Here is a 72,089-nt window from a genome sequence, read left to right as displayed (position 1 = left end):
TATTTTGAAAAGTCCAATAGATGGTTAAATTATATAACTTTATTTTAATAAAAATGTATAATACTTTGAGTTGTAATTCAATATTACAGCGAACATTGCAAGTAACTTGCAATTATTTTGAGATACATGATTCTCGTGGGAGGTGAAAGAGTTGTTTTCTCCGGAATATTTCTTTGAAGAATAAAGTATATAGGTTGTGTATTGTTGCTGTTGTTGTTGTTAGCGCATTCATTACAAAAGAAGTTTTTGTGTCGGAATCGTAGTCTTGTATTACGATGAGGCGTACACAATGATTTTTTAAAAAATAAATATAAATAACAAAAAACAACATGTCTACGGCTAGAGGGTGTGTCACAAAGTTATAACAATTTCAATCAATTGTAAATCGGCAGGGGATTTGTCTCGATGAAGGTTGTTTGTCCTCAAAATTGAGACCAATTTGTCAGTGTCAACCTGTCTTCTTTTTACGGTACCAAGGACGGGTCATATTGTTACAATGTGACTTCTACGATAGTTAAAAAAAAATATCATTACTTCACACACATTCTCAATTTGTTGTGACAGAGCTGTTGCAATTAAAAATAATGGTTTGTTTTGGACTATGACATTTAGGCGTAGACAGATAGTCTACAAGTATGTCTATCATACAATTATTAACCACCTATCATTTGTGTTTGTTTGGTTGTTAGAAGTCAATTGTAGTAAGGCGCTGGTATAGCAAAAGGCAAACATAAGTTCTTTGAGTTAAACTATGTAATGTAAATATAACGTCACCAATACATTTGAAAATGCTTTTATTATAGTTCATTTTAAAAATGTAATGTAATTTCATACAAAAACTTGCGTACAAACCGAATTTAGATTCGACCAAACATTTTTTATGGACACGGTAAAATTTACATTTATATTTATTATTACACCCAGAGAAAAACCTCGATCTATATAATAAATTCATTGTTCAATTTGATAAATATATCATTACTATTGAATCAATGATATATTTATCAATATGATATTTTTTTTTCTTGTCTTGAACAATAATTATTTATAAGAATAGTTATTTTGTTCGTATTAATAAAACATTATCATAAACCCTTGATAAAATTTCTCTTTCAATTTTGATTGAGGTTTTTCTTTGGGTGTATTGTGTGCAATATGTATGGAGAACATTTAAATCACGAGGACTGTATGAGATGCCGCTAACTCGGACTTTCGTCATAGTAAATGGAGCGAACATCGTGTAGTGGAAACCCCCCAAAAAAACACTTTGTTTCAGGCATACTTCATAATAAGTATGATGATTCATAGAAAATGTAAAAAAAGAAATTAAAAGTCATCCTATTTGTATCTACTTTAAGTTTTGTAAAAAAAAACAAGCTTAGAAAAATATTATAAATAAACAATTTGAGCGCATGGATAATAATGAATTTCATTAAACCACAGAATAATATAATTTCAAAAATATTATTGAAGAAATGATGAAATATACTTCTATGCAAGGAATACTAGATTTTTAAACTCGTAAATCGTTGAATAACCATTTTTTACATTTTTAGGGAGGGATGTTGGGTTTACACGATTAATGTAGCGGTCATTCGCGAAATACATAAGTGCCGACACAAGGATGAGACTAAATAGGATTGTAAAATATTAAAAATATATGCAAACCGGTAAATATAATTCATGATGACCGAATAATGTATCTATACAGAAATAAAATACGGATATAAATTTGCCACATTAAAAATTATCTGAAAATACTGTACCTATGTAGTTTAAAGCTCGCCCAATCAGGCTTTCATGAAAATATATACCTTAACTTAAATTAGAAATAGATTATAAAGTAGTTTTTAAACTGAGATGATTAAATTCACAGTTGTTCGCGAAAATAATAAAAAAAGTTGACAATTTTTGTTGTTTGTAGTAGATTTAAAAGTAAATGTGTTTTAGATATGAGCCGTGTGATTGGAATATCCATGAGTTCATTTAGTGTTGTCCCAAATTGTGTTTTGGTTTTAAAGTAATTGTTATGTTTGTGAACCAATAACACAATGTAAATTTGTGCAAACGCTTCCCTACTGTTGTCACCACACACATGTGTACAGACAGTTGAGATGCCTACTGCGGATACGACTTATTTTATTGCCGATGAGTATTAGCCGCGGTATCCGATTGTATGAAATTACACGCGACGCGGCCATAGGGTTTGACCAGCTTGGTTGTATGGTTCGTATTAAAGGGCACCGAAACAATAAAAGGCAATAAAATTCGAAACGCTTTGCCTATAATCCCGGACATGTTTATAGTAGAATAAATCATTTAACTATGGATAATCATCTTGCCAAAATATTTTCATCCACTGTAACGAAAACCGCGATAAAATTGGTTCTCAGAGTAATAACGCGCATTATAATAATATTATTGCTAAAACTCGTGTCCTTTGGTCATGCTGAAGCTACAAATCAAATGGTTTCTCACGGAACCCTAGGTAATTAAAGATAAATAAAACTAGAATACATTTTTTTATTCTACAAGCCCACTTGTACCTCAATTGTCATTATCGACCTTAAATCAAAATTTTCCAAATTATTTTTTCAACCTCGTAGATATTATTTCGGTCAGCGGAAATGAGAAAACCAAATTCAAATATCAATCTTATAGCTATTAAGAATTCAATTAAAATTGATTTTGATTTTTTTATGTTATTATCAAAACTACTAAAACTCAAAACGTTTCTACTATAAACTTTGTCCCGGTCAGATTTAACATAATTTTGGTTTCGTGAAATTATTTTTAATAGTAATGTGATATATATATATATATATAAGCGTTTTTATCAAATAAAATAATAAATTTATAAATTTGGAGTTAACTTATTCATTAAAATTTTTTTAGATTGTATAGTTTTTATTAGTAACACGTATTTTTTGGAATAAAAGTTTAAACCGGGTTTATTTTTTGGGTCAGCCCGCAGGTGATGCTTTTGGTTTAGTGGAGACTGGAAAATGAAAAACATATATATTAAATAAATAAACAACTTAAACAAACAGTTTGCATAGAGCAGAGAGAGAAAAAAACTCGTATGAAGCTTAGGGAGGGTCCGTTGTTTTATTTCCCGAGTAGAGCTTTTTTGGTGAGCAAAGAGATGGCATAATAAATCAAAAAGTTTTTTAGGAAAATTTATTATCACGTGATAGCATTTGTGGTGGCACTAAAGAGGGTTGACCGGGAGAAGGGGAAGTCGACGGATACGGGGAAAAGAGTTTCCTGTACGCAGTGATGGCATTTGTATTGAACGCCCTTGCCCGCAAAAACTATGTTGAAGGTGTATTATTTACAGAGCGAAAAATAAAGAATGGCTTTTTATTTTTGCCATCCCTTCGCTTTAACCCTACTCTACCCATCACCATCCTTCTAAATGATACTGTTACGGCAGAGTAAGGGGAGGGGTTAGACTGTTGGTGTTACATGTATATGTGTGGCGATGGGTCCCCTAGCGCCGCCGGTATTACGTTCCGCAGATAAGGCACATTCATATTGTCCTGCGCTTCAGTACTAGTGTCCCTCTCTCATAATATAGTATATAAATGTGTACTTATATATATAATAATAATAACCCCTTATGCTTAGTGTTTGTCCCCACAGCGCCTGGGTTACAATTATTATTGTTATATTTTTTTCCCACTCCGATTATTTTTTACATGCTCCCGCGCTCCTAATATTACCTTCTCTGCGCTAGTAACTACACTTTTGTTCTGTATCGCAGCGTCACGTATTGTACTTATAATAATGAATAAAAACATGTTTTGTAACCATATTTTGTAGTACTACGTGATCATTCTAGGTTCATTTTCACTTGACACGTAGTGTAAAGGACACATGCATATTATTATGTGAAAACCATTTCGATTAAAGTTAGCTATCCAGCGAGTGTTTCGACTTAAATTAAAAATATAAACGCTATTTAAAATGTACCAGAAAAAATTACTTGCCAAATAGAATAACGAGAAAACTGTTACAACATAAAATTGTCAAAAATATTATTGAATACTAGAGGTTATGATATTTTGTTAATCAATTTGTAAATAACTATGAATTTTGAGTTTACCAAACTATTGAATGAACTATGTAAAATCTAAGTGAGCACTTAAGGGCATCACACTTCTGTGGTTACTCACTGTGGTGAACGTGCCACGTAACGGTTTCTATGGATTTCCCAATAAACCATTACGGTAATAAACTTGGACTACGCACAGCAGCCAAGAGTCGGTTATGTGAAGCGGAGGAGGAAATTTTTCTCCTCCAAAAGTCCCATAAAAGATTGATGCAGTAATGAAATGGGCTTAAATACAATGTGTAAGTTCACCCCTCTGGAGCCGCGTGCCGGTCGAGTCTACGTTGGTCGAGATAAGCATACTCGTCTCCTCCTTCTTAGCACGCGACACTAAATGCCTCGATTAATCTTATTTTGAACAGTCCGTTTGCACCCGAATCAGTGAGTTTGTTTTTTTATTCATAGCGACCCGTGGTAATACTGCTCCCATTAATTGTCCCTACATATACGTATATCGAGCACCTCCTCCTTTTAATTCCATAAGCCGCTGCAAACGCTCGGAGTACGCTTGATCCGGTCAATATGCTTCTGTCGCCTAGGAACAATGGCTATTTGCTACCCTTGCACCAGTACTCCAGTCTATATATATTGCACAAAAGTCATACAACAGTTACCGTGTTAACGCCGTTGTTCAGATTTAGTGGTGCGTAATAGCCGTAGGCCGCTCTGGGTGTGAACAAAACAATATTTCAAAAATCATTAACAGTAAAGCTATCGCTAAATTCATGTTTGTTTATTTTATGGTTACATTGACTGGTTAATGCAATATTGGACTAAAATTTTCAGGGTTTCGACAAATATTCTTGTGGCGTGTGAGTAGGTAGAGGTCATCAAAGGTGTATACATTTAACAGTTACTTTATTGCCGACAATTATATGACTTCCTTTTGTGTTTTAACAAATAGTTAAATTAACTACTAAAATATCTCATTCTGATGTAAAATATCAAGTTGTACTTATAACTCGAATGGTTGACTCTAGTTCAGAAGTCCTGAACTCATGCGAACAAACGAATGACACAAAAATCCATTGATTCGATTACTAAAGATAATCAGTTGTAATAAAATCAGATGTACAATCAATGCCTCCTAATCTTAGATAAGAATCGAAAATAAGGGGTCTTGCAGTATAAAGAGATATTTAAAGTTGACGTGTCGTCCCTGGAGTGATCCCCACTTAAAGATATAAATAACCAGCTAAATCGGACGTTACGAAGGGTGATGTTTCGTAAAGGGTACATATTTTCGCTAAATTACTTTTTGATCCTATCAATTCTACACCAGCCAACTATACAGTAGTAAAACCAGAGCTAATGTAATTTAAGCAATTTAGCTTTAAAATAACAATTATGACATTTTCGAGTAAACTAAAATTTATATTAAGACAACGTTTGTTTTTATGCTTAGAAGAGGTTTTTTTTTAAAAATCATATGACAAGAGAGTTGAAAACCCCATAAATGTTAACCCAATATTATGAAAAAATATGTATACATTTAAAATAGAATAAAAAAAATTGAATTATGTTATGTAAAGTTATAAGGACATATTTGAAACGTGTAGATTACTACTTTATTGTAACATTTAAAAGTATAAGGAACTAAAGGCTCGGTTCACCACTATATTATTTTTTATTTAATAGGATATTACTACTACCGTCACTTTACTTTATCATTTTGATACATTTCATTTTATTTAACGCTTTATTAACGATATTTTTAACAAGTTTTAGTTTTAATTGCTCAAAAAATGTTGTTTTTCACTTTTGATTTAAAACTGTTATGTTTCGTAATTTCTATGGACTCTTGAGCAGAGTCTAAGGAATTTCTACTTAGTTTAATATTTTTCAAATTTAATAACACTACTCAATATAATTCTTGTTATTACTAAAGCTTTATTGACCGTATCAATGAATTGAATGAATTGAAAGATAATATTTCTATTGATTCATCAACAACCTGTCAACACTTAATAAAATCACAATGAGGTACGGTACGATAACTTTTTTGCGCACATGTTGACTTATATTGTCCTTCTCATCCGCAATACAATGAAACCCTATCAGCCATTGAACATTAACTAGTTTTAGACCGCTTAATGATACTGTTGCATTTCAAACCACAATTTTGATTGTAGTTTTATTATCCTGTACGTATTGAAAAGTACACATTTTGACCCCACAAAGTAATATTTTATACGATTCACAATAAATGTACCGACAGGATCTATTAGAAATAGAAAACAAAAAAGAACCATGGAAGACAGAAGTTTGGAATTGGAAATGTATACAATAAAATATATTTGACGCATATGGCTGAGGTTTTTAATTTTATCGCAACATCACGTCACTGCTCTTTGGACGTCCCTAGAGAAACGAATGCCCACGTTTGTTAAATCAACACCCCAACCTTTAATGTTTATCGAATTATTGTCACCAACATATTGTCATCGCCGGTGCGTAGGGGTTAATCAGTGTTTACGGATTCGTGAATCAGTTATTTTTTAAACCTCCTCCGCCTCAAATTTCCTTGACAGATATCAATTGCCATTGCCAAGAAAAATATTTTTACGTTTTTTACATTTCGTCATATCTGTTATTCACTTGCGATCTTATCGGAATACTGAAAAATAATTTAATTCGTATTTTCAAATAATCAGCACTGGATTTTATTATTATTTAACTTAAATGTTCACAATTTGATACGATATTATAACAACTTTTATTTAGCTGTTTATATTTTTAGATAGACGATATCTAACTATATTGAAGTATATTATATTAGGCTTGGCCTAGTTGAGGCTCCGGCCCAGACCTTGCAAGTCTCATGATTTAGTATCCTTACTCGTAGGTCACTCATTCAAAATGTTTAAACACTCGCGGTGTGTTAAAAATTTTCTTCCCACCTTCACGAATAATTTTCTTAGGAAACGTCGTTGAACACTTTCATTAAACAAATAAAAATTTGAAAATTGGATATGGTTAAGTAAATTTTTCGGCGTTGGCTAATTTTTAAATATTTTATTATATAATACTATTTTGCATTTTGTTGTTATATTTTAAACTATTCTATGTTAATTGTTATTAATGTTCATTATACATACTTAACGATTGATAAATTGTTATAACTGACCTCAATTTCTTCTGAAATAAAGTTTAGAGCATTGTATAATCTGTAATTTTTTTATAAAAGTTCGCGGACAATATTTTTTTAAATTAAAAATATTTATTGAATCTAGTTGGTCGATTCACTCGGCTCGGTTTCAAAGAAATTATTCATAGTGTATTTATGTATGTTATGTTTACGTCCCACACTTTCAATGAATTTGCTATCAACGCTGTCCTACGAAACATTCGTTTTAAAACAGTACAAAATAAAGTATAGGTCAGTCATAGGTTTGTCATAAATTGCCCTAAGGGTTTCTAGCAAATACTTAAACGTCGTGCAGTTTTCAAAGCGACGTCATATGGCATACGTGGTTATGTCACCAGCGAATATTATCAGAGGACGCGAGGGAATGAACAATACTGTACATTTGAGTATAAAAATATTCAGACCGCAATGGTCTTGTGCCGACGATGATACCGATCTGTACCGACGATGAATAGGCACCCGTTAAGTTTATGACAATATGTCATTATTCACATTGTAACACTGTTGTATCGGTATTGGAGAGCGCCTACCAACTACCAGCCATCGGTCGAGTATCTCGTATCTTTTGTTTTATATTTCCCTCGTTGTTTTTAAATAATCCAAGCGGTTAAAGTACACCACAGTTGACGACTTGACGCGTTCTGTGGTAGCTATTTAAACAAACACGCTTTATATCGCTCTTTTGCGGTGCTTTCCATTGTACGAAGAAAAAATACACCACACTCATTGTTTGATTTTGCCAAAGGAAACAGAACTCAACCCTCCGGAACGCACGCGCGCCAGTGTGTGCGCATTTGCAACTCTTCTGAACAAACCAAACTAGTTGCAAAGGAGGAAAGGGGCACGTGTCGCCGTTTGCCGCAATGACATTATACGAGAGCGGACGGTCGGTTTTCCTGCCACTAAATATCCTACTAACGAGCTACTGATACAGTTTTGATTGCGCACGAGCCATGATACACGTCGTATAGAATGTCGTTTATGTTTTTTATTTTGTTATTATGATATTTATAAAAAAACATGCCAGCTAACCCTTGCGATCGTGTTACTCCGAACAAGTCGAACGGTTTCCTGAATTCTCACCACGTTGCACAATAGTCCACAGATTACTGGCATACGTTTGTAGCGTTTGATATCCGGAAGATAGTTAAACCGAAAACATTTCCGGAAACTTAATATTTTTCAAAGCGAAAATCCACACTTAATCATTTTAGAATCCACATAAATTACGAGTAAAATAATTGCAGTTGATAATATTTATCTTGAAAAAAAATTAACAAATTTATTGTTAATATACGGCCGAAAATAATTTTTTGTTTGTTAAATAACAAATTTTGCAAGAAAAATTATAAAGTAAACAAATTTTTTGTTTCAGTATAAAAAATTGTCGGCTGTATTATTATTTTTTTGTATTAGGTTATACAGTTGGAGAATTTCTCAACAAAAAAAATTCTTTTGATTCGGCTTCAAAGTTGAGAGAAAACAGAATTGAATTTGTAATAATAATTTCAAGTTAATCAAATAAGTGTTGTCTATTATATAAACTGATGTTTAAAAATATCATTATACAGAAAGGCATCTCTCCTAATTATTTAATTTAACTAAAGTAATTAGACTTACAACATTTAATGTTTAATATATATATTCATATTATGAAAAGTAAGGACGAATAACGTTTTTAAAGGCAAATTTTTATTAAATTAAGTCAAAAAAATTTATGTGTATCTCCATCTAATTACGGTTATCGTAGAATAACAATTAGATGATAGTAATATAAATATTATCCTAATATCTTCAAATATGTTTGTTGACTACAGTATAATGAAAAAATATATTTCACTTTACAGTACACGTATAGCGATCACAGGACTGCTCACAGGTAGTAACAAATTTATTATCAATATACAGCCGACAATAACTTTTTTTTTAGAAACTAAAAATTGTTGCTAGTAAAATACAAATTTATCGAGCAAACAGATGTTTTGTTTTTGTAACAATAATATAATTGATATAAAAATAAAAAAATGTTAGCTGTATTTTTTTTTTAGTATATGTACTACATAGACACAACGAAAATTAAAAAAAAATTGTAGGAGAGTAAATATAATCCCCTCTATTTAAACGTTTTTTATATAACAATAAATGTAATTTTTAATTTTTTATGAGTGGAGAAGAAAGGAAGAAAAGGGACTAAAGCACTTCTATCTAGTTTGAAAAAGTGTATACTTTACAAAAAAAAAAGGTTGAAAATATTTATGATAACGAATATTTATTTAACTAATCTTTGTAGTGACTCAACCTTAAATTTGGAGTAGGGCTCCAGTACCCTTAGCCTCCATTGACACCACTGGCTTATACTATCTAATAAATTTGACTGTATAGCTGAAGATAAGAGATTAAACAACCTCAGAAATTTTTATTTTCAATTTATCTTATATGATTTCACAGATGATTTAATTAAAAGTCTTCGATTTTAAAAATATATTATTAGTAGACGGTGATATTATATTTGTGTAAAATCACTGATGTAATTAAGAAAATGACTAGTCTTTAGATTGGGTTAGTTTTGTTCACTTTTGAAACAGTATCTCAGAAGCTATTAATATTTTTATACCTATGCGGGAGGACTAGTGAGGCCAAGAAATATTTAGTGCATATTCATCGACACATGTACTTTTTTTATTCCGAGAAATTTTCCTTATTATTATTGTTAATTAATTTATTGTAAATATAATAATTAATTAATTTGAAACGTTTTTTCGGTTTAAATTTTAAACTTGTGTATATATAGACATATATTCAATAAAAGATATTTCGAGGAAAATGTAATAAAATATGTATTACAATTATTTTGAATCGTAATCATAAATTTAGACTAAGAAATTTCAACTAAAATTATTTTGTTACAAAATAATAAAAGAATATTATATAAATAAAATTTCATATGTAAAATGATCAAATTAGATTTTGTTATCATTTGATGTGTTTTGTTTGTATTCAATCTTTATATAAACATTTTAAATATTATGTTATAGAGAAAATTCATGTTATCAATGTTAGTAATAGATAAATAATAAATAATTTACCCAAAAAATTATAATTTTTATGATTTCTGCCTACTTTATAGTAAAATATCGTAAAAATGTCAGTAAGTTATCTAACGTGACACTTATTAAAATGGAGTTAATTTTAAATGAGTTGATATAATCATTATCCTGCAAAGTTCTTAAAAAATTATTATAAAAAATAATAAACAGAGCTCTTATAAAACTCGTAAGAAAAACAATTATAACATAGGAGCTTTTTATAAGGGAAGATTGTAATCGTCTCTAATCTAAATAGAAAATTACAAGAAAAATTAAGTGCTCAGATAGAAAATCTTAGGCAAGTCATCTTTTTGTTAAAAAATAGGGTTTTCATTAGTGCAGGTAGTTTTGTTACTTTAGCAAAACATGTTAAATGAAATTTGTTATCTTGAGTACTCTCTACTTGATGTGACATTTTTACAAACTTTCCACTTGGAAATTTAAATTCTTCTTAGAAACCTTGTATTTCGAATCTAACATAAATAGTTCACAAAATATTTGAAAATAATATTCTAGAATATTTTAGAAAATTGTATTAATAAAATTGTTCAAAAAGTTTTTAGTTAGCCAAAAACTGTACTTTGTTTAACAATAATTTAATAAACGCCATTGAAAAGTTATTTTTTCTAGTTAATATAATGGAAACAAACACTTTTAATATTAATATTAAATGTTTAATGGAATTTTGGAAGGTCTATGTATATTTTTCATTATAATTTATTATTTAATTTTAAATATATTGAAAGATAAAAAATAATAAAGTATGAAACCTTTTTGATTTTATTTGCTCAACAGAAAATTCAGATAATTGTTACTTTAATTATTAACATTGAAAATACATATACCTACCAGAAGTTTTAGCAAAATAATTTGATTTGTATGTTTGTAATGTTATGGATTAAGTTGGGTAGTTTCAAAAAGACCAATGCAGAGATAGTAAGAGCAGTAGCAGTAATGACGGCGGTCGATGGGAAAGTTGTTATCTGCTCCTTGAATGGTCGGCAACCCCTTCGGCGTGCCCGATCAATATCTGCAGATACGCGCCGTAAAGAAGAGGGGAGGGCAGCGCCGCCATCTTGATTTCACACCTCTCTTCTACGATTATAAAATTCAAGATGTCGTAGAACGGGGGTAACCTCTACCAGCAAACGTCTGTGATCTCTCTTCCACGTATTCTCTGTTCCAAATAAATTTACAATTTTCAAGTACATTACTCTTTTATACCTTTTACACTACCATAATATAGTCCTCAAAATGTTATATATTATATAAAATTTTGAGGACAATTTCTAATTAATATTTTAAAACATAGTTATACCACTACAAATAAAAAAAAATTCTTCAAAAAAAATAAAGATTGGAGTATATTTTAAAAAATTGATTATTCAGTGAAATATGCTTAAAATATTTGTTCGAATATAAATACTTGAATTGTGAATTGAAACAGTTAATTTATCATTTATTGAATAACTTTAATTTTTAATTATTAGTTTTAAAACATTATTCTTTTAGCAAATAATTTATGAGGTATTCTTTTATCTACTAATATTCTAATGATTGATTGAAATACTCGTGGATACAATGAGTTTTTTTTGTGCCACAGAAAATTTGAATATTTATTAAATAAAAGACTTTTTATTCATTATTTTAAAAAAAAGTTCTCAAATATCATTTAGCATACCCCTTGCGATAGCGCCTTAGGCAAATATCTTAATTTCTACACTATTGTTACGGCAGTGACAGTTATACTATAACGATATGGTTTTTTCTGTAGACTTTGCTTAGTTCTAAAACCTAATGTTACTATTAATTTTTTAAAACTATGAAAAGCTGCAAATTATGTTATTCTGATACGACAACCCCTTTAAAAGTTATCATATAATCATTACCTAAACTTAAAACATTTAAAAATAATTAGGCGTCACAATAATTTAGATTTGACAATTGTCTAATAATATAATAAATAGATTAGTGAAATTAAATTCAATATTCTCTTTAAAATAAGCATATTTTTGTTTATAGAAGTAATACTCAATCTAACTTTATTCTTCTAATTAAAAAATTAGTAATATTAAAAATATTTGCATGTTCATATTCTGTATTAATTATTTGCCGTTAAACATAGGTAAAAATCCATTCATATGGATCTTAATTTAAACAAGCTTGACAGTTTGATTATTGATGATTCTTTGTAGGAACATAATATTTTCTGTGCAACGCTATAACGTTTATCATTTCAATTAAATGCGTTAATATTATATGACTGATTACGAACTATTCTTAAATAATTATTGTAATAAAATGATCATAAATTTTAAAAATTAATTCGATTACTTTTAGTACATTTAAAATATTTATGATATTTTTTAATGATGACTAATGAAATTTTAGAGAATATTTTATCTTATAACGATTTGTGTAATATTTTTATAACATTACAGTATATTTCATTCACATCATAATAAAACCTTCTATAAATATCACTACAGCAGTGAGAGATTATTCAAATTAGATTATTTAAGGAAATATATTTATGTTGAATCATAAAAAAATTATAAATTAAACATTCTTAAATTAGTTATATACATAATTTATTCAAATATGATAATAGGATTTTTGCTTATTGAAAAATTAAACAAGAACTAATTTTATTCCAGACAAAAATAAAATAAATCAGAAAAAAAGTTATAAATTGAAATAATATTAAAGTCTAGTAAAGTTTTTATCTCTCTGTTAAAAAGTTCTTTATCACTTATTATATGATAATATTGTTGTAACAATTCGGGTAGTGGAATTTGGGGGATCAAAAAGATACCAATAAAAATAGTGGAGTGGAAATGGATTAAAAAGTGTCTTGCAACAAATAGAATGGCCTACATAACCATTGGTGAACGGGAAAAGAAGAGCAAGCTCGGTCACAAGAGATGAATAACGGGTAGAGAGGCGTGGCAATCTGGTTAACGCTGATAAGATGACGCCCGTAGTTACCGGCGATCAGTTACCATGACTACCAAGCTATTCGGAAGCTGTCGTGTCATACCGGAAACGATGCTACCTCGGAGATTTTCTCGTTACAAATGCGTGTAGGTAGAAATTGGGTTTAAAAAATGATAAAGGGCCAAAACGTTTTCTGTTTTTTTTTTACCTTTATTTCTCCTTTAAATTTCTATTTAAATAGGTAATTATCAAGATAATTGAACTAACTTGTAGTAAAATATATAATATATAATATGGAATGTAAAAACTCAATATTTGAGTATCTTTTTATGTAGTAAAGCATTAAAAATTTTAAAAGTCTAGGTGCGCAAATTTAAGTAAGATATGACTTTGGTTTGTGCATGTAAATTTTGTTCAAATTTTATGTGGTTTTCACTACTAATGTACCGTAAAATCGTGAGGTCCATAGCCTTCCTAGTGTGGAACGGAGTCCCAGCTAGGCGAATCTTACTCATTAAATATTTGAATTAAAAAGTAATAAACTATAACTTGTATATGCATACACATATACAATAGATAATAGAAAAAAAATTCTCTCCTTAAAAGCAGCAAAAATACACTTGATTTATTTTTATTTAATTTTTTTTTATCTATTTTTTTATACAATAATTTTTAATATTTAATTTTCTTTTACGCTCTCTTATTTTTGCTTAAATTATTTCGAAAGTAAATGAATACGGTAACTATAAAATAATTGCTTACAATTATGAATCTAAAATTCTTATAATATGCACTCGAATATTTTTCTATTGCTTTTAGATAATGAATATCCTTAAAATAAGAAATAGAAAATTAATAGATAATAAATTTATTTCATACTTAAATTTACTTCTTTCTGTAACCAATAGATAATAAATTGTCATAGTTCTAATAAACTAAGCGGATAAAAGTGATAACTGATGTGTCAAAAATGTATTAGTTTTATTTATTAAGTATAAATTAAATAGAATAGAAATACTACAATATAGTATTATATTATAATCGTTATTGTATTTTTTAACCACTTCTACCATAAAATACAATTTTTATTCACGAAATAAAATTCCTTAAAAAATACCTACAACAATTTGTAAAACAAGGGCAGCCAAATAAAAAAGTGCGCCTAGATGTGGTACGAAACAAATTTATGTATAGTTGATTTATTTTTATATAAACGCAACAAAATAAAATAATAAAAAATGAAAATGATTGAAGAATTTCGCTCTATTTTTAAATACACAAGAAACAGTCATCTAATTCTGATTTGTGGGTTGAATATAATTTGTTTTTTAATGTTTAAAAGCTATAGATTTATCTATAATGGTTTTTAAACACTATAATTATATATATTGCGTGTATTAATATTTTAAATTTCAAATGTGACATACTTTTATAAGTAATTTTTCATTAATCGAGTTTTGTTATTATAAAAAAAACGACTTTTAAATTTTTGCATCCTTTCAGACCTTAATGTTATGAGACGCCTATTGTCATGAATAGAGGGTTTATTGGTAAACGCGTGTCCTGCACGTGTATCTGTTAGCGTTAATCTCAGTTTAGTCACCTCTCGCCGCCGCTAGAGCACCCACGTAATAACCGATTATCATGATCAGGGTTGGTATTTATATGTGTTTTATACTTGGTTGGTGGTGTCAAGGGAAGGGAACTATAGGAAAAAGCAACACAAACGGTTTTGATTTTACTTAACTTAATCCGATTATCTTTATTGATGGCGATTGAGCATCGTTCAATCTTCAGTCGATAAAGAAGGGTGCAAAGGTGACTTTTCTACCGCAACTATGAACCAAGTGACAATATGGTCGTGGGAATATTTTGTAATAATACAACTACTTTCGAAATAAGTAGTGAAAATTTTAATAAAAGCTATAAAATATCATTCTTCTTGCATTAATATCTGGAGAGGGGGGTGGTCCAAGGCACTTCAAAATTTCAGAAAATTTTATTTAATGTGATATCAAATTATTTTTAAGTGTCAAGAAATAGTCCAACCTCATCATTTTTCCTTAATATAATAGTTTTGTATCTAAATATATGCAAATTTAATTATCACAACATGTGAATTATACATGTAGGGTGGTTGTTTTTTGCTTAGATGCAAAGCTGACAAGGTATTAATTTTACTATGATGTTTTTTTGTTTTTTGTATCTGTTAACGCTCATTTTCAGCTCTGACTGTATCGATTTTGATGAATAATACACCATTAATCACAAACTGTATCTAATCGAAAACATTAACCTCAAAAATTGAAAAAAAATCCTACGTTCTCCGTAAATGGAATAAATCTCCCAAATAATAAATATATATTATAAAATCTTTGAGTAAAATCTTAACCTCATTCTCTTATTTTGTTGTTCCTGAAAAATTTCAAAAAATGGTTTTACCTAGTTTTGAAACTATGTTTTTTTTTTTGTAACTTTATTCTTTTAATAGAAAAATCCACAAAATTCGGAAACTAATTTTTAGCTTCGATGCGAAGCTGGGAAGATATTGGTTTTACTAAGATGTGTTTATTTTTTTTTTTTGTGTCTGTTACCACTTTTTCTCAGCTCTCACCGAACGGATTTTATTCAACGATACGTCAAAAGATCACAAATCGTATCTAGTCGAAGACATTACCCTCAAAAATTGTAAAAATTTACCTCGTTCCCCGTAAATGGGGGAAACCTCCAAAAAAATTACAAATTTAAAAATCGCTAATTTTTGAAATTTTTTCAATTTTTTTTAATAAAAACTGCCGTAACTTTTTCAAAAATGAACATATCAATATAATTTTTTTTTTATAGATGCTTGATGTCTTTATATATCTTTTGGTATATATTTTTTGTAAATTTGACACTTAACCTGCCTACAAGGGGGGATTTAATATGACAACTTTTGTACAAAAAATTAACTTTTTCAACTTAACTTTTGAAAATGATCCAGAAGGTCTGACACTTTTATATATATATCTTAAATTAAAGCTAATGTAATGTACTTTATTATGAAAAAAAAATTTGACCTCTGGACTTGTTTTCATGGTGAAAACGGCTACCAAATGCTATTTTTGTGTGAAATTTCTCGATTTTATATTGTACATTTTTTAATTTAAAAGGCTATAACTTTTTAAAAAATGTATGGATCAATACAATTTTTTTATGAGAAATAATATTTTTTAATAATCTCTTTTTCATTCGACATACTTTATCTTAATCAAAATATTAATAAGGAACTAGCAGATCATGTAGCTTTTGGAATAATACACCAATTTTTTAAAATTAAACACTATTTAAAGATTTGCATCGAAGCGTTTTTTTTTTTTATAGTAATTTTAATCACTGTCAGATATCATTATACTTGATCCAACTATGCCACATCACCATTGTGCTGCGACCCCCCTTTGCTGGGTTTTTTAGTAACATTTTTAGAACGATAACAATGAAGACGGTGGTATAAGTATATTTTGTGTATCATAATTATTATTTTTTGAATTTTATGTATAGCTAATTTAACTCAAAGATGAGTAGACAATTTCCAAATATTCAAAAATGATTAAATTTTGAAGAATTATGTTTGAAACGTTATTTATAAAAATGTTTCTAAATTATAAAAATTTCTGAACTATTAATTTTGTTTAAATCTATCATTTTTCAAAAACAATTATTATATAAAATTCTGTATTTTTATTATAATTTTCAATAGATAACGATGAATTATTAAATTTTTAAAAGTTCTCAAATGAGTAATAGTTTATTTCTGTTGATACATTTTTTTAAGTTTTAATATAAACAATTTCATATTTTCAAGGTTATACAAAATAAGAATTGTAAGTTTTTGTAAAGAGAAAATATATTAGGTTAAAGAACTCTGCGATAGTATGTACTTAAATAACTTTCAGATTGCATGATATACATAAAACAATCCCGTCGCATAAATAACAATACAATACTTATTTTATGACCTTATAAATTCAATTTTTAGATAAAAAAAAAAAATGTTATTTAAGATTAATCATTTATAATGTTAAAATTTAAAATTTTAAATATCTTATAGGAATAAACTTATAGGCTTATAAATTCTTGTTAAGAGGTTTAATTTTTTTTTTTTGAAAAAAAAAAGTTATGTATATTAAATTTATGATTTGGATTTATTTGATATTTTAAAATTATTTAATATATTTTTTATTTTCAGTGTTTATTAGATAAATATTATTATCTTGAATTTAAATTTATTAATTTATATTATAAGTTGAGATTTTTTATTGTAGAGTAAAATGTAAAATAGTTTAAAAAAATTTGTTTTACACAATTATTTTCTATTAATTGATAACTGATATTTAATGCAAATAAATTTAAATATTTTTTATAAAGTTTTTTAATAAGTATTTTAATAAGATATTGACGTTTGCGACTAAATGTAAACCTAGTGTAGGTACAAGGCTTATTATGAGTGCGCTATCTAGTAAACGATTATGAAACATTACAAGTACTTAACATTTTATCACCAGATCTCTCTTTAAGTAAATTTATTTAATAAAACATAGTATTTTTAATTTTTATGGTGTTATTTATTTTTAATCCATTAATCAAAAATGAATGTATGCAATATATTTTGCGTAATCAATTTTATACCATTAATTTTTTAGTTGAATTTTTCACCCACAACAAATAAACAGAGTAATAGTTTTAGCTAATCAATTTTATGAATTGGTGATTACCCAGTGTATATATTTTTTACAAACTTAAGAAAAGCTCATTTCAATATAAAATTGATAAGGTGCATCAATCAAAATAATTTTAAAAGTCTTAAGTTTTAAATTTAAAATATGATTATTATTATGTCTATTTTATTATATCTATTTCTAAAATACACATAGTACGTACATATTTATGTAGTACGATGTATAATATTATGTTGTTGATGTCAGTATAAATAATTTATGCATTGTCTGCAAAAAATTTAACGGATTCTTACTCGATTAAATTGTTCAAACATGTAATAAATAATGAAAACAGCAGCAGAATTTTTTTCATTGACATTTTATTTTTTATAGTATATTATATGAAATAAAATGTGTCTAATATAGTATTATAATTTAACTATGAAAATGAGAACTGTTTTATTTTTTGTATTATTTATCACAATTACTTATTGTGTTTTATTGAAGAAATTATATATTTTTCTCAATAAAAAAAAAAAAAAGTTATTTCGTTATGCAAAATGCACATCCCCAGTTAATTTGATTAATTTAATTTAAGATATGATATCGTATAAATTGATACTAAAGATAAAATATTTTAAGTTATCACGTTATTTTTTTCAAGACATCAAGTTTTAAGGCCATGAAAAATGACCTTAAGTTTTAATTCAGAAAATTATAATTTCATTCAAGAGAACCGTAATGATTACTTGGTGTTGCTGCATCAAGCCTTATTTCATTACTGCTAAATCAAACTTATATAAATAACATTTTTATTCAAATTGTAATTCTGTCATTGTTTGACTAGATATGATACCAGATAAAAATCGTGATAATTCGATGTGTTAAAATTGTTGCATTAGAAAACCATAAAAGCAGATGGTGTACAAAATCAGTTCATATTATGTTTATACACTAATTTGTACTTCTTCTCAAAGAGTTTTTTTTTTTGCGAATACATTTGTAAAAACTGAAAAACATGGCTCGCGCTGGTATTTTGCTAGCTTTATATCTATTAATTGCCCAAGTGAGTTAATATTTTATTGGAGACCGTCAAAAATATTTTCTAAATATTTTATTTAGTTTAATTGATGAACATAATATATTTATTTTTATAGAAATACATTTATATTTATTTTCATTATGATATAAATATCAAACAAATTAAGATTTTTTTTTCCTTAAAAAAATTTACTTAACAATTTTTTTTTTTTAGAATGCATATAATGCAAATGCTGCCGTTACTTTCTCAAAATCAGTAAGTTTTTTTTTTAAATTAATACTAAATTTGTATTATTTATGTAAGTAGTAGAAAATTAAAAATAAAAACTTATTTCGTAGTTTTTTTAAATATGAATTTACAATACTTAAATTTATCCATTCATATAGCTGGTGCTTTATAATGCTTAATTCACGAACATTGAATTTTCAAGAGTACAATAATCCGCTATTTTTTAAATTAGCTTTGTATTATTTATCTTTTTCGGACCTGTATTTTAGAACAAAAATGTTTGAAATAAAAATATTTCTTTTCTTACAAATTACATATTTTAAATGAACACAAATTTATGCAAAAAAAAAAAATATATATATAAATATATATTTGGAACTGAATAGCACCCTATAACTTACGTCTAACAAAATATTAGTATAAAAATTAATTTTTAATTTTTAGAATGAACTATTTTGATAAATATATGTCTATTAAAGTGGTTTATTATGCAAATATAAATGTAACATTCTACTTATAGAATTCATAACCCAATAATAATAATAATAATAAACTGTTGAATATAATTACCAAAAATAAAATTATAACTAAAACCCTATTATGTGTCTAGCAAAATGTAAAATATTTTATTTGTGATTTTTTTTTTAGGTAGACATTTCAAAAAATGTTGGACCTATCGTAAGTACAAGAGCTAAGATTTAAAAATAGTTTATTTGAAGTCTATACTGAAATTTTTTTTTTTACTAACTAAAATTTTTTTTTATTTCTAATATATAAATCGCTTAGTTTAAAATAAAATATAACGTATACTTACATTTTTCTGTAAAATAGATCATTTATAATAATATATAGTTTGATTTATTAAAAAAAAACAGTACAGAGGTTCAAATTGGTTGTGGAATCAATAAAGTACGCAAATTATTAGAAATTCCTTTTTTTTACAGTTACAAATGGCATTATTAGAATTTTAAGTTTATTATGATTTTTTAACAATTAAGTTTTTACTTGAAGGGCTACAACTTTCATGGTGGTTTCAATGCTGGTTATAATGCTGGACATAACACTGGTTACAATGCTGGACATAATACTGGTTACAACCCTGAATATAATACTGGTTGTAATGCTGGATGTAACACTGGTTGTAATACGGAATGTGATGGTGTACAATCCACTGTAAATAAATAGTTTTGTCTATTTTTAATTGTTAAATAATAAGTATTGATAATGTTTAATAATGTAATAACTATATGTAGGTACCTTATATTTATGGTGGTTACAATGGACCTTTTGGAAATGGTCTTTACGGTTATGTAAGTACTACCTTGTAATGTTTTTATTTATATAACACTAATATTTTGGTAAATAAACATTAAATTACAAAATATAATGAAAATATAGAAATTATTTATTTTTCTCAACGAAATAAAATAATAAATTCATCAATTATAATAAATATTCCGAATAAAAAATTTCTAAAGGCAACAAAAATTAGTTTCTATTTTGAGACTATTAAAATAACACTACAATTTATTTACTAAAATTAATTTGTCATTTAATAAATAGAATTGTTAATTTTATTTTTTATTTTCTGCAATATTGGTGTTTTCTAATTATGTCAGTATTATTGCCGATAGGAGGTTAACTGTTTAATTTAATTTATTTTGTATGTCAATTACTCACGTGTTTATGAAGCTTAAGTACTCTGTGCAGGGTATTAATTAAGGAAGAAAACAGGTTAATTGTTATAAACAATAATAACAATAGAAATCCTTTACCTTATTTACTGAACACCCAATATAACTACGAGTAATAAAACTATTTTTGCCTTAAACTATGTCATATAAGATAATAAACCTTTAAATTTACTTTAGACTATTTTGTTAAACAATTTAAAATCGAGTTAAAAAATTAATACATTGGTCAAGATTGGTATCACAGTATAATGTATACCGTTTGAATTTAGTATTTAAGTTAAAACAGTCATACTGATAGAATTATTTTTAATATTGTCAGTCCTAGGAATTTGTTAGTATAACTCTTTTTAATAGTAATTAATATAATTGTATGACCGTAACAACTTGAGTAATATTTTTATATGTTCAGGGACTTGGAATCAACAGCATCTGCGGAAATAACAGATTGTTAAATACTGTAAGAAAACTTTAATAGGCATATATATTTTGACATTTTAAAAATTGTAATTTTCCGTTGTAATAGTGTATAACTAGTGGATGTACTAATACTCTTTTGACATGTGGCTCTGGTTACGAATACAGACCTAACTGTGGTTATGGTTATGGGTTATATAAGGGTTGTGGATATGGACCAAATTATGGATTAGGTTGTGGATATAACAACGGTTGTGGATATAACAATGGTTGTGGATATATAAATGGTTGTGTACCAAATTCTAAATGTACTTGTGATGAATTCGGAACAAAACCTGGTTGCGGTTGTGGTGGACTTGGATCCAAACCTGGATGCGGTTGTGTCAGTTCAGGGCATATTATTGAACCAGTAAGTCGATTTTATTATATAAAACATAAATTTTCAGTATATTTGTTTAGTGCAGATAATTCATTAATTTATAATATATTAAGCTAAAAGAAATATTAAATCAGATAGGATATATATTTTGTTATCCCAGGTGCATGTACAGTAGATATAATTAATCAGTGTAAAAAATGGATCCCAAAATTAATTATCGTGAATTTCTAAATTTTTTTTAATCAAATAAATGTTGACCAAAATCAATTTTTTATATTAATAATTTTATTTGAAAAAATGTTTTTGAAAGTTTGATTACTAAATAATTCATTGAAATTTTGTTACATTTAATAATTTTATTAAAAAAAGTTTGTCGGAATTTTAAATTTGAATTATTAATTTTTATATTTAAAAAGAATTATAAATAATTAATCAATTTATATGTAATGTCGATCTACTGATTTAAAAAAAAAGAGACTTATCTGAAAAAAATAAGCTTTTAATTTTGTGTTCATATAAATAAAATCTATATTTCTCTGCTTATTAATATTTAATATTTAAAATTGTTTTACTTGTTTTAGGTACCTGAAAAATCCATAAAAATTAACAAAGAAATATCTATTGAAAAAACTATTTAAGTCCAGTAAGTACCACATGATTTATAAAGCAGTTCAAAGAAAATAATATAGCTGTGCTTATAATTTAAATACTATAGCATGTTTTTTATTTATACTTTATTTTTTTTTTTTTTAGGCAATCTAAAAGTAGAACATATTTCATCATTAATTAATATAGAAAATAAAATGTGATTTTTAAATGAACATAATTTAAGTTTATTTATACAATTAAAATCGATAACTAGTATATAATTGAAGCATTTTTTAAATTGTTCTATCTAATTTATAAAAATAACAACAATTATTATTTTTACTTTGTTTCATTATTAAATATTGCATAATATATTAAATTTATGCATAATTTTTTTTAAAACCTATAGAATTCAAAATTGTGAAGCAAATATAACTTTTAAAATTATTTTACACCATATTGCGTTTTATATATTTAAGTAAAAATTAAAATTTCCCAAGCTATTATTTTTAACGTATTTTATGTTTCATTTGACATGAAAAAGTTTCATTGAGATAAATTAAACAAAAATATATCTACCAGTAAAAACAGGCTTACACGAGGAGAAATACGCCAATTACTCAAAAAAGTTCTTTACTGACTATATACGTCTACACATAAAAAAAAAAAATCCAGAGATGTAAAAGTAAAAGTGTTTTACATTAAAACATAGCATACAATATGTGCTCGTCATTTTATAAGTTTATGAGAAATTATCAAATATGTACTACTAATTTTTTGGAAGGGGTGCCAAGAATGGCACCCTATTCAATCATTTTTATTTTTAAATATTTGTATGACCTCTCTTATTTTGTGGTCATTATAATTATTAATGTTACTAATTATTTTCATAGTTTTAATGCTGTATTACGTGTAAATAAATACTTAGCTAATGAAAAATTGCGAGCATCAATTTCTTAATTTTTAAACTTTGCTTTAATATTCTTATATCTGATTAAAATATTATTTCAAAATGGAATCAGTGAATAGATTTGCTAGTGTATATTAAATTATTCAAATATATTTAAATGTCTTGAATTTTCGAAACTACAATTATAGAAAAAATCTAAAATTATCAAAAATGTCGGAATTACATTAATAAGTTCTCAGAGAAGTAACATAAAAATGTAATAGGTAACTCTCCATTTAAAGTAGAAAAGGGGAGAAATCAAGCATTAAAAAATACAACGTGAAAGCTGTGATAAGTTTTTTATAGGCAAAATTAAAATACATATAGGGGTTAGATTTGAAGGACATTTCAGAAATAATAAAAATAAAGAATTTGATAAATATTCAATAACTGAACATTTATTATACATAATTACACCATTACAATTAATTAAAAATATAAATAATTACAAAAAGAACTTGAAAAAGGAGATAATAAAAATATTTAAAAATAAAAATTATTATAAATTAATTGTTAATTAGACTGATTTCAACATTTATTATAAAAACTTGTGTTAACTGGTATAGTGATNAATTGTTAATTAGACCGATTTCAACATTTATTATAAAAACTTGTGTTAACTGGTATAGTGATATAAAAATTGAACAAATAATGATATTACTAGGTAGGGGTACATAACGGATATTTTTGGTAGAGGAGCCTAATATTTGTTTAGCCTTATGATAATAACTTGTATGTCGAAATACCTATTCGCATACCATTAAAAATGTAAAAGTACATATAAAAAAGAAAAATATATCGATAAACATATATGTAATGAATGTTCAAACTATAATTACTGACTAACTAAGAATATCGTAAAAAATGTAAAAAAAAAAACATTTTGACGTGATAAGTCGTATGGGGTTTTAAGGTTAAAAAGTTTATAATTAAATGCTATAATAAAAAAATTTAATTAAGAAATTAGCATATAGTTTTAACAATATGACTACAATATTTATCATGTTAAACCTATTATGTAAATGTTGACACATTATTTTTTTTAGCATTAAAAACATATTATTTGTTTACATTTAAAATATTTTAGGTTGTAGATATTATTGCATTAAATACGTTCTTATGAATTTTTTTTTTATAATACAAAGACACAAAATTTGAAACAATCATAATTTAATAATATTGTGTAATCTATCTCCTAAGAATAATCGTTTTACACGTATTGAATAAAAAATAATACAGTTAATCATGTTTTTACATCGGTTCTGTGATTGAATTTTTTATACAAAATATTATTATATCAGTACTTTAATTAATATTCAAGGTCTTATTACATTTTATTCATATTTATCTATTTAAAAATTAAGTAATTACTTAATTTTTCAACACTGCTTATAATTCATTATTTATTAATAAATACTAATATAAGTGCTGTACAGTTCCCTGGAACAAACCTATATTGAACTTAACTGATATCAGGAGATTATTAAAAATATTATAATTTTGAAGTTTTATAACTGAGTTGAGGTTAATTACAAACAATACAGAAAATGTATCTAAGTACCATATTATGTGTAACACTTTCGAAAAAATAATTTATTATTAATAACTCCACGTTTAAACATCGTTCTGAGTTGTCACATTTATGGTACATAAAATTATTAGCTCGATCTTATCCGAAGTTAATTTTTTCATGTTCGGTCTAAACCGATAAAAGTTTATGAGTAAAATTTTATGCCCAATCTGTCCCGGTCCAAAAATAAAAAATAAATTAAGTCCAATTTGACCCGATCTATTCAAAAAATAAATGGCTTAATAAATAAGATTTTAATTTTTGAAGTTTCATTCATTATGTTTTGTTTCCAACGAAAATAAACGATTATTTTTTTTTTTGTAAACCGCATGAACATACTCAACCCAATAACAATGTTTGGTTTGGATCGCTGCAACCAGGCTCGGTCCATTTTAAATTAAGGTCCACCCGGTCAAGTCCAAAACATATAATCAATATTACTGTTAAACCAAACATTTGAACAGGGATAAATTTAAGTCAGGTCGGGTTAGACCGAAATCGTCTCTGTTGTTTACATAGTGCAGGTGCAGTACTAGAGCGAACTGTTATTAGTCAATTAATCAAAGCACACATTGGCTTGCAATTTTCGAAAAGGAATGTACTTTTCTACTGTTTCCGTCTGAGAATTTTCTAAGTTCTTGTTTTGGTTTCCCAAGAAAATGGCCGAACAACACTAATTATAATTCTAGTCATAGACGGAACTAAAATCAAATTTGAGGTTACTTTATTAAAATAGGTTTAAGATGGTTCCCCTTAAAACTATTTTTGTGTAACAATATATGTAATTTTTTACGTTTTTGAAGCCTAATGTCTTCCACTAGTCACGTCTATTAATATAATATTAACAAAAAGAAAAAATAATAATTCATTAAAATGTATTTTTCATTTTTATTTTACATTCGATAAATTTTAAACAATTTATTATAATTAAATTTAAATAATTTCAAACCACCTAATTCAATTAATAAGCAATTTTAGCACCGCCAGTTATTTTTATAAGTATAAATAACTTAGTTAAATCTAATAGCGATTAAAATGTCTCCCGTAAAATTGTTTAATACAATACATTGTGTAGATAGTTGTTACATGAATTGGAATGCATAAAAAGATTTGTTTTTAACTAGTAGTTGCAAAAAAAAATATTTCAGCTAAAAATTTATATATTAAAAAGCCTTATCTAAAGGACTATTATTTTATTTGACTAAAGAAAAAAAAATTATTTTCGGAACTATTAAGTTTGATTTATTTTAATGAAATTATAATGTATCTTTGTTCTTACTCTACATATAAATACAGAATATTAAAAACTTGCAATGAGTTAAAAAAAGTTGATTTTGTCTGTAAATTTTCAGCTATATTGTTAAAAGCAAATTAATAACAATTATTAAACTTTAATCAAATAATAATAGATAATTAAATAATTCATTTTTAATTAAAATTAATTAATTATTATTCTGAATTACTATATTGAAGATGGTATCATTTATGTTATGTAAGTTGTACCTAATTGTAAATTGTATGGAATTCCTTCTTTTTTAAAAACTTACTGGATTATTTTGCCATACTTAGTTGTAAAATAAAAAATAAATATATATCTGTAACAATCTACATTGTGCAAATTTTACTATTATGTATTTTAAATGTCTTAAATCATAGAACAAAATTTTCACTGATATCGAATATTGTACAGATATTTCCTAATATTAAAAAATAAATATTTTAGATAGTAAAAATTTAAATAATAATAATTAATATAAAAAATTGAATTTTATCCAATTTTAATAGTATAAATGTTTTTTTTTTAAAGTATTTTTAAAAACATAAGTAAATTAAAACACTTAAAAAGTTGTATTTAATGATTATTATTTTTTTTTTGTTAAAATACAGATTAAAAAATAAATAAAATGTTTATTGGTTTATAAAACATAGAAAACGATTTTAAACAGTGTAAATATTTTGTTTTTTAAATGCGCTATGGAAACAATTTTTGCTTACAATTATTATAAATCGAAAGTAAAACTTTTGGTTAAAAACTAGTACAATTTGAAATAGATTTTGATTTACCTATGTTCACTCGTAATTATAAGTTCTCAAGTTTTCGTTTTATATTTCAAACGAAAAAATGTATTTAACAATGTAATTTAAAAAATCAGCAATCTTAAGCGGGAATACCACAACCTAATAATGTGTTCAATACAAAAGGAGGTATGGCGTTGAGAGCGGTTGGCAAGTAAGTGGCAACAGCATTTAGCAACGCAATGATCAATTGTAAAGGTATGGCAGTTAATAAGTTTGGATATGTAACAATTTGTACAAGGATGTTGACAAGGAAGGTTGGAGTGATGTCAACTAAAATATTTGGCGAAGAAGCCAAAACAGTGAGGAGTGAAACTATTGTACATGTAGGTAATGCTCCTAATAATGCTGGGGCCGATCCAAGAACGCATAAAAGTAGGTTAAACGTTTTTGTTGGAAGAACTGTCAAAATACAAGGCGTGAGTACTGTTGAAAGAATTTTAGCAAGGATAGCGGTAGGTACGACATTGACAAGGAATGGTGTAGAGTCAGCAAAAGTGTCAAACAAATTTTCCAAGAAATCGAACAGTGTACTAGGTGGTAATGCGGTGAGTATACTTGGTGATGTTGATAAGTATGTTAAAAGTGATACAATAGTTGAAATAGGTAAAGCATTAAAAAGTCCTACATTTAGAGATAATAGCGTGATCAGATTGAGAAGTGCATTATGTGGCAACGCAGATAAGATAATTGGTGATGTTACTTGGCCTATTAAAATGGCCAAAGTTGAGGTGGGAGCAGAATAAAGAGTGCCTGGTGATGTTGAAAGCAAAAGAGTAATAAATTTAGCTAATATGGGAAGGGGTACATGTGTAATATTTCCAGGGTTGCTTGTTATAACGGCAAGTAAAGCATAAAGTGCTGGTTGAGTAAGCGAGCACAAGAGCTTTGGTGCTTTTGTTAATGTAATAATTAAATTTACAATACACGGGGAAGGTATATTTGACAATAAAGTGGTAGAGGAAGCCAAGTAGAATATGATGTTAACGAGTGTGATAGGAGGAAGATCGGATATCAAAGCTTCAGTACTTAAAATTTTTAACAATTCGGTTTCTGAAGCGATACCAGCAGGCAAATTACTTCCCTATAAAATAAAAATTGGTATAAATAAATAATTTTATTTTTATAGAAATATCAAAAGCTCTGATGATAAATTTATGCAAGTAATGTTCAGTTAAATTTTATTTTTATGTGATTACAATGATTATACCTTATGAAATTTATGCTGATATAGGTTCTTATTGAAAATGAAATTGGAGTTATTAAAGAAATGTTTGTAGTTAAATACTTACAATGTTTGGAAGTAAAGCTACTGAATTTGGAACAACGCCATCAAGTTTAACTCCGGGAACCTAAAGTATAATTTAAATTTTATAATGATAATTAATAAAAAGATTCATAGTCACATTATCTTTTTAGTTCAGCATCAGAAATAAAAATACTTACAAGTTCAATTTCAGGGTTTCCACATGCTTCATTTTGAATCTAGAAATTAAATTGTTATTATGACAACTTATTTATACTCGTACTGATGATACAATAAAATAAACAATATTCATATCAATAAATACTAATGACATTGTAATAATTAAAAATACTTTATCTAACTAGATATGTAAAAATATTTTGAGGATAGTAACTAAATTTATTTTTAAGTAATAATGCTTTAATTAATTATAGTCAATGATTAAAAATTATTAAAAATAAAACAAATTAATACGAAACATAATTTAATATTTTACCAAAAAATAAATATTTTTGTTTAATTTTAAACTTTGTCTCGTATGATTCTTATTAAATTATCATTATCGTGTAAATAATTTGATAAATTTGTTAAAAAATTTATATAATTGATGTTTTATTATAACAACAATAATAATAGTAATTAATAAAACAATGAAACTACAATTATAAAGCATGATTATTGTTATTTTTTTTTATATACGAATGTAGTACATACCTCTCCATTTTGAATTCCTGAGCTTACGTTTGCAAAATTTGGAGTCTAAATAAAATGTATATTTAGATTTTTTTCAAAAGATCAGTAATTTTTAAATAAATTTACTTACTGGGAGTACCAAAAGGTACAAAAATGTACAAGCTATATACTTAGTATTTACCATTGTATTGTCTTCTGCCTAGCAATTCGAAATACGTTTTCGAATTAAGTATATTTTTCTTTTTATATCAAGTAGAGCGAGTAGATTTACTCGGATAAAAAATGTAGATACAGATAAAATTTGATTATCGATAACATATTTATCAATTGTTGAGTTGCAGTAACTTAAGTTTATAATATTTGCATTTTGTGTAGTTAAATCGTATTGAACTTTCAGTAGGACATTTTGTAATCTTTAATATGTATACATAATAATTTTTTTCGATTATATGCAATTTTATTATAAATAGATTTTCTAATTTACTGTATCATGGAATATAAAAATTATATATTTACAATATAAAAATTAAAATAATAAATATTTTGATATTACTGCAGAAATATTGATTATTTTAGTTCATTTTTTAAATAATTTAAACATATTTACATTTATATTTTGTAGTAAAGCTACCTTAATAAATTAAGTTCAATATAAATTAGTTAATCTATCTAATAAAAATGATCTTAATCAAATTTTAATCAATGTGGTGTTTAGAAAAATTACACTGATGCTGTGAAAATGTTAACATTTTCCATGTTAGCTGTGGTTTTTTAATCTTTAAAATTAAAATTTAAGTGGTAAATTTTTCATGAAATTTTGAACGATTTTTTTTCCGATTATAGTTATAATAAATATTTTTAATTAAATGCCTCGCCGATGGCTTTTGGAAAAAAATTTTCCACTTTTTCCAGTTAAATAAAACAAAAATACACTTAAAAGCAATAAAAAAGTAAATACAGAATTAAGTCGAAAAATATATCTTCAAGGCTATTAATAATGTTATGTTAGTAATTTAATCACAAACGTATACTTGATTTTAGATAACAATGATATGCGATATTAAGAGCAGACTATGTATAATGGCTACATATGACTTCAATATAATATCAATGCAGTATAAAAAGAGAATAAAACAATAGAAATGTGCATATTTCCATTTTACATACACAGTTATCTTACAAAACTCATTTAAGATGTGGACAACATTATTTGTTTATATAATTGTTTGTTTTTTTTCACAACAGGTAAATGAAATACTATAACTTGATTACAAGTATATTATTTATTATAAAATAATTGCAATATGACAGTTTAACCTATAAAATTATTATTTTTGTTTTTACTTAAACACATCCATTACAAATACTATCTATTTATTATTTTTATATAAACTTCAATCAAATAAAAATATATTATCATAATTTTAGTAGCGTAATAAATTATAATTTGTGTTCTAGAGTTTAAGAGTTCAATGTGTTCTTTCATCACAACCTTGTTCTTCTTCAACTACATCAAGTGAAGTATCAGTTACTCCATCAACTTCAAACTATGATTCATCTCTTCCAATAAATGACATACTTTTGTTGCTCAATAATTTTTCAGCTTTACCTACACTTCCTCCATCAACCATTATTGCTCTATTGAATACGATATCCTATAATCCGTCATTATTAACAGTTGTTCCACCTTGTGCTATTATCAATTTGCTCAAATTTTTAGCATCAAGTCCTTCTCTTTTAAGTGCTCTTCCTTCAACAACAGTCATCACATTCTTAGCTGCATTAGCATCTAAATCATCTGTAGTTAGCTTAATTCCGCCATCTGTGATCCTTTGTTTAGTTAAAGCTATTTCTTCAAGTGCTCCATCATTATTTGCTATTATACCTCAACCAATATTACTATCTCTATTGAGCGGTATAATGCCTTCCTTAGGATTACCTTCAAGTACTTCTGCTTCGACAGTTGTTGCTAACCTAACGATACCTGCCCCTACCGCTCCAGTTATAGTTCCAGGACCAGCTCAAGGACCAATCGTCATACAACTTCCTAAAAAATCCCAAAAGAAATCTCCCATTATCGTTCCAGCTGGTCCTGCTCCAAATTTGTTAGTTAATATAGAACAAAGTAGCCAGACTGCACCAGTGATTTTACCTTCATGCGCTCCGGGTCCAATTGTTATTAATGATAATATAAATTCACAAACAGGACAAATTATTAATGCTCCAGCTCCGCCGCCAGCGAACATTATATTCTCTTTACCAACCCCAAAATCTAGTGCACCAATAGTTTTACCACCTGCTCCAATTCCACAAATTTTATACAATCCTGGAAATAGAATCAGTAGACCAGATATAATTTTTCAAACTCCTTCTAGTTTACCAAAGTTATTTTATCTGCCACCTTTAAGTAGCTCGACGCCTAACTTTCCACCAAGAACATGTCAAAATATGCCACCTCTGCTAGCTCAAGTGCCAAGCTGTAATATCAATTGTTGATTCGCTTTTGATTTAAATATATCTATGAATTATTTCTATATTGATAAAAATTGTTTTTACAGTTAAAAATTAAATAAAAAGTCTGATTTTTGAAATATATATAAATATTTATTTTTTATCATTTAATTATTTACTATTTGGATCTTTATTATAAGTCAATAGTAAATAAAACATATTTTTTGGAAGGAGGAACCTATCCCTTTGAGATGCTTTTTATATAGACACTAAAATCTGCGAAAATCGTACCTAAATATAATTATAGTTAAAAATACTTATTTACATAAAAAAATGGGTTGAACTAATCCCCTATAATATTAAAATTTCTTATTATCTAAAATATAGAGTGTAAAAGTTGAAAAAAAAATTAGAGTAGAAGAAAATAACAATACAAAAAGGAGCATTTTTTTAAATTTAGAGCCTTTTACAGAAAATTATATTAACTTACATTAAAAAAACATAGGATTTCTGTACCATTTTTAAAACTTACATTGAAAAAGTTTACTTTTTAAATTATGATATAATATTTTTGTTGTACTTGCAAATGATTATCTGAAAATAGTTGAACATTTTATTAATTTAAAAAAATAGTTTTTCTGTATCTAATTTGAAATATTTTTAAAAATAATTAAAGCCAGCACCTATTAAATTTCTCTTTATAAGTATTTAATTGAGATAACCTTGTGGCTTATTAAAAAATTTTCACAAACTATAACATCTCAAGTTACAAAAAATATACAGTTAAGATATGATATATAATAATGGAGAGAAACTTTTAACAAAGTTTACTAATATTACATAAATTGATAGAAAATTTACTTAATATAAAGTCATAAGGTTTGAGCATTTCGATCTTCTGACGTCTTGAATATGAACATTTCGTTGAATTTCATCTCTTACGATTATTATCATCATCTTCTTGTGAATATCATTATTTCTCTCATACCTAAATGTGTTAAGAATAATACGTAGAGTTATGTTTCAGATAAATTGAATTTTAATCTCTTGAATTTAGTAGAGTAATTGCATGATTTTGGATAAAGACTTATTTTAACGCATTGACTATCAGTGATAAAAATTCTTTTTATTTATATACTGGACTTAATTTTTTATAGTCACAAAATCTAGTACATTTGTGAAAGAAATATAACACTTATGTTTACTTAATATAGTAAAAATAACTAATTATTCTTATTAAATTGACTATGAAGACAACTAAAATCCTATTTTTTTTAAATGATCAAAAAAAAGTATGAACGAATCATAAAACTTCAGGAAGATAATTATGAATATATTTATGTTTAAAAATAATGACCGAACAATCGCTGTCACAAAAAATTTTGATAAGATTAGTTATTATCAAAAATGCATTTAATGGTTATTAATTCTAATTTGATGATAAAAATTTTAGACAACATATAAAAGAATTTGGTATCAAACTAAGTTACATTGTAACTGAAGATCCGTAGCAGTACTAACAATTATGACTAAAACAATACTGATATTTGTTGTTAGCTGCATTTTAGTGGTTAAGGTAAAATAATTCCGAATATATGTTCAAAATAATTAATATAACTTAAGCTATCGAATATTTACGTCATTCTTCAATATATATTTTTTCAGTTACACTTTGANTAATATAAATTTTTTCAGTTACACTTTGAATAAAAATTACTTAACAATATATATTTAATAGAATAATTAAAAAATTATGTTTACAGGACATAAACGCACAATGCGTTTGTCTTCCAGCGCCATGCGCATCTTCAGCTCCACTTCCTTGCGGAGCATCAGCTCCAACACTAGCTCCAGCTCCAGTACCAATCTCATCCGCAGCTCCATCACCATGTTCCAAATCATCCCTTCCCTTAACTGCCATCCTTCCATTGCTTAGTAACCCAAGCGCTTTGCCCACTATTCCCGTAACAACCATCATTGAACTCTTAAACACCATCGCTTACAACCCATCATTTTTGACCTCGATCCCACCGTCTGCACTCATCAATTTACTTACCTTCTTAGCTTCTAATCCTTCTCTTTTGACTACTCTACCTCCAACCACAGTCATCGCATTCTTGGCCACTTTAGGTTCCAACCCAGCTATCGTCAGTCAAATTCCATCCAACGTTATCCTTGCTCTCGTCAAAGCCATCGCTAGTGCCGCACCATCATTGTTAACACTTATCCCTCAACCTGTACTTCTATCATTGTTGAGCTCTGTATTGCCATCACTCGGTTTACCCGCTAACGCTGCTCCCTCAACCGTAGTCGCTAACTTAGCTCTTCCACCAGCCCCCGCTCCAATCATCGCCCCTGGACCAGCTCAAGGGCCAATTGTCGTCCAACTCCCAAAGAAATCTCTTAACAAATCTCCAATCTTCGTCCCAGGTGGTCCATCACCAAACTTGCTTCTTAATGTTCAACAAGGCCAATCTGCCCCTGTCGTGTTACCACCTTGTGCTCCAGGACCAATCATTATCAACGACAACATTAACTCTCAATCTGGACAAATCACCAATGTTCCAGCCCCAAAACCAGGCAACATTATATTCAATTTGCCATCCCAAAAACCCGGTGCTCCAATCGTATTGCCTCCTGCTCCACTACCACAAATCTTATACAGTCCAGGAAGCAGCCTTAGCAGCCCAGACATAGTTGTACAAGCTCCAGCTTGTTTGCCCAATCTTTTCATTAACCCATCTCCACCATGTCCTCCTACACCTATCGTTCCACCTCCATGTCAATATCTACCTCCATTGTTAGCTCAAATTCCAAGCTGTTGATTTATCTTAATCTTATAGTTAATAATCATACACCGATATTTGTATTGAATTTTTAATAAATTTTCGTATAAAATAACTTTGATGTTATAGTCTCATGACAAAATGTATTATTTATTTCACATGTTCTAATTACTAAAGCAAATTCAGATATATTTTATTTATTCCAAAAAATATATTATTCATCGATTTTGCATTAAAAATATTATTGTTCAGTTGAATATTTCTTTGTGGTATTTTTAAAAAATATAATATTACTTGTGTTTTGTCATACAACGGAATAAAATTCTTGATAATATTCTTTAGTAGATTATTTTATTAAGATTCTTAAAAGTAAATAAATTAAACAAAAATTTTAAATTTATATGAATAATTATAAATAATGATACTTAGATCATTTTTATTTGTTTAATAATATTTATTTAATTTTGATAATTTTTTAAAGCATAGTATACATTGAAAATCTACGATAAAAATATAATTTTTTACATGGTTAATAGTATTCTTGTAAAGTATTTGAATAATATATTTTAATACATACAAATTATTTAGAATACCTTAAAAGTTATTTTTATCTATAGGTATTTGAGATGTATTTTATATTATACGTGAAAAAAAGGGAGTCATCACTTTTTGTTAATATTGTTTAAATATATTTTTTAATTTTTAATATGTTTTTGAAATGAAAATATATTTTTTGAATACTTAAAAATAATAATAAAATTAGGTGTTATTAAAATTATAATATTGGGATATTTATAAGTAAAGCAGTTTGTTGTGTAGAATTTAGTGAAGATTTGTTACTATTAGTTTGTGGATGAAACATATTATGTTCATACTTTCATAACTCGCTGAATTCTTAACTAATGGTCAATTAAACTTAATATTATAAAAATAAAAGGATGAACTAATTAAACACTAATTAACAATTATATGAGGTATTAAGATTTATTTTCTTGTTGGTAGGCATGTACTACTTTTCATAAAAATATTGAATTTAAATTATATAGTAAAATGTATTTAAGTAAATCAAGAATATTTGTTTTTAAATATTTCGCAAGAGTAACTGATATTATTTTTAAATACTTTTGTTGTGACTGCATTTATATCTCTGTTCAAATAAAATTCGTTGGTGCGTTGTACAAATAACTTAAGTCGAAAATTTATTATACTATTTAAATCAATGAGGAGAATACAAAAAAATGTAGATTATATTTTGTCTAATACTCTTATTGTAAAGTTATATTGATAACGATTATCTTATTAATATATAGGGATTTAAATATATTTTAATAATTCATTAATTATTTAATACAACAAACATACGGTTACTCTCTAAAAAATTATAATTTATGATTTATGCTTTAATGTACCAAGCATCACAGAATTGTAAAAGTATATTTTAAAGCAATAGTTAATAGCCAACAATAATAAAATAATAATAATTTTTAAAAAAAAACATATTCTTTTATTTAATGGTTAAATATTAAATCCCCTCTTTCTAATGATTTGGTGTAAATTCAATAAAAAAATCTAGCACAAACATGTAACACTATATAGTTGGAACAAGTGATATTTTACATTACTATTATATAAAGCATCGATGCTATTGTGCTTAAAAAATTTAAATTATCCTTAGCTTCATAAGTTCATTATAATTTCTCAATGAATTGAAATAGAAATTTATCATTGATATTGATGTAAAAGATTCGAAAATTTCATATTAACGAAATTTTTGATAAATTTTATGATGTACATAAATCCGGATTTTAATTATTACTGACGGCAAACATAACGAGCTACTATTTTCAGAATTACAATTTCCTCTACTTATTAATTACAGAAATGATTATATTTCTCTAAAATAATTATCAGAGTGCGTCTAGTTTAACCTTTGGAGAATACTGAAAAATATATCTTAATTTTATTTCAATAGTATATTAAGAAAAAAATTATGTTGTAGTTTTAATTATTAACGTAGTTAAAAAATATATATCAGGTAACTTTTAACATAACTTAACATAATCTTTCTGAAATTAATAAGTTAAAAATATGTTAACTTGCCTAGCTTTGTTTTATAATTATACAATTATAAAAAAAAGATAAATTAAAAAAATTCGATTAATGTCAATTTTTTTTAAGCCCGTAATAACTTAAAATCTTAATAAGTCAAACATAAATATATTCCTTTGAGATTCCACTTATTGAAATTCTATTGGTTCTAAATGAAAAAATAAACACTGAAATCAACTTTATTTTATCGAAAGGTTTTGCGTTTAAAATTGTTTAAAAACTTGGATTTTTTGGAGTAAAAATTCATCATTAATTTGATTATCTTAATAACGCATATGTAGAAATAATATGTTTTAATAAGTAATCTATTACTTTTTATGATGTTTATTAATAAATATTTTGAACATCGATAATCGATAAAATACAATTGTAAAATTGCGTTTAATATAAGAGTGTATGTCTTAGACATGAATGATTAAATATGAAATATCTGTAAGATGAATGGACACAGCGGTCAACAAAAATTGGTTTATGTGATAAATTTAAAAAGTAAAAAAATCTCTAATTATCAAAAGTAAAATATAAAAAAAATCAATAAATTAACATGATCTAATAAGTTCTGTTAAATTTCCGGAAATTTTTTAGTAGTGTAATATTTAAGATATTTCTGCAGATATGTCCAGAATTTTATGAAAATTTGGAAATATTTTTTGAGAACATTTAATTTATTATTTTTTTAATTTTATCATCTCTAAATTAAATTTTAAATAACTGCAAATAACTTTACAAATATATATCATTAGACATTTCTCGTTCTCTTTTTGCCCAGGTATAAAAATGATTTATTCTTTTATAGCTTTCAATGTGTAAAATTATTATAGCTCAACAATTATCTTGTATTCTGTTATTATTTTTAATGAGTAGTTAGTAAAAATAGCACAACAATATTCGAGGGTATATGATAATGAATTCCGAAATGGTTAATTCAAAAACAAATATAAATATTAATACATTTTCATCTTCACATCGAAGCACAAAGATTAATTACTTATAATTTGTCATAATCCTTATCCTACTAAAAATCTATATTTTAAAATAATAATAAAATCCGAAATATCGGTTTAAAAATTGGATCAGACAATATTTAAATTTGATCATTTTCTATTTTACAAGCTAGTTAAATAAATATGTTATCATTAGAAAATAGAGTAGACACCATTTATAATAAATGGGATGGATCAAAAAATCTACTGGAAACTAAAAAAGTTAGAAATAAAAATTTAGTTTTTTTTAATAAGTAGTAGCGTTGTGTAGCGCAGTGGATCAACATTGATGTCAGCTGCGCTGTTTGTTGTTAGTTTCCAGATGGGTGACTATATGGAAACTTCAACAATGACACCTTTCTTATCTCCTTACTAGCCAGAAAGAGGCTCCGTCAGGTCGGTAGCCAGTGTATAAATCCTGTTAAATTAATAAGGTATAGCTGTTTTTCAGTAATTTTTAATGACTTTTTAAGTTTAATATTTTTTAGTTATTAAATTAATAATATATTTAATTTAATTTAATTAATTAGCCACAAGTGATCAATTTTTATTTTATTATATAAAGGCTGAAAATATGATGATAACTTTATTTTATAAGTAATTGAATGAGTAGAGATAGACGAATCATCGTGTAATATAAAAATGCATAATAACATTATTTAATTGCATTTTTTATTTCATTAAAAATAACAAGAAGAATAAAAAGTATGACTTCCTTACATAAAATGTATTTTTTGTTATATAATAATCAATATAAATTATAAGGAGTTGTAAAGAATTTCAAAAAATAAAGGAAATCTTTTTTATAAATCTACTCTTATATATAAATCCACAAAGCATTATTGGTCAAAAACAATATTTTAATTCATATATCAAAGATTTTTTGTGATTAGATGGATATAATTTTTAAATACCAGCACATGGGGGGTCGCAGCACAGTAGTGACGTGGTATAGTTGGGTCAAGTATAATGATATGTGACAGTGATTAAAATCACTATCATAAAAAACGCTTTGATGCAAATCTGTAGATAGTGTTAAATTTTAAAAAAAAGGTGGATTATTCCAAAAGCTAATTTTAAAAAGCTGAAATAAAATTTTAAATTAAATAAAAAGTTAATTGTTTGTGAAAAAGTTATCTTTTTAAATCCCCCCCTGTGGACAGGTAAAGGGTCAGATTAATAAAATAAAATATACCAAATCTATAAAAAAAAATTGTATTGATCTATATATTTTTCGAAAAGTTATAAGATTATAAAGTTAAAAAAATAAAAAAGAATTTTTTTTACAGAAATCGTATTTTTTTTTTATATTAAAGTATATTACATCAGCTTTAATTTAAAATATTTNTAACTATGATGTCTGTTTTCACCATGAAGACAAAATAAAGTCCGGCATTTTTTTTTTTATATTAAAGTATATTACATCAGCTTTAATTTAAAATATTTATAAAAGTGTCAGACTTTCTGGAACACTTTAAAAAGTTAAGTTGAAAAAGTTGTAATTTTGAATTCTCCATGTGAGCAGGTAAAGGGTCAAATTTATAAATATTATATATCAAATAATAGGTAAATAACTCATATATTTATATAAAAAAAAATTGTATCGATTTTTAAAAGAGTTATAGGAATTTTAAGTAAAAAAAAAGGGAAAAAATTTCGAAAAATAGCGATTTTTAAATTTGTAATTTTTTTGGAGATTTCCCCCATTTACGGGAACAAGGGAAATTTTTTTAATTTTTAAAGGCAATGTCTTTGACAAATATGATTTTCGATCATTTGGCGTATTGTGAAAGAAATTGATTCGGTGAGAGCTGAGAAAAAGTGGTAACAGACACAAAAAAAAACCCATCATAGTAAAACTAATCGCATTGAAGCTAAAATTTTAAATTCGGACTAAAATTATGCACAATGGTAAATATTGTTATATAATGAACTATTTACAAATCACCATAAAAACATTTTTATACATTTATATATCACAACACTAATTAATAAATTAGCTTACAACATTTTCTCTAATTGATGAACAGTTCAAAAAAATATATCGTAATAAATACTTTGAAATTTTTTATCATGTTTGATAAAAAATTTGTCATGACGTGTAAAAAACCGAAATTTTTATTTCAACAAAATATTGTTGAGAACGTTGTACCTGAAGGGATGAAAAAATATTAAACCTTATAATAGTATAGAGTTAATTTAACTAAATAAGGTTTCACATTACGTAAATTAAAATTTTTTTTTAATTCTTGAGAAAATGAATATTTAATTAAAATTTATTCTGTGTATATATGTTATAATATTTATAAATGTTTAAATTGAAAAAAAACAAAATCTATACATTCTGTATCTTACATCCAAAAGCTACGTCACAAAAATAGGTTTTTGATTTTATACTATATATACAGAAAAAAATGTTTTCTTTAGTGTGTCAAAAAGTATGATTTAATTTTATAGGAAACAATTCTTTATTCATCTCAAAGATACCCATTTTCTAACGATGCCATATATGTTTAAATAACTTTTTATTCTTCTAAACTAATGCTAACCAGACATATTAACTTCTAAATATTACTACAAAATACATGTATTTAATATACAATAACAACGTTTTAAACGACAAAAAAATAAATGTCTAATAAATTGAAATTTATAAAACATTAAATATAATCTTTTTAAAAATTTAGAGAAAAAATTACTACATGTACAATGATAATTTTACAGTTTTATTTTAATTTGTGCTACAAATTATATTATCACAGAAAAAACCATAATTTTATGCTATAAAATAATTTGAATCTGTTTGAAAAATTCCCATAATATAATAAATCTTGTAAATTATAATCATATTCGTGTGCTGCCAGAATTTTTATTTCAAATAAAATGAACCATAGTTAATTTAGCAAACGCAATATTAAAAAATATTTTATTGTGCATTACGAATAATGTAGGTGACAATATACTATGCACTCTCCATTTACGTCATAGGCTAATAATTTTTATCAAAATATTAATAATAAATATCAGTAACGCACTCAGATATGGATAAAACCGATGTACTTCATAATATATATTGTGATAATTGTAATTCTGTATAGTAACATCAATGTGATAGTACCAGTTATCTTAAAATTAACTTATCAGCTAAAAAAAAAGACTCGTATATAAAGAGTGAAAATCGTTTAAGAAAACAGATTTCAGTAAGGTCTAATTAAATAGGCATCAAAAAAAAAAAAAAATTAAGACATTTGGTAAAATAAAATAAAATGAATCCTACTATAGTGTTGTATGCTGTAGTAAGTCTTATAACATTAAGAGTAAGTGAATCTTGAATTATTGTATAATTTCAATGTAAAAATTAAATAATTAATATAGTTATTATGTTTAAATAGACTTTAAATGCCCAATGCATTTCTTCACCAACTCCATGCGCATCTTCAGCTCCACTTCCTTGCGGAGCATCAGCTCCAACACTAGCTCCAGCTCCAGTACCAATCTCATCCGCAGCTCCATCACCATGTTCCAAATCATCCCTTCCCTTAACTGCCATCCTTCCATTGCTTAGTAACCCAAGCGCTTTGCCCACTATTCCCGTAACAACCATCATTGAACTCTTAAACACCATCGCTTACAACCCATCATTTTTGACCTCGATCCCACCGTCTGCACTCATCAATTTACTTACCTTCTTAGCTTCTAATCCTTCTCTTTTGACTACTCTACCTCCAACCACAGTCATCGCATTCTTGGCCACTTTAGGTTCCAACCCAGCTATCGTCAGTCAAATTCCATCCAACGTTATCCTTGCTCTCGTCAAAGCCATCGCTAGTGCCGCACCATCATTGTTAACACTTATCCCTCAACCTGTACTTCTATCATTGTTGAGCTCTGTATTGCCATCACTCGGTTTACCCGCTAACGCTGCTCCCTCAACCGTAGTCGCTAACTTAGCTCTTCCACCAGCCCCCGCTCCAATCATCGCCCCTGGACCAGCTCAAGGGCCAATTGTCGTCCAACTCCCAAAGAAATCTCTTAACAAATCTCCAATCTTCGTCCCAGGTGGTCCATCACCAAACTTGCTTCTTAATGTTCAACAAGGCCAATCTGCCCCTGTCGTGTTACCACCTTGTGCTCCAGGACCAATCATTATCAACGACAACATTAACTCTCAATCTGGACAAATCACCAATGTTCCAGCCCCAAAACCAGGCAACATTATATTCAATTTGCCATCCCAAAAACCCGGTGCTCCAATCGTATTGCCTCCTGCTCCACTACCACAAATCTTATACAGTCCAGGAAGCAGCCTTAGCAGCCCAGACATAGTTGTACAAGCTCCAGCTTGTTTGCCCAATCTTTTCATTAACCCATCTCCACCATGTCCTCCTACACCTATCGTTCCACCTCCATGTCAATATCTACCTCCATTGTTAGCTCAAATTCCAAGCTGTTGATTTATCTGTGGTTATTAGAATATTATTTCATATTACAACAAGTGTCAAATTAATTTTATTTATATTTTTTCTAATGTGTCATACAAAATATTTCTTTTGTCATTACGTTATTAAATATATAATTTTTTAAAAGATAATATAATGTTGATTTTAATTAATTGTTTTCTACGATACACTTATCAAATTAACGTAATATTTTATTTGCAATATAATTATTAGGTGGACGTTATTAAAGTTATAAGTAATAAAAAATTAGACTTAATTTGACTTAACTTAATTCTAAGTCAAATTAGTGATCAGCTGTTTGAAAGTTCATTTTATTTTTGTGCACTAACAACATTATTTGGTTAACAAGTAAAATTTATTTAACATTCTGGAAAATGATATTTTAGTTTGGTCTATACGTAACATAATTTATTTACTTAAGTAATATTAACGAATAAGAGAGTCTAATTACATGTCTGTTTTATGTTGACTTGGATTTTTAATTTTACACTGGAAGTTTATATTAGTATAATAAATATTTATAATTATGAGTTTCCTAACCTTCAAATATTGAAATATACTTGTTATAAATTGTAAAATATCCTATCGAAATATATATTAAAAAATACAGTATAATCGGGACTTATTAAATATTGTTTAGACTTTCAAATAGAGTTTAACAAAAGAGAAACATTTTTTTAAGATATTACTAATAAAAATTTTAAATTTTTGTAAACATTTTTAATATAATTATATCAGTTTTAAATTACTTTTTAAATATTTTCACTTAAAATAATTGAGATTTTTTTGTGTTTGAGTGTAATGACAGACAAATGTACATATATTTATCTTGGCTAAATTCATCGCAAATCATGTTATCGTTAATTTATTTCTGATTTGGGAAATTCAGAAGCTATTGCTTTGTAGCGTATTTTTCAGTAATCCATAATTTTTATTACATAGATCAGATTATTTTTTATCTGGTAATACGATGTAATTGATGGTAACACTGATGGACAGCCACGTACATTTGTGGTAGGTAATTTTTCCATTGTTGTTATACCTCTTTCTTTTTGATAAGGAATAGTAAAAATTAAGTCTATATATTATATAAATGACAAAATTTCATGATGTTCCGTGAAGTGACACATCATTAATTTTTACAGCCATAAAGTTACGTAATCCTGCGACAGTCAAAAATAATAATAATAAATTCATAATATAATAAAATTATTATTTTCTCAGCTGAAAGTAATAATATCCATACCAGGATTAGATTTAGAAAAATCTGAAATGTCATTATACAATAATTAACTATTTTAGCTTGTATATTGTATTTTTTCGCGTGTTTGTATTAATAAATATTTAGCTTGAACGATCTATTTGCACAATATTACGATCAGAAATCGTATTTGTTTAAATTATAAACTCCATAAATTAAAAATAATTTCCTTGTTTTTATAAATGAGCAAAATCTCCAAAAATTACGATTATTAAAAAAAAAATTTTAGTTATTTTTTTTACTTCTTTGACTTAAAATTTATTAAAGTATTTTGAAATGAATAAATGAAAGCAACATTTTTCGGGAACACTATATTATATTGTTAGTAGATCAGAGATCCACCATTATCTAATGTGGATGTCTGAATAATATTTAATAATAAATAAATATAAAAAGTAAACAATATAAAAATAATCTCTATGCCTTGATTTTACCAAACTTATATTGTGTATAAGAGGATTCGTTTATTATAACCAAAACTAATTAAAAAATAACACTATTTATAGGTATAATTTTAGTATCTAAAATTGGGCTTACATATAAAATAATCAGAGAACTCTTTTATTTATTTATAAAAAATATTAGTAATAGAATTTTTTTTTTTTAAGTTAATAGTGTCCTACGCCCTATAATTTTCAAAAAAATTATTTATTCTGTCTGTTTTCCCCTTAAAATATTATCAATTTGAGTTTTTTTTAATAGAAACATGTATATTTAACCATCATACAAACTATAAAATGATCTTTCAAATAAAATTACTGATCGAAAAAACTTTTGGAACAGTATTTTTGAAGTTATCAATAGAAAGACTAAATGTGAAGTAAGTCTGTGTATTTTTATCTCAACGCAATAATAAACTGCATTATTCCTCTCGTTTTATTATAAAAATGCTAATATCTTTTAAAATACGTGTTCGTAAGTTATTATCAACCAATTATTTCCTTATTAAGATAATTTTTTTTATATGTCAGTCAGTTAAACTGAAAAACATATATGTTAACATAAAAATATATATTTTCAGTTAAAAAACTCAAGTTAATACTATTTTAAGACAGTTTTTTTTTTTTGAAAATTATTGAACATAACAAACTACTAACTTCTGAAAAATAAAAAATTATATTATACTTTATATTTTTTAAGATATTGTGTGAGACATAGTCAAATAATCACTCTGCATATCATACAAAAAATTTAAACGTGTAATAACGTTTAATTTAATTATGAAACATCTAAAACTCTTGTGATGACTATACAGGGTGTTCAGTAAGTCAGGAAACGGGTATCTATTGTTCTCATTGTTACAAACAATGAGAACAATAGAAACCCGTTNAAAACATCTAAAACTCTTGTGATGACTATACAGGGTGTTCAGTAAGTCAGGAAACGGGTTTCTATTGTTCTCATTGTTTGTAACAATGAGAACAATAGATACCCGTTTCCTGACTTACTGAACACCCTGTATAGATACTGTGTGCAACAGGAAAGGTATAAAAATATTATGGGTATTATTAGGTCATCCAGACATATACTGATATTTAGTCTATCAAGTATTATAAAAATAGTTCATTCCAGTTACTATAATTTTAATTATTTTGAACTATGACCCACTGTGGGCTAGGGGCGTACGGAGACCACCGAGTGTCTTTTTCGACAATGCATTAACCTTCAAGAAGGTTTCACTTTTCTGTATATATAACGTAGTCTGAATATTACACGCACTGAGTTTTGTCTAAAATGGTCAGTGGCGCCATAGTCAAAAATATTTGGTAGGACATAAATTTAAAAAATGTTCAAATCCTCCCCTCTACTATTATTTTTTTTTTCTCTTCTAAAAATTGTTTGGTTTTTTTTTTATTGCCATTATTATTCAAAATAATAACATAATTTGAATATTATAACTTTATTTATTATATAACTTTTTATAAAAATAATTCTAGTGACAAGCGCGCGCTTGATATGTTATCAATATTCCTAACAACATTATCTTTCAATTAAAAAAAATTGGTAGGGACATAAATGCCTTATCAAAACAGGTTATTTATTGTTGGATAAATTTTTGATAATTTAAAAAAAAATTTTGTAGGTTTCCAAACATTTTTTGGCCTCCAATAAAAAGTATGCGTAAAACAAATGTAAAAATTGAGCTGGTTTTAATACATTTTATTAATATCAAATTATTGTTTGGCTATACTTTCAATTAAAATCATCATAGCAATCTCAAAAATCGAATTTGTGTTTTTAAATGAAACAAAAATTCATTTTTTTTTTTTGAGATTGGCCATGATATTTTTAGGTGATAATATACAATTAAAATGCATATTCGGACATGACATTAATAAAACGATAATTTCTGATAGTTAAGAGTAATTATCAGTTATTATACAAGTTTAATATTATAAACTTGTATAAAATAGTATATAGAGAGATTATAATGAAATTGGTCTGTCTATTAATAACTCAATAGAATTCGTATATTCTGTTTAGTAAACTTTTTCTAATTATTATGATAAATACTATTGAATAAAATTATTATTTAGGTTATAACGTTTAAGCAATTATATTTTTCAAACTTAAATAGATTATTTGATTAAATCTATTTATGACTTATTATTGTTGTAGTTGAAAATAAGATATTTTTTATGTCAACAAGTTATAATTTTCTAACTCATTTTGAAAGTTTTTCTGTAAATTTGAAGGAGCTATCCTAGATAGCAATTTAAAAAAAATAATTTTATAAATGCTATGAATTATAAATATAATAATGATGTCTAATGTTATAATAACATTTATATAATATTTATAAAAATTATATATAATAATAACGTTATAAAAATATTATAATGACATTATATAAAAAAAAAATACTTTCAGTGAAGCCCCCTTAACACTCTAACAGGCATCAATGCTAGTTAAGCTCAATATATGTTTAATAAAGAAATTTTAAAGATTGTAACCATAAGTAAACTTTTTGTAAGTAAGTAACGAATGAATTCATTTTTAGATAAATTTCTCAATCCCTGCATAAAAAAATATGTTTACATTTTAATTTATTTATTATTTTAGTTTTATCATTAATTAAAAAAAAATTCATGGTAATGCACTTGAATTTAAATTAATTATCTTTTAAGAAGAACTTTCCCATCACTGAGTATACAAGTAGTTTGCTATACTTTATCTCAACATTTTTTAAATATTTCATAGAATTGAAATTTTATTTATAATATACATATATTAAATAATAAATTATTATTTTAAATTTTATCATCTCCCCTTCTCATTTATATCTTAAAACTATAATAATAACCTCATTTTCAAAAATGGTAATGTACATATTTTGAAAGCTCAGACTTCTATATCAATGATTCGAAAATTATTATACACCAGTATTTTGATTTTTCGTTGTATAATTTTGAAATTTATAATACAAAAAACTTGAAAATTTTGAAAAGAAAACTAGATATATTAGTAAATACCTATATAGATATTTGCGAAATATCTTAAGAAGTCACTCTTTATAGATTTATATATTCAAAACCGACACTAGGTTTTGCTAAGCACAGTGAAGATTATAATTGCAGGGATAATGTGCTAAAATGTATATTGAAATGGAATAAATCTCTCTATAAAAATAATTACACAGTAAAGAATTTTTCGTTTTTTTTAAAGAGGTAATGAAAATTTTTCATTTGTATATTTTCATCAAAAAAAAAAAAACTTTGACTATATGTCGGACTGCATAAAGCACGACGAGAAGGGCACGTATATTAACTTATTAATTTTTTTGAAAAATACAATAACTTCTGCTGTATATAAAATAAAAAAATAGTAGGAATTTGTAGTAATAATAAATTTAAAATACACAAAAATATTTCAGAATATATTTATATCAAAAACAATGTTTTAATTATTAATATTTAAAACATACTGAAACCTTGTCTTAAAAATATATATAACTTTAATAACGTCATTATTCAGTCAGTATTTGCGTTAGGATTTTGGTTAGATTTCACGAGTTTAATGAAAAATTTTATAGTAAGTCCAAATATTATTCAATAAAACTATTTTTATGTAATAATTACTACAAGTGGTTGATTAACTATGACAAAATATCTCTAAAAATATATAACGTAATGTAATTTTGTATTTTCGGAAGCTACAAATATCTGAGTATTATAATTTCTAAATAGAAAAATTTGAGCCAGTTAGACATTATTTCAGTTCGTAAAAAGACCGACCCTGAACGAGTGAGTGCAGCTTGTATTTATGATATATACTTTGATTGTACAATAAATACTTATCCTAAAATTGTAATCAACACATCAAAATTTATTGTAATAAATGAGCTAAAAAATTGCTATTTCAAAATTAAAAAACTAAAAATTTCATCCTAATTTTTAAAATACAAAATATGCTTTTAAAGTAGTTTAAAACTAAAAAAGTTATTAAAAAAAAGAAACTCAAAGTATTCACTAGATAATAAGTTATAAGATTTTAAATAAATATTAGACTTACCTGTAAACCCGCAACAAATTATGAAGAGATTTTGATACCAAATTAGTTCATATGTTAAATATATTAAATTGTTATTTTGAGTTAGTTTTTAATTAAATTGTTTTTTTACAATGAAACATGTTTTATTATCATTATAGTCCTGAGTTCTAATAAATTTATTAAAAAGAAAGAAAAAAAAAATCAATGATTTAAAAGTTACAGAACTTGTTAGACCAATAGTGGGACACAATGAATAATGTACAAGGTGACACTGTAACATTTTACAAAATTTGAAAGAAGCACAAAAATCAACAAAAAATTATAATAACACAAAAAAAAAAACAAAAAAAAAGTTATGATAATTTTTTTTTAAAGATAAATCATGTCAGTAATTTATCAGTTTTTTATATCAGTATACTTGTTAGTATAAAAGTAAAACCAATTTTTACTTTCACAATATATTCCATCCATTAGAACTCAACATCAAAAAACAAAAAACAACCGAAAATGTTCTTCGCTTATATAACTATAAGTCTTCTTTCAATTGGTGTAAGTGTAGTAATATAATTTAAATTAATAAAAAAATATAACATTTTTTGTAATATAAAATTAATTATTATTTCAATAGGGTTTAAATGCTCAATGCATTTCTATACCAACTCCATGCGCAACGTCATCTCCACTCCCTTGTGAAGCATCAGCTCCAACACTAGCTCCAGTACAAGCCTCATTCACAGCTCCATCACCATGTTCCAAATCATCCCTTCCCTTAACTGCCATCCTTCCATTGCTTAGTAACCCAAGCGCTTTGGCCACTACTCCCACAACAACCATCATTGAACTTTTAAACACAATCGCTTACAACCCATCATTTTTGACCTCCATCCCACCATCTGCACTCATCAACTTACTTACTTTCTTAACTTCCAATCCTTCCCTCTTGACTGCTCTACCTCCAACCACAGTTATCGCATTCTTGGCCACTTTAGGTTCCAACCAAGCTATCGTCAGTCAAATTCCATCCAACGTTATTCTTGCTCTCGTCAAAGCCATCGCTAGTGCCGCACCATCATTGTTAACACTTATCCCTCAACCTGTACTTCTATCATTGTTGAGCTCTGTATTGCCATCACTCGGTTTACCCGCTAACGCTGCTCCCTCAACCGTAGTCGCTAACTTAGCTCTTCCACCAGCCCCCGCTCCAATCATCGCCCCTGGACCAGCTCAAGGGCCAATTGTCGTCCAACTCCCAAAGAAATCTCTTAGCAAATCTCCTGTATTTGTCCCAGGTGGTCCATCACCAAACTTGCTTCTTAATTTTCAACAAGGCCAATCTGCCCCTGTAGTATTACCACCTTGTGCTCCAGGACCAATCATTATCAACGATAACCTTAACTTTCAAAATGGACAAATATCAAATGTTCCAGCCCCAAAACCAGGCAACATTATATTCAATTTGCCAGCCCACAAACCCGGTGCTCCAATCGTATTGCCTCCAGCTCCACTACCACAAATCTTGTACAAACCAGGAACCAGCCTTAGCAGTCCAGACATAGTTGTACAAGCTCCAGCTAGTTTGCCCAATCTTTTCATTAACCCATCTCCACCCTGTCCTCCTACACCTATCATTCCACCTCCATGTCAATATCTACCTCCAGTTTGGGCCCAGATTCCAAGCTGTTGATCTACTTGTTCATGTAATATATATATATATATATATATATAATTCATTATGTATGCATTTAATGTATATACACTTAAAAAATTTATATTGAATAAATATTATTGATAATATATCAAATCTTTTTTTTTTGCTATTTTATATTGGATTTATTTATTTATTTCTATTTAAAAAAAAGAACATCAAACAAATTGAATTATCGGTAAAAATATTAATTTGTTTGCTCGATAAATTATTTAATATTTTTTCCAAATTAATATGACATGCAATAGTGTAAATTATTGTATTTTTGGTATTTTGTTCACCAACCATAAATTGGGTTTATAAAAAGAAACTGGTATACTTAATTATAATTAAAATTAATAAAAATTATTATTTATATTTTGGTTAATATTATTTAAAAAAAATATATCAATAGAAGTCAATGAATAATAAATTATCTTCTGTTTAATAGTTTGTTTAGCGTTAACGATGGTAACATTGTTGTATTAATAGGTATTCATGTTTTATTACTTAGAATAATTTTGTGGTCTTTGAATTCACTATATTTTGATTTTAATTATATTATTTTAACAAATTTTATTAATTTTATTAATTGTTTAGATTTTATAAAAACTTTAAGTTAATAAAATAAAAACAAATGTTTACTTAAATGGTTAAAAAATTTCGTCCGATGTATTAAAATATTGTTTTAATTAAATATACATATATGTGTGTTATTAACAAGCACAGGGAACAGGGGCAAGTACGGGGGGTTGTTGTTGACATGGCGGAGGAAGGGGATAATTAGGTTGTGGACATGGTGGGGATGGCAAAGCATACAATTTTGGTGGAGGTGGTGGAGTCTGTAGAACAATATCAGGAATAGCACAATAGTATCCCGGGTTGTACAGTATTTGTGGATATGGAGTTGGTGGCAATTTCACTGGTGGACCGCTTGGCTGTTGAGGAGGTAGTTTTATAATGATATTTGCCGGCGATGGAGCTGGCGCTGTCGTAATTGTAGGTTTTTTCTCGTGAACGTTATCATTAATAATCACTGGACCAGGTTTCGGTGTCGGATAAATACACGGAGGAGGAGCAGGTGCTTGGGAAAGTTTTAGCACTACATTTGGAGACGGACCAGCAGGAACGACAACTGGGGCTTTCTTTATAGACACTTTTGGTAATTGAACTACAATAGGTCCGGTGGCATCGCCTGGCACGATTACTGGAGGTTTTGGAGCGGGAAGCACAACATTTGCTTCTTGTGTGGGAGATGGCAATGGAGATGCTAGTCCTTTAGCACTGAGAATTGCATTTATGAGAGCTTGGAAAGCTTCGGCTGGAATGATGGCTAATAATCCTGGAACTGCGCTTATAGCATTTATTATTGCTATTAGGACTTGTGGTGGAATGGCGTTTAATATAGCTGGATTTGAAACTATATAAGCAAGAAGCTCAACGACGACGGGAGGAGGAAGAGTAGTTAATAAACTTGGATTACATGCGAGTAAATTGATTATTTCGAGAAGTTGTGGCACAGGGATTTTCGTAAGTGCGCACGGCGTCTTAAGTATATCAAGTAATGAGGATTGGCAAGGTAATGGAGGTCCTGTTGGAATCAAATCATTACACCCGCAATCACCTTGTGCTCCCTGAAAAATTAAACTTAAAATTAATATAGTTTATTTATTTTTATTGTAATATTGATTGATTGATAATATTGATGTAATATTTGTTGATATTTTCAATTTTTTTTTTAAATAAATATTATTAATTATTTTGAAACGTAATTCATTAATTTCATATAGTTAATATAGAGTTTTCAGTAAGTAAGTAAATGCATTTCTATTGTTCTCATTGTTTATTACAATTAACCTGTGTCCTTACGTACTGAACACTCTGTATACACTTTTTGTGTATTAGTTATCACGTATTTTACGATATGCTTACTTGACAGAATAACAGGCTGCTAGCCACAACAAAAATAAACGCGAGACATTTCATATTGTCTTTTTTAAATACTTTTAAACTTCTTCCTCATGAATTATGTTTCTTCTTTTATAAGAGTTTATTTATTTATTTATTTTTCATTTTAAAAGCTATCTTTAGAATTTGTTTATTAGTTATCCTATTCGATATATGATATTCAAACAATAAACAAATTTTAGTCTAAAGTAATAATAACATTATAAATAAAATCAGTTTATTTTATAAATATTATGATAATCTGGTTTTCAAAACTTTGTATGTATTATTTAAACATATTAATGATTTCTACTTTAATTTTCTTGGTATCTAATTTTAAAAATATTATCATACAAATTAACTAGAAATACATTTTATAGTAAAATATCATGATTATATATTACAATATAATTTAACAAATTATGCAATCGTTATAAGTTATCATAGATTTTCGTTAATATTTCTTTAAAAAGTAATTATATAAATAAATATATATCTTCTTTATATATATTTATCAAATTTTTTTATTTTTTTCAATAAACTTATCATGTTTAGTATTTATGGAGAATCTAGGTCATCAATAAGATAAAAGCGATATTACTCATCATTGTTTATCACGTTTCTGTAAATCTAACATTTTATTACTTTTATTATCATTGAGAATTCTCGCTACTGTGTTGTTTCTTCTTTAAGATGTCACGAAGCAGACATTATATAAGGAATAAAACTTTATGTTTCTTGGTTATTCTTATGTCTTTTGTGTCTTGAAACTTGTGTCTGGTATGAAGAGTTCGACGCTGCTAGTATTTGCAGCCACGTGCTTTTTTGGGTTATTTGAGGTACACATAATTAAATTGATAACATAATATCATTAATTAACCTTATTGGTGTATTCATTAATTTTAAATTATAAATCTGTTATTTTTTCTTTAGTATTCCCATGGCACTTGTCAAAAAGTTCAACCACTGGCCACTTTATTTTCTACGTTATGCTCTTCATCTACTTTAAACACATTGCCCCCGACTGCGATCGAGAGCATAGTAAACACCTTATCCACTACACCACAACTCTATGAAACATTATCATCTGACACACTTTTAGCTTTACTGAATGCTATAACTTCTTCACCAACTGTACTGAGCCAAACACAGCCAACAGCGTTACTAACATTACTAACCGCTATATCTAATACTTGCCCAACTGCAATCCGATCACTTCCACAATCTGTTTTACACCCATTACTCAATACACTCTCTTCAGCAGGGTTACTTCCAAAATTTAACAGTCATGAAACAGCACCCACATATGTTGCTAACTTTCCTCCACTTCCACCACCACCACCACAAATTATTGTGCCTGGTCCACCTCCTGGTCCTATTGTCATAAACTTACCGAAAAAATCACAAAGACCCCGTCCTGTAATTATACCATCTGGACCACCGCCATCAATTGTAGTGTCGATACCTGATCTTAGCCCTGCACCTCCCCCAGTTATTTTACCTCAACGGAACCCCGGTCCAATAGTGATAAATGAAAACTCAATGAATGTGGAAACTCAGCCAATTGTGGTGCCAGCCCCTGAACCACCTTCCATATACTTCACCACACACTCAGCTAATTCTTCTCAAGGATTCTACAATCCAGCAACTGGTGAACGTTATCCTCAGTACTATTTTCAATCAAATCCACAAACTCCCAAAGTTTATTTAACCACATTACCACCTGGTGTTGCACCACCGCAATGTTTATCATCACCACCGTCATCACTGCCATCTGAAGTTCCAATCCAGTCTTCTTTTTGTGATTGCAATCAGATAATTCCCAAAACATCTTGTTAATTATGTTCCTAAATTGTCTTATGTTTTTTTGTTTGTAAGATAGTTCATTTTGTGTATTATACTCCTAATAAATTAAATAATTAATTTATTTGTGAAAACTAATTATGGAATTCATATTATTAAGTGAGTTATTAAGTAAAATCTTATATACAGTTCTTTTTGTTGTAATTTCGATGCGATGTTTTTCTCACTCTCCAATAACTTTTCTTCAATACTTCAAGGCTTCTAACTGATCAGCAAACAAAATGAGTTTTTTTGAGATAGAAACGCAATAAAAAGTATGTGATATCTTTTTGATAAAAAATGTGATAGGATCGAATTACATTACCAGAATTTCAAAGCATATTTTAGATGTATAAAATGATTGAATTTGAACGGAAAGTTCATTGAAAATTAATTATATATATTAAGTTCCTACCCTGAAAAATTACGTAGAATAACTTTTTTAATGAATTATACACACACACATATATATATATATATATTTTTTTGATGCTCTCATCATTTAGTAAAACGAAATTAGTAAGCTAAACGAATATACATAATGTATATGATATTAAACTATTTTTGACAATACTTTCATTACTTCACTTTTTTTTAAGCGGAAGAATCGTTATTAATAGATTTATAGATGAAGTCAATCTGTTGTATATTTAGCTACAATGAAATATTAAAATATTGCATTTGTATCAAACTGTCTGTATTAATAAACCTTGTACTGTTAGAATTAATTGAAGATTAATAACCAAATATTCCGTACCCCTCTTAAGCGTACCTAATTCCAGGAAAATATAAGTGACCTAGTCGTGATTAAATTATTGTTATTTTTAATAGGGTACAGCATATGTTCATTGTGTGCTTTCGTCAGCTTGGATTTCATTGGCAATAAAAACAATTGTTATTAATTCAATTTTTGAAGCCTTTGTATTAATATTTGTTATCTTAAATAGGTTTAAATAATTATATATAATATTTATTTTGATAATCATATTATTATCACGATTAAAGTGAAAATATTTACTCTGTTTTTGTAATGTCTCAACAATATATCTGATTATATGTATAATTTAAATTTTATAAGGTTTTAAAATATTTTGTGTAAATCAAAATCATAGTCTTCCTAAGGTATTTTCTTAACAAGTAGTATTTTTACTATACAGTGTTTCATATACCGCGAACCACTTAATTAATTAAAAATAAAAATACTATTGGTAATTATTTTATTTGTTTCTTTTAGTTCCATTTTTTGCTCAATTTATCAATTATGAAGTATTTTTTATGTTCATCCTTAGTAAGGTATCAACTTTAATTTTTCATATGATAACACATATAATTAACTAATTTATTTATTAGAAAATTACTGGTGTTTTTGAACTTTTGAACTAGTGTTTTAGAAGTTATCACAATTTAAAGTAACGACTGGAGGTGCTGTTATTTTTAACATTAGACATTTCTCGACCTCACTCCTCCTCCCGCCTAGATATAAAAATGTTAATATTTACTAAAATACTGGTTCAAAAGTTATTATCCACCAGACATTTTAATTAAATAAGTTTTTATTTTTATAAGCTAGGTATGTTGCCATTTAATAAAATTTAGTTGACACTCCTATAAACCCAACCAATCAAGATATACGTAACTAAAAAGAACAAAAATGTTTTCCCATTATTGTATTTATTTTACGAGTAATCAAGTGGTTTATTATAACACGATCATAGAAATATAGAATATTAATAATTATAGAAGGGTTTGAATAGTAAAGAATAAAATAATGGGAATTGCTTTTTTGTAAGCCGAGAAAATAGTATGTTTTTAAAGTTCAAAATGAAGTCATACCTACTAAATCTTTCGTACCTCATAATGACATATCGTTATATAAATAATTCTAATAGAAATATACCAGTCATAAAAATTTTAAAATATAACATCAGACAAGTGGTGTAAATAATGTTTAATAATAATGTAAATAGGTTGGTAATGCGAAGAATGCGGCTGCATTATAATTCTTAAATCTAGGGGTCTTTTTTGACTTTTTATTGCACAATCAATAAATAAAATCAGTATCATGGGATATTTCTAAAATACCGATTTTCTTTTTTTAATGTCTTTACATTGATACATTGAAATTTTTATACTTACGTAATTGCACTAGATGTAAAATACTTTTTTATAAAATTATTCTCATTGAATTATCCCAAGTTTCTCTTTCTATAGGCTTTTTTATAAGGATATAAATGGTAAGTATAAAGGTGTTTTATAAAAATAGTTAGGTATTTAACCTAATTATATCGATATGCGAACTGCTAATTTATGAAAAGGATTAATTTTTTAAGTTTTTTTTAAGGTACCCAATGTTTTATTTGGAGATTCAACGTATGAGTATTTATTAAACATCTTTGTGTTGCGCCCCACCTAGGATGAGACACGGTAACGTGTTGGAGAGGAAAGAAGGTTGTAATATGAATTAAAACACACTTAACCTTTACGAATAACTACAATAATATAATTTAAGTTCTAGAATTGACAGTTATTATTATATAAATTACAAATAGATAGTCTTCATTAACAAATTTATATTTAAGTGACACATATTTTTTAATTAATATTTATTCAACAACGATTCGAACAAAATTGAAATAGCTTACCCAAACCACTAGTTGTCCACTTACTAATTAACTAACTAACTTTACCCACTACAATAATACTATAGTAATACGGGTCATAACATTTGTTATACAAGTTCTCATGAAGTATTATATATACGTGAATGTTTAAAGAAATCGTCACAAATACTGCAACCGTGTGTGTCTCAAAAATAAACAAAATGATACTAATATAAAAGATGGTATAATAATTGTTTCTAGATGGTTTTTATTATACAAAGAAGAACAGTACTAACTGAAAACTCCTATAACATACAATATCAACATTTTGATGTAATTTGTTTAAAATTATTTATGCATTCTTAGACTATATGAAAAAAATTTTATTATTTGTTTTTAATAATAAACAAAATAACCATTTTTTTTTAAATTTTAAAGTAAAATCACCTATTCTATTAAAACCTGTATGATTAATATGTGTTTTTTATCATTCTGAAAATTGCAAAAATTAAAATACATATTGTTGCAGCATAAAGGTCGAAATAAATATACATCGTTATGACATATAAACATTTACCATAAAGTTTTAAGAATAAATAGTAATTTTATATACATATTTTGAATTAAAGAAAAGTTAAACTTAATATTTTTTAAGAAAAATTTTGTAACTTCAAGATCTTTTCAATTTACAATTAAGTATTTTTCAACTATTTTAGACATATTTGGAAAAAAAAAAAATTTCTATAACGACGTTTTTTTGATTTCATAACATTGTAGCATTAATGCTGTTTCTACCAATTTATTCAATTAATATCTTAAATTAAAGTAAATGTTATAAAATTCAAAATTAATTTACAGTATTATAAATTACAAATCAAAAATATAATTTTTATTATTTTCAAAATCACTGCAAGCTTTTTAAGTTGAAAAAAAAATGTTAAGTAAGTGCATGAAAACTAAAAAATACTGTCAAATATAATATGAACCTTTGATATCTATGAATCAAAAAAACTACCCAATTTATTTATTGAAATATTAGTAATTTAATAATAACACGTTCTAAAATTATTATTTAAAATTTTTGCAAGAAAAGTGCTTAAAACTGATTATTTTAAAATACAGATAAAACTAAAAATTAAATCAGCTTATGTTCACATCAGTATTTTATTTATTTTCCACAATATGAAAAATTCATCTCGATAGTGAAGATGAAAGTATTTTTTTTTTTTTAATTATAGGTACTATCCATTTTTGATAATACTGTAATAATTAGTATACTTTATACGAAAACAATTGGTTTTTAACCAACCAAGGGTAAAATTTTGAACTTGTAAGATTCATAGTATAAAATACTGTCTAAGGAGGAGTGAATTTATACCTTAAATTAAAGCTAATATAATATACTTTAAAATGAAAAAAAAAATGTTGAACTTTAGTTTGTCTTCATGCTGAAAATGAGTACTGTATTCAAAAATATGCTATTTTTTTTTCTAAATTCTCGACTTAATATTTTATTTTATTTTAAAATACCTTACAAAGGTTTTTGAGATAGAAAAAAATTTCGAACTCATTTGATTTTTATCTTATTTAGATAGAATAACTCAATGAATATCTTGCACTTCACATTGTAGTCTCCCCTCGTATAAAGAAATTTCTTTTTCATATTAAAGTTAATTCATTAAGTGATTACTTTTTTTTTGTGGCTCACATTTATTTTCTTAGCTCTCAATTGAATAACTATTTTTAATGATACATCAAATGATCACATCTATTAACTAGTTAAAGATATTGCCCTCAAAAATTGATAAAAATTGTCTTTATCAAACAAAAAGTTACTTAAACAGATTTTTCCATAATGACAATTAAATTCATTCCTTTCTAATATTATTAGAGTATATTCTGTCGAATTAGGTTTGCTATGATAATAGGTTTCAACTACAAAATTAAATAATTTTTCTTTGTAATTAATTAACTTTTTAACTCTATTTAGGTGTGTTACTACCAGTCAATAATATTCAAAATATTTTGGTAAAATGTTGCTATATATATCATTTTATAATACGCTCAATCGATAAGATTTTTTTAAAAACTTTTTGATTGGTTTTTTAGTTAAAATAAATCATTAAAATTAATTAAATTCTGTATATTTCAATTGTAGAATTTTTTTAACTCCAAAAGTTATTTAGAAATGAGTTTAAAGTCTATCATTTACATTAAAATTTTATATTCAGAATTTTTTGCTTACCTTTGAATAAGTATTTTTTTTTTCTTTTTAAAATGTGTCTTTTCACACTAATGATGTTGATGAACTAAGTGACTCTGAATGATGATATGTGCGAATGTGTTTTTATGCCACGTTAACCCGTCTTTTTATACTTTTTTTTAAAATTCAATTATGGGATCAACATCATAAGTGTTTCCAGATATTTTTATTGGCATAGTTTAATTGTGACCAAAGATTACAATATTTTCTTTTAATACACAATAATATGAGTAATAAGATGATAACATAATTTTTGTCACGTTAATACTATTATTACAACACTTCTTTCAAATAAATAATACTAATTTTTCGTTGCATTTCATTAGTGATACCCATTAATTCTGGAGGTAAAAACTGGAAAGTATTACCAAAAGCGCTTTTCAAATCTGGAATAATTATACCTAAAAATTGTCCAATAGCGATTTAAAAAAAATTATCGCAAATAATATAATAAAGTTTTCAAACAGCTAATTAAATAATGACGACCAAGTCCTAGAATTAACGGAAAAAAATATCATAGTCATGATAGCTGTATTCTATTTTTAAAGTTTCTCCTAGGAAAAAATTGCAATAGAACGATATTAATATAATGATATTTTTAAGTTTATAAGATCGGTATAAAAATATTGTTTAAAAATAAAGGATGGTACAAAGTTGTATAACATTGTAGGTGCACTAATAGTATTTTTTATTTTCATAGTTTTGGACTACGTTAAAACATATTTTTTATTATTTGTATCAATAAGAAAAAATAAAAGTGAAATTATTTAATTTTTTATAAATTTCAATATATTCTTTTTTAGATACAATTTTGATTAAGTAATAAAATAAGTAAATAATTAACACTCATACAATAATGTCTATGCTATTTTGATATTTTATTCGTCTCAAATAAAAAAAAATAAAAGTAAAATTTTTATTTTCCAAAACTATAAAATAGCTATTTTGCTTTCAAAAATTATTATTGGCCATTATTAATCAATATTTATATAACGTTTATAAAAGTATAAACCAATATTGAATTTAAAAAATTTAACATGGATTAAACATTGAATAGACATTAGTTTCATTTAAAATAGCGTTCATTAAACGTTGTAGCAAAATTAAAATTGTAATAAAACCACGTTTTATATTGAATTACACAGTAAAATCGTATCTCTAAATATTTTTTAATAATCATAGACCAATATATGATTTACTAAGCCAAATTTTTACACTGATATCAAGTCTGAAATTAGATTTTTTTCTATCAACTCATTTTTGAGATTAATACTTATTAGAAAGCCAATATCTACACATGAAAACTTTTATTGAAAAACAATTTTTTATCAAGTTATTGTTGATTTTTAACATGTTTAAAATAATTCATTCCATATTTCGATTAAAAATGTTATGTTTAACCTATTTTTGTAGTATTTTACAGTAGATTTATATGAAAGTTTATAATTTAAAATTGTTGAACTTTTAAACACTATTTTAATCAACTTGCAAGTTTAAAAATGAAAATGTTACGAGGATTTAAAAATTGTATTTCTAAGATTGATATGCGATCAGGAACTTTTATAATTACTATTAACAATAAATTGATGAGAAAACTCAACATTTCGTTAATATCACTATTTTTTTTAACAATAAATCACATCTATATAGAAGTTTTAGTATTAATTTCTTTGTAACTCTTGGTGTTTAAATGGATGCTACAATTGAAATACTCAGATCCATATTCAGTGCCTAGTTTTAACAATGATATCGTCGGCTATTGTATTGTTGAATTTATTGTTAAAAAGCATTTTAACCTATATTTGTTTTGTTTTTTTTTTGTGTTCATACTCGTTTTTAACTAATTAGAAATAATATTAAAAATTAGTGGTAATGGAAAAAAACGTAATTACAGATTTGAGAAAAATTGCTCAAGAGACTATTTAATTATAATTAACAACAATTTTTTCTGAAAAGTTTTGTATCAAAACATTCAATTTTTATACACGTTTTCGATAAAAGTAACAATTAGTTTATAATTTTTTATACTTTTTCCGTAAAAATTTAAATTCTAAATTATTGAATATGAATTCAATACTAAATTAAATTACTATAATAAATATTTATTAAAATATTATACTTATAAATCAAAGAACTACTAATCAGGATATAATTTAGAAAATATGTGATGATGTTGTTTTTGTAATAATCAATCAATTTTTAAAAATTAAACACTATAGATTTGCATCGAAACGTTAGTTATGATAGTGATTTGAATCATATCAAATTATCATCTTTATTTGTCGCAACTATACCGTGACCCCACTTCGTTATTTTTTTTTAATACAAATTTATTTTAATTTGAAAATAGCAATATACTATTTTTATAATAAAAATACTTAAATATAGTAGTGTTTATTTTTGATAACATAATTTTCAAAGTTAAACATAAGATACTACGTGATAATTAAATTTCCATTTTTGAATTTTTTAAGATAAAATAAATATAGTTTATAACCTCACCTAACTTATAAATATATAAGTAAATATATAACTATAATTAGAAGTTATATTTAAACTCTAGGATTTTAATTATTAAAGAGAAAATACCTTCAATTTATAAAATACTTAATGTAAAAGATAATTAGTATATATTTTTTATTATACATTGAAATCAGAAAAAATACTACTATTGAAATAAAGTATTATATTTCCAAAATCCCAATGTGTACCAATCATCCGTCACCTCTTGATGCAACACTCTATTTTAAATATACAGTAAACGTAAAAAAAACATTATACATATTAAATAATATTGTACAAACTTACACACAAAATAAATAAATGTTTAATAATTTTACCTTAACGTTGGTTATACATTTAATTTAAATGTTTATGCAACGTGGTTTTATTACAATTTTTATTTTGCAACAACGTTTAATGAACGCTATTTTAAATGAAACTAATGTCTATTCAATGTTTAATCCATGTTAAACTTTTTTAATTCAATATTGGTTTATAATTTTACAAACATTATCATGTTATATAAATATTGACTAATTATGGCCAATAATAATTTTTGAAAGCAAAATAGCTATTTCATATGTTTGGGAAATAAAAAATTTACTTTTATTTTTTCTTATTTGAGACAAGTAATAAGAAACCTAGTACAATGGAGTTGCGGCATAGTTGAGACAAGTATAGATATCTTATAGTGAAATATTAATTTATCTGATAATTGAAAAAATAATTTTACATGCGTTAGTGGCTTCTTTCAAGTCTTCCCTGTACATAAGTCTTTCATTAAATTTTTAATAAAACCGTACCAAAAAAAGTTCATTATCTCTTTTCTATCGCATTAAAATTATATTTTGATCAGTATTAAAAAAAAAAGTAATAACAGATTTAAATGCAGAAAAAAATTGAATAAATGCCGTTTTTCGTTATTATAATTTTAAGATATTATTTTAAATTTCTTAAATTGAGGGTTTTTTTAATTTTTGTCTACAATAGATTCAACTAGGTTAAACTAGGTTACTTTGACTTATTAATCATTAAAATCGGTTCAGTGAGTGCTGAAAATTTTCATGGGCATATATTAAGATAAAACATCAGAGTAAAATTCATATATATTTAGTGACAAAAGTATAAGAAAATTAATGATTAAATTAATTTCAAATGATAATAAAATATTTAGGTGTATTCTTTATTTTATTTCAATATAATGCTAATATTTTATCAGTCGAATGACTCTGAAAGAAGTTTCACTTCATCCGCGTGTACTCATAACCCGCACTGTTTTTTATAAACTATATAAATTACTATAGAATATAACTTTCGAAAGTTAAACGAATAAAAAATTTTTTTTGATATTAAAGAAGAATGATTTTGACTAATAACTAGTTTTGAAATATTATGATCAAATTTAAAATTAGATTCAATAATTTCATTGTTTTAAAGTAGTGTTTTTCTGTTGAAAAATAAAACAGTTTAGTCAGGGCTCATCTCATATTATACTGTGATAAAAATCACTACTATAAGGAAAAATTCATTCAAACTATAAAAAAAATTAAATTTTTTTCATGTTTATTTATTATTTGAATAAATGACTCATTATTAAGTATAAGACAAAGGTATATCTGGTACAAATATTTTTTTAGACAATGAAAATCCCTAAATGTTTATTTATTGAATGATCTATAGCATATTACTATACAATGAAAAAATTATAGCAATATGTAAAACGGCAATTTTTTACACAAAAAGAGTAATTTTTAGCTTTGCATATAATCTAAGAAGATAATTATTTTATTATGATGTGTTTATTTATTTATTTGTTGAGTCTGTCAACAATTTTCTTAGCTCTTATTGGATCGATTTTACTAAAAGATACATAAAAAAATCACAAATCGTATCTAGTTGAAGATATTACTCTTAAAAATTAAAAAAAAAATTTTGTTCCCCATAAAATAGGTAATCCCCGAAAAAAAATACAATATTTTAAACTTTTTTTTTTGTTAAAATTTTTCTAACTGAAAAATAGATATATCAAAACAACTTTTTTTATAAATACCTTTGTACATTCGTTTCATTAGGTACTCTATTTTTGAAAATATATCCTTTTATGTCTGTTTAGAAAAGAAGTTAAAAATTGTTATTTTTGCATAAAAAGTGAAATTTTTTATATAAGTTTTAAAAATTATTGTAACCTTTAAATATACCTTAAATTGTGTGAGATACTGTATGTTAAATAAATTTGTCATGTCGAATTGTGTTTTATATACAGTGATTTTTTGAAGTTAAGAAAAAATTTAAGTGAATCACTTAAAAGAATCACTGTGTATGTAGATGGCCCTCGTAGTTAAACAAAAATATTAATTTTGTGTAAAAATCATTATTTTTATAATTTTTTTTTTCCATTATCTATGTCTTAACTGTAGATTAAACAATATAGTTATATAAGAGGAAAAGTTAAGCACCTACATTTAACCCCTCCTTTTATAAAAAAAAAAGTAAGATTTATATGTTAATTATAGATATTTATAGAGAACAATAAGTAGAATATATGACCTTTAATTTAATTTAGGACATAAAATCGATGTATAATTATTATATTCCCATATTATTTTTAAAAATTATGTTAATATTATAATTTCGACCGTTGTAAATTTAATGTCTCTTTCTTAAGACATAATGTCAGATTTAGGAAAAAAAATTAGTAACCTGTTACAAAAGTTAAAAAATTATTGACAATCTACCGTACTTATGAAAAACGAGGAAAATTTTTTAAACTTCAAGGGTAATATTTTTAAGAATCCATAATTTGTAATCTTTTAACTAACCATCGAGCAAACTAAATTCAAAAAAGAGTAAGGATTATAATAATGACCAACATATAAAATAAGTAAATACATCAAACTAAAATTAATACCTTCTCATTATTGTATCGATAGAATATATACACGATTTCGCATAATCATGTCTTCCATAAACACGAGAATAACAATTTTCAGATGTTAAAATTTATTTAATGTTATACAATTATTTTCACAATGAACTGGATTAGTATTAGTGGAACATTTGAAATAACACAAAGACAACTTGAGATTCACAAATAACAAACAAAATAAAAAAAAGACTAATGAAATATTAAATTTCACAATAGATATAAAATAGAAATGTTTTTAAAACAATTGATTATTACGTTGAAAACTCTTTATTTGTTTTTTAAAATAGATAAGTAATTGAATGATTGTATAAACTATTAAAAACAACTAAAATTTAAGTTCAAAAAAGTAATGTAAACATTGAGAAAAATGAGTATAAAAGAACGAACATTCAAAAGACAACAATAGTTTAGATTCAAAAAAAGGATTGTATCAATTTAAATACAAAATGAAATATTTTTTATTCGCTGTATACACAGCTCTAAGCTTGTTTAATATTAATGTAAGACAATAAACTTTATCATTTGCTATGATAAATAAGTAATAGTAATTTTAAGTTTAATTTTTCAGGGAGCACAAGGTGATTGCGGGTGTAATGATTTGATTCCAACAGGACCTCCATTACCTTGCCAATCCTCATTACTTGATATACTTAAGACGCCGTGCGCACTTACGAAAATCCCTGTGCCACAACTTCTCGAAATAATCAATTTACTCGCATGTAATCCAAGTTTATTAACTACTCTTCCTCCTCCCGTCGTCGTTGAGCTTCTTGCTTATATAGTTTCAAATCCAGCTATATTAAACGCCATTCCACCACAAGTCCTAATAGCAATAATAAATGCTATAAGCGCAGTTCCAGGATTATTAGCCATCATTCCAGCCGAAGCTTTCCAAGCTCTCATAAATGCAATTCTCAGTGCTAAAGGACTAGCATCTCCATTGCCATCTCCCACACAAGAAGCAAATGTTGTGCTTCCCGCTCCAAAACCTCCAGTAATCGTGCCAGGCGATGCCACCGGACCTATTGTAGTTCAATTACCAAAAGTGTCTATAAAGAAAGCCCCAGTTGTCGTTCCTGCTGGTCCGTCTCCAAATGTAGTGCTAAAACTTTCCCAAGCACCTGCTCCTCCTCCGTGTATTTATCCGACACCGAAACCTGGTCCAGTGATTATTAATGATAACGTTCACGAGAAAAAACCTACAATTACGACAGCGCCAGCTCCATCGCCGGCAAATATCATTATAAAACTACCTCCTCAACAGCCAAGCGGTCCACCAGTGAAATTGCCACCAACTCCATATCCACAAATACTGTACAACCCGGGATACTATTGTGCTATTCCTGATATTGTTCTACAGACTCCACCACCTCCACCAAAATTGTATGCTTTGCCATCCCCACCATGTCCACAACCTAATTATCCCCTTCCTCCGCCATGTCAACAACAACCCCCCGTACTTGCCCCTGTTCCCTGTGCTTGTTAATAACACACATATATGTATATTTAATTAAAACAATATTTTAATACATCGGACGAAATTTTTTAACCATTTAAGTAAACATTTGTTTTTATTTTATTAACTTAAAGTTTTTATAAAATCTAAACAATTAATAAAATTAATAAAATTTGTTAAAATAATATAATTAAAATCAAAATATAGTGAATTCAAAGACCACAAAATTATTCTAAGTAATAAAACATGAATACCTATTAATACAACAATGTTACCATCGTTAACGCTAAACAAACTATTAAACAGAAGATAATTTATTATTCATTGACTTCTATTGATATATTTTTTTTAAATAATATTAACCAAAATATAAATAATAATTTTTATTAATTTTAATTATAATTAAGTATACCAGGTTCTTTTTATAAACCTAATCTATCAGTGGCTGCTAGTAACGAATGCTATGTATGTCTTTTATTTTTTAATAATTATTTACAATGGTGGTAACATGACATCAACACTGATTGAATTTTAAAAAATTTTTAGAAGGACTGTGCCTTACAAACTCATATTAAATAAAAACTTTATACTTGTACAAACTACTATTTAAAAAAAAATTAAACGTATTCATATTGAAACGTTTTTGAGATGTTAGTGTGAGTCATTATCAGGTATTATTTATACTTGTCCCAAATTTGCTGGGTTTTTAATATTACGTGGATTTTTATGAAAACTGCTGTAACTGTAGCGCGCTAAATACTTCCTTACTATACTATTTAAAAAAAACACAGACCAAGGGTTGGTGATCCACCTATCACTTCCCCTCGTAAACAACACTATTAGACTACTGTCTCATAATTGATTACCTAACTGACAATGTTTATTACTCTTGATACTGCTATCATTTTGTTGAAAAATTGTTTAAAATAAATATTTCCGTCTTAAACTACGTTTAAAGTATAATATGATATAATAATATTAAATATTATTTATCACTAATAATTAAAAAATGTTTATTTTTTCAAAATTTTAAAATAGCCATTTTTAGAACTTTTCTTACAAGACATTTTTATGGGTCAATTTTAGATATTATTTTAGGACAAGTTACTCATCTAGTTACAAATATTTTAATACATAGAGTGGGTATGGAACACATGTGGGTACAGCTTGTAATGGTATATTTTATTACATATTCTCCACTTTTCATTTTGAGTTTTTTGTTATTAGTGACAAATAATAAATAAATATTCTTAAAACTTAGCTTAAGATTGCAATAATTAATTTAAAAAAAATGATAAATATAAGGTATAAGCGTTGTCAGTTAGGTCTAAAACGTCCTATACATGTTTTTCAGAAAATTTTTTTAATTTAAGTCTAAAGTTTAATTTTGTATGCGCGCGATTCATTTTTATTCCTTTCTCAGTATATAGGTAAAATATCAGGAAAGGTAAGAAATTCAGTTTTTTGGAAGTAGTACGTTCTCATATGGTTATGCTATTTCCAAAAAAAATAATTTAAGGAGAATAACCCCCCAATGCAAAAATGTTATATTACATAGCAGTGACATATTGAACAATATTGGTCAAGTAAATGTTTTGTATTTTATAGATTTTTTTTCGCTTTTGCAGTCCGTTAAGGTCCACAGCGACTTCCGTCGAAAATCAAATTTCATAACCATAGATACTCTGGGGCGGGTGGTTAGTTCGTCACTAGAGAGAGGGATGGCAATTCCAATTACCAAACTGATCTCTCGCTCAACAAGCGGATCCATCTGAGGCAGTCGCATTAGGCACTGCCGTGTTAATGATTAAGCCTCACCGTCTCATGAATTTTATAGATACATGTATAAAAAATCATATAAAATTTGTTAATAAAATTATTTTTGTTACCAACTTATACGAAATCTAGATTTCTATTGATTTAATTTTATAGTATAGATATTAAACACTTAAATTAATTAATAATAATTGTTCGTTCATTTCTGAACCAATTTCGTATTAATAATTATTATCACTGCAAAATCGTATCAGAAAAATAGAAACAATACTGCTATTTTGTTTATAATATTTATTTACTTGTTCAAAAGATATGTGAAGTTGGATTATGAAATTCGTTTACATTTATCACAACTCAGCCTTATATTACAATTTACGATATAATTTTACGTAATAATAAAATGTTCATTGCCCCTTGAAAATAAATAGTTAAATCAACTCACCAAAATTGAATAATATATTTTTTTGTAGTTACATTTTTCATTTTTCAGGAACAGGTTAGGATGATTAGTTTTTAGGTAATTCTTTTTATATTTTTCTCTTTTCTGTCAAATAGACATAATTTATCACCTTTGTCATATTATTGAGCAAAACCGATTAAGACATTTTTGCAAAGGTAATCAATGCATGATTTACTTAATAGTAGAAAATTTCAGACATATTTTCCAATAATTAGATAGATTTCATTTTTCATGTTTTTGCAATCAGTAGTCATTTGTGTTATTTTAACGTTAATCATATGAAAAATGCCATTAAAAACACGTAAAATAACTAGCTACTATAATGCTCGGGAATGTCATAAAAAATATATATTTTTTAAATTATTATACCAATAATTATGATTTTTTTTTCACACGTTTTACAACTGATAATGTTTTATCTGTACTCATACAATAAATGGACATCAAACTTTACAAGAAGCTAATAAATTTTTGTTTAATTTCATTGACTCATAATACAGTTTAATAGGTATAATTTTAAATGTTTTGTCATAGACTATACAGATATGAATAGTATTACGACTTGAGTTGCATTACCGGTTAGAGTCAACCACAAGACGGCCAAGATATTCACTATATCTCCTTCCAAAACTCACCTATAATATGATATTATACTATAGAAAAGCAAATATATTACTTTAATAAAAGTATGTATACAGCTCCCTCCAATTTCACATCAATGCAGTGATATTGCCTAAAATCGTTTTTGTCTCGTTCTATTACATATTTTTTACTTAATACGACTAGATGATGTCATAATAATCACACTCATACATGTAACTTTCTATACAATAAAAAGAAGTTTTATATTGTATTAGGATAAAATTATTTTTCTGTTTGCCAAATTTATAATCTTACACGTACATTGATCTATTTAAAAATAATTAGCGAAAAAATTGAGTATTGGGGTTGTGTAGGATATTCATTAACAAATATTTTTTATTTATACCTTTTTACCGTTTTTAAAATTGTATGTGATCATTAAACATCTTATAACCCTTTTTCATTATTAATAATTTATGATATATGTATAAATCAATTAATAACTAATTACACGAAAAATTGTAAAGGTAATCAAGACTGGACATAAATGAGTTATTAAATTAAATTAAACTTTTTAGCTTAACGGAGATTTAGATTTTTCGTTAATTTAATTTTCATTTTGGTCAATGCTAATGATATATCGTTAACTTAAAAAAATAATGGATAACATTAATTGTCACCTTTTTTAAATTTAGTTAAATAAAGTTAAAAAAAGTCATTAACTCGACTCTTTGAGGTCAAAGAGCTAAGTCTAAGGGTATTTAGAAAGTCAGAGGTCAACAAACATAATTATAACTGCATAGCAGGGTATATTCTCCTTCTTAATACGTCTTCTTAAACAATTCAGAGAACTAATTTTAAAACTAAAATGACATTTTATATTAATAAAGAAAAAACTGAATAATAATTCAGAGTACTATATTAGTACTCTGAATTATTATTCAGTTTTTTACAATATTTGTAAGTAACAATAACGCTGAGTTAACTATCAAAAATTGTGTTTTATTAATCCAAACATTTAGCTCTATAAAATATATTAAAGGTTTTTTCTAGTAGACCAGACATTTTTTCGCGTTAATAGTAATAATCAGCGTGTCGGTAACTTTTACAAGAAAAAGATCTAATGTATCTAAAATGTATTTTTTGAATTATTATTTCCTACGCTATAATTATTCGTCATAATATTATACTTTGGATTAGAACACCGATTCATGAAATAAACTGGATCAATTAACTTGACCTAAATGTAAAGTGTTTAACGGGAGAAGTTCTTCTAAACTATGTGTACTACTCTTAAATAAAGAGCATAAATGTATCACAATTCAATAAGTGGTACAGAAGAGATATACTATAACATTTAAAATTAAAAAAAGGGGTCGGGGTCTCGGAAGCTGTCACGTGGGTCAGGCCAACGTAGTTAGTTAAGAATTTGTAACTTATATTTTATTCCGAGGTCATTGACAAAAAAAAATATTTATTTTCATTTTACTTTTTATTTTCACAACATGTAATTTTGTATTTAAAATTGTACAAATGAGAATTTTAAATTAAACTAACTATTATAAACATAATTAATTACACTTGTTATGATTATAAAACAAAAATGTTTAATTTAAATTTTAAATTAGTCTTACATACATTTTTTTTTTTTTATATAAAATTAACAGTTCTTATTAAAAGTAAAATGCATACAACAAAAGTTACAAAAATAGTAAAAAAACAAAAGCGATTGCAAATATTTTGTTTGCAGCTTTTTATTACATTATTTCATAATGTCCTATGACCCGCTTGTTTCGGTCTAGATATATTATCATGGTTTGTATACAACTACATACTAAAATCTATTAACAGGCTAAATCAGTGTTGGTAATGTTTATTCTTATAATCCAAGAATAAGTAGTTAGATCAACTATTATAATAATTGATCTAAATACTTTTAAACTTTCATGTCATTAGTTTTAATTTACACATTATTGTAAAAGTAATCAAATTATATCAAATGTATGTACGTAATTCAAAATGAATTATTTAATAAACAAAAGTAATGATAACATTCACTTTAATACAAATTTATAATTAGTACACATAAAATAACTCATCATCAAAATTTTGTATACAAGAAAAAAGAGTCATAACAATTATAACTTTGTCATAAAATGTTAACGTATCAAATGTAAACAATATAATTAATAATTTTAATTAAATATAAATTCAAACCTCCTCTTTCTATCTGAATTTGATTCAAACAAACATTTTATAATGAACATTAAAAATATATAAAATACTTTCGACAAAATATATTAACACACCCAGAGCAGAATTATTTTTGGTCAAAAACCGTTGAATGGCCGATTTCATGAATTTGAGTGCAAATCAAAAAAAAATATCTTTTATAAATTTTAAAGCATTCTAATAAATAAAATATAATCGTTTTAACAAAATAATTCAATCAAACAAATCTATGAATTTTGATTTCAAAAATTCAACGATAATATTTGTCTAACATGTAATAATAAAGTTTGTAAAATGTAGTATTGACACATCAAGTATTACGTGTTATTAATTTTTTAGGTAATAAAAAGTAAAGGTAATTCACTCAGATAAAATAATTATTGTAATCGAAAGTTTATAGATAATTTTTGATGATGCTAGGGGCTGTATGATATGGAGGGAGACAAGATAGTTATTACAAATATTAGGCGTGGCAGACTTATTCGAAACAACGCGCCCGGATGGGAAAGAGCTGCTGTGGCTAAAAAGGAGAAGACGAAGAAGAAGTAAAAACCAGATTTATAAAATGGGGTCAATAACTAGGAAGGATAAAGTGTGCTACTGGGTTGCAGTCTATGTGTATATGTTAGTAGAAATGTTGCAATAGTTGTTTGGACGATAGCAAACTTATATAATCCACTGTTTTTTATAAACTCAACCTTGTTCGTCACGCGGTCCGCCGCTATTGTGTATGATGCTGAGGAAAGATGTACTACTGTAAAAATAAATAAGAAATTAACAAAATAGTATTATAAATGTTTAGAGTATCTGTCTTAACGTTTAAAAACAAATTTATTTAAACAAAAATAAAATACTTTATTCAATTTTTCAATATTTTTTGATATTTTCCAGTGGAAATTAAATAATAAATAATAATTTAATTTAGTGTATCTTAATCTTCTATTAATTAATGCCCTTGGACGATCATTTGTTATACCTTCAAACAGAAGTTAACATTTAACAAAACTGTGTCTTGTGGTGATTACTTGCGGGTATAGGTCAGGAATATCATAATAATTTGTAAAAATTTATAAATCAAATACTACAGCGCATGATAATAATGTAGCTATTATTAAAATATTGTTATTGGTTTTCTATTCTATTTTTTTCAAATTTGTTTTGAAAATAAACTGCCAAAATTCCTTTAATTTATTAAAAATATTCAAAGATAAATTTCAAGTAAGTTTAAGCTATACCATCCTAATACTAATACCGAAATCAAATTTAAACAAACAAATTTCCAATCTTAATGTAATTATTTTCACTAACTAGTTCTCATAGTATAGATTTTTTTAATGGTATTCTACTTTTCTCTAGTTAAAAATTTCCTGTCCTTCAAAAAAAAAAAAAAGAATCATAATTTTTTCCAATCATTTTTTTAGCATATTCGCCTTTAAGAGTTTTATGATGTTAATTTCAATCAGTATGGTTTATTATGTCTTGTGTCAATTATGCTATATTTTCTATATGGTCTAATTTTTAATTATTATTAACTAATATAATAATTTATTAGTATAAATTAAGGTAAACTAGCTCTTAGAAATGAGTGCAGGTGTTTTTGTGAACTCTTCCTATAATCCCACATACAATTTAAACAATTCTGTAAATTATTGTAAGCTACAGGTTTATTCAATTAATGTTGAGATAATATATCTCAGGTTTAATAATTTGATAAACCGATAGCAACTCGTTACGAATTTTGCAGAAGTCGTTCTTTTTCATGTGACGTGTCACATGTAAAACGCGTGATGATTAAACAATATTATAAGGCCATCACGCTGAAGAATGCTGTTTCTTAAATGTATACTGATATCAAGCTGCTATTTCTACTAATACGATTTGAGACGATTAAATTTGAGACAAGACATTTTAGTTTATATCAAAACAAAATTAAATCAAATCAACAAATTATTCCCTTTCTTCTATATTTTTGTCAAGACTTAATCTAATGACATTGAAAAATTGACTCATGTCATAAAATAGAAATTATGTTACAGACACAATAATATCTCTAGTACAAATATGATTAGTGTTACCAATTAATTGCATAATGTAATTAATTATCATAGATATTTTTTTTGCAAAGAAGTAGGGAGCACTTTTACCGTTTAGTTATGCAGTTGAAACTACCTAGGGAGACTACATCCCTAAACCTTTTATGTCTATTAACTTGTACCACTCTCGCCACAAGTAAACCTAAACCAGAACTAATATTTACATTAACCATATAATGTTTCTAATTAACCAAATATTTAAAATTTGTATAATTCACCATTTTGTGTAAGTTATACTTTAGTAAAAATGAAATTTCTATGGTTTTACCAACATATATTTATTCAAAGCAGTATTTCAAAATGAAATACTCATTGAATAACTTT

General features: G+C 26.2%; 8 protein-coding genes across 8 annotated transcripts; 6 read left to right on the top strand and 2 right to left on the bottom strand.

Annotated features, from left to right (window-relative positions):
• The first annotated feature begins 18,905 nt into the window (after positions 1-18,905).
• Positions 18,906-23,266, top strand: LOC126904596 (keratin-associated protein 6-2-like). Its single transcript, XM_050683743.1, has 9 exons — positions 18,906-19,048; positions 19,238-19,279; positions 19,901-19,930; positions 20,264-20,425; positions 20,506-20,562; positions 21,356-21,403; positions 21,470-21,769; positions 22,321-22,382; positions 22,493-23,266. The coding sequence occupies exons 1-8, from the start codon at positions 19,001-19,003 to the stop codon at positions 22,375-22,377; spliced, it is 744 nt and encodes a 247-aa protein (XP_050539700.1). The 5' UTR covers positions 18,906-19,000; the 3' UTR covers positions 22,378-22,382; positions 22,493-23,266.
• A 2,448-nt stretch (positions 23,267-25,714) lies between these two features.
• Positions 25,715-29,109, bottom strand: LOC126904521 (uncharacterized). The gene is made up of 5 exons (XM_050683609.1): positions 28,992-29,109; positions 28,883-28,927; positions 28,369-28,407; positions 28,215-28,274; positions 25,715-28,006 (listed from the first exon to the last, which is right to left on the bottom strand). Exons 1-5 carry the CDS (start codon positions 29,043-29,045, stop codon positions 27,005-27,007), a joined length of 1,200 nt encoding a protein of 399 aa, XP_050539566.1. The 5' UTR covers positions 29,046-29,109; the 3' UTR covers positions 25,715-27,004.
• An 839-nt stretch (positions 29,110-29,948) lies between these two features.
• LOC126903578 (uncharacterized) lies at positions 29,949-31,462 on the top strand. Its single transcript, XM_050681804.1, has 2 exons — positions 29,949-30,106; positions 30,320-31,462. Exons 1-2 carry the CDS (start codon positions 30,056-30,058, stop codon positions 31,355-31,357), a joined length of 1,089 nt encoding a protein of 362 aa, XP_050537761.1. The 5' UTR covers positions 29,949-30,055; the 3' UTR covers positions 31,358-31,462.
• A 1,275-nt stretch (positions 31,463-32,737) lies between these two features.
• Positions 32,738-41,798, top strand: LOC126905061 (proline-rich protein 36-like). The gene is made up of 3 exons (XM_050684453.1): positions 32,738-32,888; positions 33,076-34,134; positions 40,583-41,798. Exons 1-3 carry the CDS (start codon positions 32,838-32,840, stop codon positions 41,642-41,644), a joined length of 2,172 nt encoding a protein of 723 aa, XP_050540410.1. The 5' UTR covers positions 32,738-32,837; the 3' UTR covers positions 41,645-41,798.
• Positions 41,799-47,816: 6,018 nt separating this feature from the next.
• Positions 47,817-49,196, top strand: LOC126903577 (uncharacterized). Its single transcript, XM_050681802.1, has 2 exons — positions 47,817-47,951; positions 48,031-49,196. Exons 1-2 carry the CDS (start codon positions 47,910-47,912, stop codon positions 49,084-49,086), a joined length of 1,098 nt encoding a protein of 365 aa, XP_050537759.1. The 5' UTR covers positions 47,817-47,909; the 3' UTR covers positions 49,087-49,196.
• Positions 49,197-49,628: 432 nt separating this feature from the next.
• LOC126904620 (uncharacterized) lies at positions 49,629-51,122 on the bottom strand. The gene is made up of 2 exons (XM_050683793.1): positions 51,019-51,122; positions 49,629-50,720 (listed from the first exon to the last, which is right to left on the bottom strand). The coding sequence occupies exons 1-2, from the start codon at positions 51,070-51,072 to the stop codon at positions 49,803-49,805; spliced, it is 972 nt and encodes a 323-aa protein (XP_050539750.1). The 5' UTR covers positions 51,073-51,122; the 3' UTR covers positions 49,629-49,802.
• A 615-nt stretch (positions 51,123-51,737) lies between these two features.
• Positions 51,738-52,974, top strand: LOC126904619 (uncharacterized). The gene is made up of 2 exons (XM_050683792.1): positions 51,738-51,872; positions 51,967-52,974. The coding sequence occupies exons 1-2, from the start codon at positions 51,765-51,767 to the stop codon at positions 52,870-52,872; spliced, it is 1,014 nt and encodes a 337-aa protein (XP_050539749.1). The 5' UTR covers positions 51,738-51,764; the 3' UTR covers positions 52,873-52,974.
• A 10,613-nt stretch (positions 52,975-63,587) lies between these two features.
• LOC126905294 (uncharacterized) lies at positions 63,588-64,824 on the top strand. Its single transcript, XM_050684855.1, has 2 exons — positions 63,588-63,666; positions 63,735-64,824. Exons 1-2 carry the CDS (start codon positions 63,613-63,615, stop codon positions 64,650-64,652), a joined length of 972 nt encoding a protein of 323 aa, XP_050540812.1. The 5' UTR covers positions 63,588-63,612; the 3' UTR covers positions 64,653-64,824.
• The last annotated feature ends 7,265 nt before the right edge of the window (positions 64,825-72,089 follow it).

This window comes from Daktulosphaira vitifoliae, unplaced genomic scaffold, assembly GCF_025091365.1.
Source record: "Daktulosphaira vitifoliae isolate Bord-2020 unplaced genomic scaffold, ASM2509136v1 Scaffold_4, whole genome shotgun sequence".
In the NCBI taxonomy this organism is placed as follows: domain Eukaryota; kingdom Metazoa; phylum Arthropoda; class Insecta; order Hemiptera; family Phylloxeridae; genus Daktulosphaira; species Daktulosphaira vitifoliae.
Note: the sequence above shows the minus strand (reverse complement) of the source record. Positions and strands in the feature narration are given on the sequence as shown.

What these genes read in the sequence shown, in the direction of transcription:
- LOC126904596 (XM_050683743.1), top strand. Translation starts at nt 19,001, where the DNA reads ATGGCTCGCGCTGGTATTTTGCTAGCTTTATATCTATTAATTGCCCAA. An exon ending in TATATCTATTAATTGCCCAA is followed by an intron (nt 19,049 to 19,237) that starts GTGAGTTAATAT and finishes TTTTTTTTTTAG; the next exon opens with AATGCATATAATGCAAATGC. An exon ending in GAAATGGTCTTTACGGTTAT is followed by an intron (nt 20,563 to 21,355) that starts GTAAGTACTACC and finishes TTATATGTTCAG; the next exon opens with GGACTTGGAATCAACAGCAT.
- LOC126904620 (XM_050683793.1), bottom strand. Translation starts at nt 51,072, where the DNA reads ATGAAATGTCTCGCGTTTATTTTTGTTGTGGCTAGCAGCCTGTTATTC. An exon ending in GCAGCCTGTTATTCTGTCAA is followed by an intron (nt 50,721 to 51,018) that starts GTAAGCATATCG and finishes TTAATTTTTCAG; the next exon opens with GGAGCACAAGGTGATTGCGG.
- LOC126905061 (XM_050684453.1), top strand. Translation starts at nt 32,838, where the DNA reads ATGACTAAAACAATACTGATATTTGTTGTTAGCTGCATTTTAGTGGTT. An exon ending in GCTGCATTTTAGTGGTTAAG is followed by an intron (nt 32,889 to 33,075) that starts GTAAAATAATTC and finishes TTATGTTTACAG; the next exon opens with GACATAAACGCACAATGCGT. An exon ending in TAGCTCAAATTCCAAGCTGT is followed by an intron (nt 34,135 to 40,582) that starts TGATTTATCTTA and finishes ATGTTTAAATAG; the next exon opens with ACTTTAAATGCCCAATGCAT.
- LOC126904521 (XM_050683609.1), bottom strand. Translation starts at nt 29,045, where the DNA reads ATGGTAAATACTAAGTATATAGCTTGTACATTTTTGTACCTTTTGGTA. An exon ending in TGTACCTTTTGGTACTCCCA is followed by an intron (nt 28,928 to 28,991) that starts GTAAGTAAATTT and finishes CATTTTATTTAG; the next exon opens with ACTCCAAATTTTGCAAACGT. An exon ending in GAAACCCTGAAATTGAACTT is followed by an intron (nt 28,275 to 28,368) that starts GTAAGTATTTTT and finishes ATTATACTTTAG; the next exon opens with GTTCCCGGAGTTAAACTTGA.
- LOC126904619 (XM_050683792.1), top strand. Translation starts at nt 51,765, where the DNA reads ATGTTTCTTGGTTATTCTTATGTCTTTTGTGTCTTGAAACTTGTGTCT. An exon ending in GCTTTTTTGGGTTATTTGAG is followed by an intron (nt 51,873 to 51,966) that starts GTACACATAATT and finishes TTTTTTCTTTAG; the next exon opens with TATTCCCATGGCACTTGTCA.
- LOC126903577 (XM_050681802.1), top strand. Translation starts at nt 47,910, where the DNA reads ATGTTCTTCGCTTATATAACTATAAGTCTTCTTTCAATTGGT. An exon ending in TAAGTCTTCTTTCAATTGGT is followed by an intron (nt 47,952 to 48,030) that starts GTAAGTGTAGTA and finishes TTATTTCAATAG; the next exon opens with GGTTTAAATGCTCAATGCAT.
- LOC126903578 (XM_050681804.1), top strand. Translation starts at nt 30,056, where the DNA reads ATGTGGACAACATTATTTGTTTATATAATTGTTTGTTTTTTTTCACAA. An exon ending in TTTGTTTTTTTTCACAACAG is followed by an intron (nt 30,107 to 30,319) that starts GTAAATGAAATA and finishes TTTGTGTTCTAG; the next exon opens with AGTTTAAGAGTTCAATGTGT.
- LOC126905294 (XM_050684855.1), top strand. Translation starts at nt 63,613, where the DNA reads ATGAAATATTTTTTATTCGCTGTATACACAGCTCTAAGCTTGTTTAAT. An exon ending in TAAGCTTGTTTAATATTAAT is followed by an intron (nt 63,667 to 63,734) that starts GTAAGACAATAA and finishes TTAATTTTTCAG; the next exon opens with GGAGCACAAGGTGATTGCGG.